Below are 72,089 nucleotides of genomic sequence, written 5' to 3'. Positions count from 1 at the left end.
GGGTCCTTTTTGAATAAGAGCCTAAGAGACACCTACCCTTAGCCCAAACTAGAAATTCTTATTCTAGCATCTTTCAGATACTCATGCATATGCTAAACAACATGTAAAAACATATGAAAACTTAAGTCAAGGAGAGACACAACCTGGTCATTCAAATGCAAGAACCAATGTTTGATTAAATGGATCTCTTATTGATCTCACAAGATGTTAACGACTCTTACCTTCAACACTTCAAAAATCAATACTAGAATCTATGAGTCACACAAACTCATTCTAAAACACTTATTCTCATTCGTTGAAAGTGAGAACACAAGGTGACTATTTATAGAGAAAACAGTTATAACTGCTTGTAATCGATTAAATTTCTAATGTAATCAATTATTTCAAAGAAGTAATCAATTAGATTATCATTTCAATCGATTCAAGTGTTCTTCGTGAAACCTTGATCACTTCTGGGTACACTTCCAAGAACAAAGTAATCGATTACGATCACCTGGTAATTGATTAAAGCAGAGACTCATGAAAACTAGACATCGTATCAACTGAACTAAGTAATCAATTAAAAATAGTTGGTAATTGATTAAACCAAAACAAGGATCTCTCTGTAAGCTTCTCAAAAGACTTGTGCAATCAATTATGAATATCTTGGTAATCAATTAAAACAGAGAGTTTAATGCACTGAACAAGTTTCTAACTTTAGAAACAATCTCCCTACCTCTACATTATGATGCATGATGTACATATGGAAAGATAAAGACTAAGATACAACAATCAATACAAATGTCAGTTAATGAGTTGGGCATGTAAAAAGGAAAAACTTCTTCAAGCTTGAAAGCTTTATCTTCATGTAGCTCTCCCTATCTCTAACAAAAACTTGTGTGTCTAAGTGTGTTAGGATATGCACAAGAGAATACAATTTAAATACCTTAAGAGAGAAGCAAAAACACTCAATTTTATATTGGTTCACTTAATCTGAGCTACATCCAGTTCTATTTCACAATCATATGAAGGATTCTACTAATCAAAATTCACTCCTAGAAAATGATAAATAGAAACCAAAATGAGCAACCAACAAAAGTGGGTGACCAATAGAGACTAAAAATATCATTTGTTATTTGCCCAAATCAGTGATTGTATTGGCAATCAATGTTTTGGTAGCAACCCGCATAGTTGCTAATCCAATTGCAATATTGTTTAAAATGTATTCTAGAAAACCTAAAGATTGATTAGGTAACTATTACGTTAATTGGATTAGCGACTGTTTCTAATTCAGTCATTAATACTTACGAATAATGACTGAATTTATTTTGGTCACTAGTTAACAAAACATTGTAGTTGCATACCGATTGATGATTAAGCAAGTCCCAATATGTCCCAGGTATAACCAAGGCCCAAGTATACTACTAATGACTAGTCAAGGTTCAATAAAGCCCAAGTGTAGCACTTAAGATTGATGAAAGTTCAATAAGGCCCAACTGTAATCTAGATGATTAACCAAGGCTTATTAATGCCCAAGTATACAACTAACGACTAACCAAGACCCAAATATAACACTAATGACTGACCAAGGCCTAAGTATATCACTAAAGACTGCCAAGTGTAACATTTATGATTAATCAAAGCCCAAAAGGGCTCAAGTGTAGCACTTATGATTGATGAAGGTCCAATAAGGCCCAAGTGTAACCCTAATGATTGACAAAGACCCAAGTATACCACTGATGACTGATCAAAGGCCTAATAAGACCCAAATATGATGTTAATGACTAACCAAGGCCCAAGTATATCATTAATGACTAATGAAGGCCCAACTATAGCATTTATGATTAATCAAGGCCCAACAATAACACTTATGATTAATGAAGGTCCAATAAGGGTCAAGTGTAACACTGATGATTGGCCAAGGTCAATTAAGGCCCAAGTATACCACTAATGACTGACTAAGGCCCAATAAGATCCAAATATAACGCTAATGACAAACCAAGGCCTAAGTATATCATTAATGACTAATCAAGACCCAATAAAGCACAAGGGTAGCCCTTATGATTAGTCAAGGCCCAACAATGGCACTTATGATTAATGAATGTCCAATAATGCCTAAGTGTAACCCTGATGATTGACCATGACCAATGTATACAACTAATGACTGACCAAGGCCCAAGTATAACACTAATGATTGACCAAGATCCAACAAAGCCTAAGTATAACCCATGATGATTGACCAAGGTCCATTAAGGCCCAAGTATATCACTAATGACTAATCAAGACCCAATAACAATAACAAGATTTTTTTTTCTAAAACTATACAACGAAACCATATTTTCCTTCTATTTTAATTTTTTCCACCCCAAATATATGCAACGTAAACAGCATTCCGTTGTATTTTTTTTCCACCCTGAATAAATGCAATGGAAACATGATTCATTGGTTTCCGTTGTATACTTTTAAAATGGAATCATGTTTCCATTGCTTCATTTGATAAGGCATAACTTTTGACTTTTATGATCGATTTCAGGGTATAATATTCATTGGTCACCAACGTCATTGACATAAGTTCCCCGTTGCCTTGCATTGCAGATTTATATACTTATATTCCAATCAGACAAAGTTGATGCATTGAATGGAAACGCATCGATCACCCTAAAAAAAAGTTATAGAAGTACATCATTTTTCTTTGACGAACCAACTAGACAATTATAATTCCACAATTTCATGTTATATCCACTCAGATAAAAGTAGAGTTGACTATTATTAAGAACAATTTTTCATCCTTTAACAAAAGTATGTCATCAACAGAACAAGAAGAGTAGCAAGACAAGAAAACATAAGTCAGATTTCCACATCATTGCCATCAGAAAAATAGGCACCCGACATTTTATTTTTTTTACAGAAGTCACCAAACTTTTCATAAAACAGTAGTGCGGATTCTGTCCACTCCTGGCCTCCAAAAACTTGTGAAAAGTTTGCGGTGTCCTCCCCTCTTTGTTTTCATGCACGTAGAAAACTCTGATGCAAGCAACTTGCAACTTTCTGGTACATCATTAAAGAAGACCATCATAAGCCAATATTGTAAACAATTGAATTGTTGACAATCCAAAGCCAACTACTGTAAAGAAAAAATAAAGAAATCATGCACTATTAAGCAAAACATAGACTTTAATAAAACTTAACTGAAGATTTTCCAGAGTTCTTACATAATTCTGATTGGTTAGTTCCAAATGAATTTGTTTCCTGAGACAAACATAATAAAACAAAGGGTTAGTACTAGGATAAGTTTCCTCTAACTTAGAATCTAAAGTTTCTTACTAATTCAAAGTTCCTAGCTCAAACAACAATATGGTTTATCTTTATGCAAGTTTGTGTGGAGACAATTATGAATATATTGCAACCCACTCACAGTGTGTCTGTTAGAAAGTTAAAGAGTATTTTCATCATTTAGTTATTCTTTACCTCGTCCATCAAATTAGGCACTTTGTTCATTTCTAGAGATTCTACAAAGATTTTATCTCTATAAAGTTTGGAATGCTAGAAGCTTGAGATTCAGGTACATCTAACATCCTTGGAGTTTCCACAATTTTAAGGGAATCTGAGGATTGAGAAGGGCTTAGCGGAGTGCCAGCAGCTAAAGGGAATTAGGCATTTTTATTTGATTTTTAGAGAATAGGAGTTGAAGCTCAAAGGATGAACCTGGAGAAAAACAATGTTAGTAAAGATAGAAAAGTTTATAAACAAAAAGAAAAAGTGATAAAATAAAACTTACATGGAAGGCTTGTAGAATCTATTAGGAAGAATGGAAATTGTATAATATTCTCTCTATCTTTTTACACAGTGTGCAGTAAGTGAAGTACGATGGGATTCTCTTGGGAAAGGGAAACGAACTAAGCCTTTTGCACTCTTTATGCTCTTTCTAACTATATACATTGAAGTGACAGAGCATACACTAGTATTAGTGAAGAGCTGAAGATAAATAAAAACAAAAATACTTGCATAGATAAAATGGAAGAAACATTATTCACGTAAGGCTAAAAATTATTATGGAATGCATGCCTTCTCCTGAGAAAACAACCCAAATCCCTTAGTTTTACAGACAAATTCTGTTTCACTTAACAGTGTATTACTCAAACAATAGAATAAGCCTTCATTATTGACGACAAATTTGTTGATTTTGATGAGAACCTCATTGCAATCTTCAAGCACATATTCAACCTTTATGAAAAATATTCTAATAGTGCCAAAAATAAGATAGCCAAGAACTCTATTGCAAAATCTTGTCTGCAGAAGGAAAAAATGAAATGAAAAACATAGCATAACATTAACTTGGATTGCACAAGGCAGATTATAAACAAAACTTACAAGATTTTTCAGGTAAGCACCATCAAACACAATCTATATAAATGTGCTCTTATACTCTTACCAACCTTGAATATAATTAAATATAATTAACATGTTAATGGGAGCAAATATAGGTACATATATTGAACTGAACCGAAATAAACAAATGTACAGGCTATAAAAATTATTTATAAAGATGAATTGATCCGGAGATCTTAGCACCCTTTAATTTGTTACAATTTTCATATATACATTGAATATTCTCTACGCCCCTTTAACATTAACTCAAGAAGCAATTAATGGAGGTCTAAAAACCCGAATTACAAATAAGATAATCTTCATTTTCATAGTCAACAAAATTTGTTTTTGGTTTGCAGCCCGGGTATTGGTTCCTGTGCACGAGCCACCTGTTTGATGCACTGTACGTGAGACTTGTGCACACATAAATCCAGCTTCACAATTCATCTCCATCTTCATAATCCTCCTACAGATGAAAACATATTCTGTAAAAACGAAAAGTTATATATATATATAATATGGTGTGGCATCCTTTGTCATCAGTTCAATTATTATAATTTGGAAATATTGAGCCTATGTACCATTTTAGCATGATCGAAATAAATCTGTTGTAATTGATATCAAGGAGTTCTTCATGCCTTGTTAGTTGTCATCAACTCTATTTATCTTTTCTCTACTTCTCTCTCATCTTGTCCATTTATATTACTTATCATATTTAAATATTTTTATCATTCATCTCTCTTTCTATAAAAACCGTAATTCCATTACTCATTACATCACCTATTTCTTTTTGTTTTTTACTATTTTCTTTTCTATCCCTCTCTTCTACACACACATCTCATTTCCTTTCCTCACACACACCTACCAAATTGTTTTACTCCTGTCACTTTTAAATATTCATAGTGTCTTTCATTTTTATAAACTTTGAAGTATGTTCATGATTCTCCATCACATATGATCGAGTTGGGCAATATTCAAGTAAAAAGAACTTGACTGATGAGACGTTGTCTTCTTGAAGTCGAAGATTGAAAGGTGAGACGGCAAAGAGGGGAGGTGATTCCTTTGATGAAGATTGTTTGAGGAGGAACTACTGCTCAATGCAAATTAGTAGGTGGAGTGTAGGATGAGGAAGTCTTGTCCAGAACTGTTTGGTTCAAGTAAATTTCGAGGATAAAATATCTTTTAAGGATTAAAATACCTTATCGCTACTTAACTCTTTTAAAAAAACTTATTGTAATATTCGATAATTAAATTAACTACTACCAAGACAAAAATAAATCAACAGGACATTTTTCTCTAACAAGTTACCATGTGTTTTTCTAGAATTTTTTCTAATATCATTGAGTGTTTTTTGATATGAATCTTTATAACATTTCAGTTTTGCTTAACCGATGTAGTTTTTACAAACACCGTTCTGTTGTGGTGGAGAAGCATGGGAGGGTTAAGATTCATGCACTCTTTTTCTCTCTTCTTTGTCTTCACCTTCTTTGGCACGCAATACCGTTTCCTGTTTAAGTTTCTTATGCCTTCCTTCAAACAATTATGAATTATCCTTCCAATTTTCAAAGTGTTAGTTTTTAATCTGTGAAATTAGAGAATAATACTCTGAATTTCGGCAATATCCTTTTTCTTCTATCCATTAAGTGGCATGTTCTATAATCAGTGCTTAATTTTTTATTTTTAGTAAGAGAATTGATTTAGAGGAATTTGATTCCAGAGAACTAGCAGCAGCCATAGAACAAATAAAAAACAAAACAAAAAGGGAAAACAAAAAGAGAGTGTGTGATAAATTAATTTGAAATCTTTCTCAAATGAGATTCCGATTGATCGACAAACAAAAAGGCAAAAAGGCAAAGAAAAATTAATTTGAAATTCTTCTCAAGTGGGTCAGAAAGGAAAGAAGGAAGGAGATATATGGAAATTGAAAATCAGGTGACTTGTTAATATTAATTTATAATCTCAATCATTGAAATTTTTTAACTGTATGGTTAAAATTAATTCTTTTTATTTCTCATTTGAAATATCTCTTATATATAAATTAAATTTCTATTTTTATTTTTTTTTTAAAAATATCAATAACTAAAAATAACAAATCCATCATTTAATTTCATAGTGTTGGGGAATCTATGTTGGAAGAAGAATAAGACTTTATTTCATTTGGCACACAAAATACAAGAGTATGATCCCCTATTTATACTAAAATAGAGTGACCACTCACATAATTTGCTTATTCAAGAATACTAAATGCTCACATAATTGCTTATTCAAGACTTTGTAACTTACAACCTTACAACTTTCATCTTCCACAATTTAACGCTCATAAAACTTGTTATTATTATTTTTCTAATTAATATCTAACATCCTCCCTTAATTGGAAAATTCTTCTGCACACCAAGTCTTGCTCGCAATCTTCGAAAATCTTCAAATTTGAGAGGCTTGGTGAAAATATCCGCAACTTGATGTTGAGTTTTCACATGAGTCAATTCTACTTCTTTCTTTGTAATGCACTCTCTAATGAAATGATACCTTGTATCTATATGCTTACTTCGTTCATGGAACACTGGATTCTTGGCAAGCTCTTGTGCAGATCTATTATCAACATAGATCTTTGTGCTTTCCTTTTGCAACAACTGAAGTTCCTCCAACAATCTTCTTAGCCAAATGGCATGACATGTGCAAGAAGTTGCAGCAACATACTCGGCTTCACAAGTAGAAAGTGTCATAATGCCTTGCTTCTTAGAACTCCATGTAAAAACACAATCACCCATAAAAAATATAAATCCGGTAGTACTTTTTCTATCATCAACATCTCCGGCAAAATCACTATCACAAAATCCCACAAGCTTATAGTTATTGGAGGGAGAATAAAACAATCCAAAATCAATTGTACCTTTCAAGTAACGAAGAATTCTTTTTGCGGCTTTTAAATGAGGAGAGGTAGGAGCCTCCGTAAAGCGACACACAACTCCCACCGCATATAGAATATCGGGCCTTGTATTGGTTAGATACCTTAAACTCCCCACGAGACTCTTGAAGATCGTGGAGTCTACCTTCTCTCCTTCATCAAACTTTGATAACTTCAAGCCACCTTCCATAGGTGTGTTCACGGGATTGCAATCAAGCATATTAAATTTCTTCAACACTTCTTTTGTGTACCTTTCTTGTGAGACAAAGATACCATTCTCCGTTTGCTTCACTTCCATTCCCAAGTAATATGACATGAGTCCCATATCTGTCATATCAAACTCACGAGACATGGACTCCTTGAAGTCTTCAAACAAATTTGGGTTATTGCCGGTGAAGATAAGGTCATCCAAATAAAGACAAATAAATAAGACATCACCATTATTAAAAGTTTTAACATAAAGAGCATACTCATTTTGACAACGAACAAACCCATTGTCTTGGAAGTACTTGTCAATGCGAGTATTCCATGCCCTCGGTGCTTGCTTTAGACCATACAATGCCTTGTTTAATTTCAAGACTTTTCCTTCTTGACCTTCGATGACAAAACCCATTGGTTGTTCAACATAGACATCTTCTTCAAGATAGCCATTTAGAAATGCCGATTTTACATCAAGCTGAAAAATTCTCCAATTCATTTGAGCTGCTAAGGAAATAAGAAGACGAATGGTTTCCATGCGGGTAACCGGTGCAAACACTTCATCATAATCAACTCCATATTGTTGCTTATAACCTTTAGTAGTCTTGCTTTGTGTCTCTCAACCTCTCCTTTTGCATTCTTCTTGATTTTGAACACCCATTTGACTCCAATTGCTTCATGACCTTTGGGAAGGCTTGATAACTCCCAAGTGTTGTTCTTCTCAATGGCTTTGATTTCTTCTTCCATGGATTGTCTCCACCTTTTGTCTTTCATTGCTTCATCAAAGTTTAAGGGTTCACTGTCAACAAAAAGACAAAACAAATCATTTATAACTTCAGTTTCATCATATAATTCTTGAATACTTCTCATTCTTCTTGGCCTTTCACTTGAACTCCCTTCGGAAGATGATGAGGCTTCATTGGTTGAAGAAGTTGGTGAAAGTGCTGGAGTTGAATCATTTGGAGTCAAGGCTTCTTCATCTATTTCTTCAAAGTACGAGAAAAAATCATAAGTGTCTTCTTTCTCCTCCCAATTCCATGTGCCTTCTTCATAGAACTCAACATCTTGGCTCACAATTGTCTTTCCATTGTTTGGATTGTACAATTTGTAGCCTTTTGAGCTTGCATCATAGCCAATGAACACATGTTTCTCACTCCGATCATCAAGCTTGAATCTTCCTTGGTCGGGTACATGAGCATATGCAATGCTCCCAAATACTCTCAAGTGATCAACTCTTGGCTTCACTCCACTCCATGCTTCTTGTGGTGTTTGATTTTTGACATTCTTTGTTGGGGAGCGATTGGACAAATAAACGGCACATGCAACAGCTTCGGCCCAAAATTCCTTTGGCATATTTTTAGCCTTCAACATACATCTAGTCATATTAAGAATAGTTCTATTTTTTCTCTCCGCTACCCCATTTTGTTGTGGAGATCTAGGAACCGTTAGAGGGCGACGAATTCCATATTTTTCACAAAATTCATTAAATTCTTTTGATGTGAATTCGCCACCTCTATCAGATCTTAGAGCTTTGATTACATAACCACTCTCCTTTTCCACAAGAGCTTTAAAATTTTTAAAAGCTACAAATGCCTCAGATTTTTGCTTTAGAAAATAAACCCAAGTCTTTCTACTATAATCATCAATAAAAAGCAAGAAATATTTATTGTTACCACATGAAGGAGGATTGATTGGGCCACACACATCGGTGTAAACAAGTTGGAGAGGCTCCTTTGCTCTTGAATTAGCTTCTTTTGGAAAACTCCTTCTTGCATGCTTTCCAAGGAGACATGCTTCACACAATTGATTAGGATGGTTGATGTGAGGCATCCCTTTCACCATCTTCTCCTCTCCTAAGGATTTTAGTGCTTCAAAATTCAAGTGCCCAAATCTCATATGCCAACACCATGATTCATCTTTTATGCTAGCCTTCAAACATTTTGCTTCATTGGTTTTAATGTTCAAAGTGAACATTCTATTTCTTGACATAAACACCTTGGCAATCAAATTAGAATTTTGATCTCGAAGCCATAAACAACAAACTTTCATATGAATTTCATACCCCTTTTCAACAAGTTGTCACAAACTCAAAATATTGCTTTTTAGTTTAGGAACATAGTAAACATCCGTGATTAATTTGTGAGCACCATCTTTTAAAGAAATTAAAATGGTACATTTTCCTTGGATTTGCACCTTGGAAGAATCTCCAAAAGAAACATTTCCTTTCACCTTCTCATCAAGTTCCACAAATTTCTCTTTGCATCCACACATGTGATTGCTTGCTCCATTGTCAAGATACCATAAGCATTTGTCTTCCTTCTTACCATTATTAAGTGATAGTAGTAGTGTTGACTCTTCAACTTCTTTATCTTCTTTATCATCAACAAGATTGACCTTCTCTTCAACATTTCTTCTACACTCCCAAGAGTAATGGCCATATTTATGACAATTAAAACATTCAACAATAGATTTATCATACCTCCTTTCATATGCTTTTTCATAATTGTTTCTACCTCTTCCTCTTCCTCTTCCACGACTTCTAGTGGATTGATGACTCCTCCATTCATTATTGTCAAAATTATCATGATCTCCTCTTCCTCCTCTTCCTTGGCCATGACCACGTCCACGACCACGTCCTCTTCCACGTCCACATGCTTTTTGACTACTTTCTCCTCCATTTTCTTTCAAAGAAGCTTTGGCTTTGAGGACTTGCTCCAATGGCTCATCATGTCTTCTATTGAACCTTTCTTCATAGGCTTGAAGAGAACCCATCAATTGGTCTACGGTCATTGAGTCTAAATCCTTAGACTCTTCAATAGCATAAACCACATAATCAAATTTAGCGATTAAGGAGCGAAGGATCTTTTCCACCACACGAACATCTTCCATATTTTCTCCATAACGCTTCATTTGGTTCACAATAGCCAACACCTTGTTGCCAAAATCTGAGATAGATTCGGATTCCTTCATATGCAATGATTCAAACTCTCTACGTAGAGTTTGTAGGCGCACCTTTTTTACCTTATCAACACCTTCAAGGGAGGTTTTCAAAATCTCCCATGCTTCTTTGGATGTGGTTGCATTTGACACCAACTCGAACATAGCTTCATCCAAACCTTGATGAATGAAAGTAAGTGCTTGTTGATCCTTCTTCTTCGACTTCAACAAAGTCTCCTTCTCATTTGGTGACAAAATAGCCTCATTTTGAGGTTGGGTATAACCTTTCTCTACAATCTCCCATGCATCTTGAGAACCTAACAAGGCTTTCATGCGATGACACCAATTATCATAATTCTCTTTGGTAAGACGAGGGAATTGAAACATACTCAAGCCATTGCTTGTCATCTCTCAACTCACAAAGTGTTTCTCTCTCAACACTCTAGAACTCAAGCTCTGATGCCCCTTTGTTGGAAGAAGAAGAAGATTTTCTTTCATTTGGCACACAAAATACAAGAGTATGATCCCCTATTTATACTAAAATAGAGTGACCACTCACATAATTTGCTTATTCAAGAATACTAAATGCTCACATAATTACTTATTCAAGACTTTGTAACTTACAACCATACAACTTTCATCTTCCACAATTTAAGGCTCATAAAACTTGTTATTATTATTTTTCTAATTAATATCTAACAATCTATTCGTTAAATTAAATACTAACTGTTAAGATTTTGTCTCACTTCATGAGACAATTAATAGTCAGTTAATTTTCAAACTTATCCTTTCTCTTGCTGAACTTTAGGTTTAAATTGTAAACACCGTTGTAAATGCTTTGGCCTTTAAGGGTATGTAGTATGGTGGACTAGGCAGACTTCAATGAAGGGACAATTTATGGGTGACTTAGGGTATTAATTAATATGTTTGTTACCTGAAAATATCTTCTACCTGTTACCTAAATCCAGCCTAACTGAATATGCCTGTGGTAGCAGACGCGTAGGGCAAGTATTAACCAAATCGAACTCCAAACAGAACAAATATTATATGTAAAAAATTATAATCCACAAAGGTTTTATTTATTAGGTCTAATGTATGGCGTGACTGAAATGATAATTAAAGTAATCAATTATCCAATAACTAGACAGTGCGAAATGATCCTCCATACTCCCAAATTAGTTATTGTTGTCGTACCAAGATTGCTTTTGAAGATAATCGATTATAGTCTTGTCCACCTGGAAAGCTTTGGTGAGAACCTCAGAAGAAATAGGCGGATTAGCTTTAAACAAAGCATTTGCAATAGTGATAGCTCCTGATTTTGACTGCTAAGGCCAGCAATGGCAACAGCATTGCCATATCCCACATTCAATTGGAAATGAATCAGACCAATTGGGAACACAAACACATCACCCTTGTTCAGCACTTTGGTGAAGAGGCGATTTCCATCTTGATTGGAAGTCACAAATCCAACATAAAGAGTACCCTCAAGGACTATAAGGATCTCAGTGCCGCGAGGGTGAGTGTGGGGAGCGTTCAAACCCTTTGGTGCAAAATCTATGCGAGCCAAAGCTATGCCAAGCGTGTTTAGTCCCGGTAGTTGATCAACAAACACCTGAGTCACGTTTGAACCTACTGGGTTGTCAGTCTTCCCCGGTTCTACATGTCTGAAGAAATCTTCAGCTTTGACAAGCTTAGGGTCCTTGCAAAATTTCCCGTTCACAAACACTACAAATACAAGGCAAAAGGTCTTAATTAATAAAAATCATCAATCACAATAATTCTAGACAACGTCTATATATATGATGCCAATGGTACAAGGATTAATGTTTTTACATACCACCATCTTTTTCTTTGGCTGCCACACAGAAATCTTGCAGAGGACTAGGATCATAGGCAGAGACAAGAGAGGATGTCAAAGCCAAGATGGCAACAAGGAAGTACACAACTTTCATTGTTTTTCCTTAGTAATACACTCTTAAACAATTGTGCTATATGTAATTGCTTGTGATGATTGAATTGTGATTTATGTAGAGCTTGCTGATTGCTATTTATAAGTATGAAGCATTGAATTGGTTTGCATTTTATCTTGACCGTAATTAATTATTTATTTGATGAGGAATCATTCCTTAACAACTACATGCGTGCCTAATCAATGTGTAGACGTAGTAGTAGACGCTCTACAGGAAAAAGCAAGTGTTTCGGTATTACCGCGTCTATTTTATTATTTTATAATGGGAAGCCTTTTAATTCAATCACAGATCAGTTTAGACTGTGTCTCAGTTTCATAGACTTAGTGATAACTGTTTTATTAAATATTTAAAATATTACTTCATTTATTAACTAATCTTTTATTAGCTTGAGGAACTGTTACAAGTTTAAACATGGTCACCAGAGGTAGTAGGTGGAAAATTGATATTTTATGAAGGGATTAGAGACTATTTCTGATTGGTCCTGTCCACAATTAATCAAAGACTCAGATTATTGCAACCCGAAATTATATTAATTGTTGGTGTCGTGTGACTTGTTTTCATATACAACTAAAGTAATCCAATGACATAGAAATGTTCGAAGATATGAACGTACAGCGGAATATATCAAATGTTAGATATATAACTTTTCACTTTGCACGACCTGCTGGAATTGCTTCTGGGCTTAGTTTTAATAAATAATTTCCCGTGGAGATAGAAAACTTTCAAACTGAAACAGAATAGTATTTTAGTTTTTATTTATTTTGGATAGGTAAACCCAACCTTAAAGGAAATAGTTGTAGTAGGAAATAACTAAGTCATTGAATAAATAGTCACCTTGTTTTTTTTATAGGACCACCTTCGTTCTTACATCGATAATGTAATTTTTGAAAAAAATAAAAATTCTGGTTTAGTCTTAAATGTATATAAAAGGTGATGATTACGTCCTACCATACAACTTATTTTTAAATTTGCCACTTTTTTGTATTTTCATGTATTTTGGCAAGTGGGTGATCTTAGCTATTGGAGGGGTGTGAGTTGCCCCCCTCTAGCTTCTCAAGAAAGCTTTCTTCCTTGCTTCCCAAGGAAGCTACCTTCCTTGCTTCTCAAGGAAGCTTCCCATGTGCTAGGCTATAAATAAAAACATGCGTAACACTTGTCGTAACTTTGATGAATGAAAAACTTGTGAGAAACACTTCAAAGTTCAACTTCTCTCTCTAATCTTCTTCAATTCCCACACCTCGCCCCCCCCCCCCCCCTCTCTCTCTCGTTTTCTCTTCCTCCATTGAAGCTTCCTCTTTAAGCTTCTTATCCAAGGCAATCTCTTGGTGGTGAAGCTTCTCCTTCCATGGCTTATTCTCTTGTGGATGACGTCTCCTCTAACCTCTTCTCCTTTATCTTTCGCTGCAATTCCATGGCTAAAAATCACCATTGAAGGACCTTATTGAACCTCAAAGATCCAGCCTCCATAGAAGCTTCATAAGTAAGCTTCCAACAAGTGGTATCAGAGCACAAGAGCTTCAAGTAGGTGCTCCTTAAAGCTCCATTAGTTTTCAGCTTTACTTTCTCCTCCATTGTTGTTTCTTCGTTTCTCTCCATGTATCTCCTCACGTGTCTTGTGCTGAATGTTGTTAACATAATTTTTTAGAAGTTCCACCGATTAAGCTTGCTATAGAAGCTAAATTTGATTTTCTATGGTTCAAATTCCTTGTTCTTGTTCTTGAACCATGAATTGTGTTCAGTTTAGGTTCCTTTGAGTTTTATATTGTCAATTATTTTGGCTGAAACCTAAACCATAAAATTCTTACAAAAACATTAAAGTAGAAGAAAACCTCAAAAATCTAGAATGACATATTCACCTATTGTAGTTTTGTCATAAAAGTCATGTCTAGTCATGAAACTTGTCACATAAGATTCCTTATGTTGCGTTGAATTTTATTTTTCTTGTTTCTTTGTCTTACTCATTTCTTCATGAGTGTATGAATTTTTTTTAGCCTATAATTTTATTTGAGTCAAATCTTGCATGTTAATTAGTCCTTAACATGTTCATGCATAATTCTTAGAGAGTCTTTAATTGTGAACCTTTTCTTGAACTTTTAGGTTTTCTTATGATTATGTCTATTGTGAATTTGAGTTTTGGTGATTGAATTGCTGGCTGAAATTTTGATCCTAAGTAAATGTTGAACTCCTAAAGCTGTGGTAAATAGGCCTAGTGAATTTAACATACATAGGAAAGTTGAAAGTAAACCAAAGGAAATCAATATACCATGCTTAAAAAATTAAAAGTCTGAAATCGCGGGTGCAGGCAGCTTGAACATACGAACTTATAAAAATTACTGGGAATTGGTCACTGTGAATTTTGAGTTGAACTTTTTACTGAATTTTCTAGGCATCTAGACAAAAATTATATAAAAAGAACCAAGTGATTTGGATAAAATAAAAAAAATAAGAAAAATCATACAAGTTGACACGAAAAATAAAAAGAAGTGAGAATGGAAGTGTGCTTGTTGTTTTGGCTCAAAATTTGTTCCTTATGGAAAATTCATATAATAAGTAGAGGCCTAAATATGTTCTTGGTCCTTTTAAGTTTGTGTTTTTTGATATTTGGTCACTGTGCTCATTTTTCTAATTTTAGTCCTTATAATAAGTTTATGCTTTTCCAATTTTGGTCCCTATAAGTTTTTTACTCATTTTTAATCCTTGTAAGTTTATGTTTTTCAAAAATGAACAAAATATCTTACAGTAGGAACAAAAATGAGCACAATATCTTACAGAAACAAAAATTGAAAAAGAGCGAACAAGGACTAAAATTAGAAAAATGAACTTACAGGAACCAAAAAAACATTAATTTACAGTGACCAAAAGCATATTTAGGCCTAAAGTAGACTTGAGAATCTATTCAAAGAAGTTTAAACTATTTCTAGAAAGATGTTTTAAACTATTTGTCTTTTAAAGAAGTTTTCAAAATTTTAATTTGTTACTAAATAAGCCTCTTACTTTTTTGTTATTAGTCTTCTTTTACTTTTTAACTTTCATTTTAAATATCCCTTGTATCTCTCACCTAAAATAATCGTATTTGAGTCAAATAGGATAAATATGAACAAGAATTCCTTTTTAAAATATTGACAAAATAATTTACTGGAAAATTAAATTATTGAGTGACTAACGAGGGGAAAGAAATTAAAGGACCGATATCATGATATTTTTAAATGTCTAGATACCAAATATAATAACCATAGGTATGTACGTAAGGGTCATAGCTTGTACACCATAGGTTTAACCAATAATCAGGATGTGCCACAAGCGTTAAAACAAGTAGAGCATTCAATGTGGTTTTTTTCCTAGCCTAATCTGGGTAACTCACAGATTTAATGAGTTTGGTCCATGGGTACATCAAGGCTATCGTGGAAGAGTGTAATATGTCTCCCATCATGGGAAAGGATATTGTGTCTGTCAGATAAATTAACTTCATTTAAATATCAATGACTACCTTTTTTTTTTTGTTTTATCATGATGTCCCGGTCTTTTTCCATTATACACTCTTTCTTTTTGTCTTCCTTCATTCCCTGCTTCTTTTCTTATTTTCTTGATGTCTGTAATACCTCAAGTGAATCACACCGGAATGAGAAAAATCCTGAGGCTGTACAGGTATGAGAATATATAGTTAAGGATAACTTAAAAGGAATTAATTGATACAAATTATAGCATCAAGATGAATATACTTTTTGGTAGGCTATCACATAAGAAGTTCATAATTAAGCATGCTTGAATTATTCTGCTGCTACAAAATATGATTGCTAAGAAAGAGCAAAAGGACTAACATAATTTCCACGCTGCATTGGAGATTTATGTACTTATATTCCAATCAGACAAAGTTGATCCATTAACTGAAAGGGCATCGATCACCCTAAAAAAAGTTATAGAAGTACATCACTATTGTTTGACAAACAAACCGACTGGACAACTACAATTCCACATTTTCCTGTTATCATCACTCAGATAAAAGTTGAATTGATAGTTATGAAGAACAATTTTTCATCCTTTAACAAAGTATGTCATCTACAGAAAAAGCAGAGTAGTAAGACAAGAAAACATAACTCAAGTTTCTGCATCACTGCCATAAGAAAATTAGTCACCAAACTTTTTTTTTTACAGAAGTCACCAAACTTTTCATTAAATAGCAGTGCAGATTCTTTCCGTGCCTGGCCTACAAAAACTTGTGAAAAGTTTACAATATTCCCCTCTCTTTGTTTTCTTGCACACAGAAAACTCTGAAGTAGGCAACTTGCAACTTTCCGGTACATCATTAAAGAAGACCATCATAAGCCAATCTTGTAAGCAATAATCAAACTGACAACTTTCCAAAGCCAGCTACTAAAGAGAAAAAATAAAGAAATCATGCACTATTAAGCAAAACATAGAATTTAATAAAACTTAATTGGAGATTTGCAAGGGGTCTTACATAATTCTGATTGGTTATATAGTTCCACATGAATTTGTTTCCTGAGACAGACATAATGAAACAAAGGGTTAGTACTAGGATAAGTTTCCTCTATCTTAGAATCTAAAGTTTCATACCAATTCAAAGTTCCTAGATCAAACAACAATATGGTGTTTCATTATGCGAATTTGCGTGGAGACAATTATGAATGTATTGCAAACCACTCATAGTGTGCCTGTCAGAATGTCAAAGAGTATTTTCATCATTTAGTTATTCTTTACCTCATCCATCAAATTAGGCACTTCATTTGTTTCGGGAGATTCCAAAAGGATTTTATCTCAATAAAAATTGGAATGTCAAAATCCTGAGATTCAGGTACATCTAACATCCTTGGAGTTTCCACAATTTCAAGGCAACCTGAAGATTGAGAAGGGATTAGGGGAGTGCCAACCGCTTAAGGGAATTACGCATTTTCATTTTATTTTGAGAATAGGAGTTGAAGGTCAGAGGAAGAACATGGAGAAAAACAATGTTAGTAAAGATAGAAGAGTTTATAAACAAAAAGAAAAAGAAAAGTGATCAAATCAAACTTACATAGTGCACAGTAAGTAATGGGAGATTCTCTCTGCCTCTGTACAGTGTGCAGTAAGTAAAGTATGGTGGCATTCTGTTGGAAAGGGAAACGAACTATGTCTTTTGCACTCTTTAATTATGCTCTTTCTAACTATATACCTTGAAATTAAACAGCATATACTAGTATTACTAAAGAGCTGAAGATAAACAATAAACATAAAATACTTGCATAGATAAAATGGAAGAAACATTATTCTTGTACCACTTATAATTATTATGGAATGCATACCTTCTCCTTAGAAAACAGCCCAAATCCCTCAGTTTTACACACAAATTTTGTTTCACTTAAAAGTGTATTACTCAAACAATAGAATAAGATTACATTTACTATAAAAGTAAAATAGTGAAACAATTCTAATATCTTTGTCTCTAAGCATAATTTCTTCCAGAGAAGCAGTATGAAGAAAATTACATAATCATTAGGCTTCTAAAGTCTAACCTAATAAAAGCATACCTTCCAGCATCTTCAGGTTCATCTAACTCAAAAGCATCCAACTCAAATCTTTCTGGTATAGTAACAGGCATACACAATGTTTCCACACATACTAAGCCTTCTTTGTTGACGACAAATTTGTTGATTTTGACGAGAACCTCATTACAATCTTCAAGCACATATTCAACCTTTTTATAGAATATTCTGATAGTGCCAAAAAGAAGTTAGCCAAGCACTCTATAGGATACAACATCAATTTCTTGCAAAATCTTGTCTGCAGAAGGTAAAAATGAAATGAAAATAATGGCAAAACAATAGCATATATCACAAATCTTAAAATGATTTCACAGAAGAATAAACTCTTAAAATAACATCATTTTGTTGGCAGCTAATTGGCTATTCGCAATGACTGTAAGACTTCTCAACAATAATTGTTGTTGTTGCATACGATTGCAAATAAGTATATCTGCTTCCGGCCAAGGGGATTTTAATATCCTCCAAGGGACCTGTTGGCACTCATAAGTGGGATCTCCCTCTCAACAAGATTTTCTCCATATATGCATTTGTTAGGATTCAAACCCTTTACTACATGCTTAAGGGATTCGTGTCTAGTACCACTTGGATAAACCATTTCTTGGTACCAACAATAATTATGGTGAGCAGCTTGAAAGAAATCATGGGTACTATAACAATGATGGTTACTTTGTAAAGTATTAGATGATTTGGAAATTTGGTGACACATTTTGTACCTTGGTAAAAAATTGATTCTCATTTACCAACAATATATTGTCTACCTAAATCTAATTCTATCTTGATAAGTTTCTCAAAATATCTAATACGTATGGATTCTTCCCCCAACTATTTAGCAAAGAGATGACTAGATCTACATCAAATCGATTAGTGTGAGTATTCACCATGTCTTTTAGTGACGATACAAATTAATCATGTAATTGTTATTAATAAATGAGTTAATTTACAATAACAAAAGAGGTAGAAATTTTACCTTATATAGTTAATCAAAGAAATCATGGTCGTTGAAGATGTTTATTGGCCATGGTTACAACAAACGATATGGCAAAGCATAAAAGAGAGGGCAAAGAAATATGAGACATGGTCAACGAATTCCATCTGAGTAGATCTGCAATGGAGGACCATGAATGGGGTTTTGATTCTTGGCTCATGGATCTAGCATGCACAAAAAGATACAAACAAGATAAAAAATAATTATAAAGTGTGGACAAAGTCAGTCTTGGACCTCTGGGTCTAATAACCTATTTGGTGAGAACAAGAGGAGATGATGCACTTTATAGTGTAGATTTCATGTGGTAGGAATATTGCACGTGTTAGAGTGATACTAAGATGTAGATGGAAGGTGTGCATTATAAAGCTTTAGAAACCTACACAGCGATTATTTTATATTTTAAAATTAATTATTTATTAGCGACCGAATGCATTTCTTTATAAATGTATTTTAATAATAGTTTAATTACTAATTTAGTCCTTATAGTTTCATCATTTGTACATTTTTGTCCTTATAATTTTAAAGTGTTTTTTTTAGTCCCTATAGTTTACATTTTAATTCCCTTTTAGTCCATCTAGTTTAAAACTGGTTTTTTTAGTATTTATAATTTGTGTTTTAATTCCCTTTTAGTCCCTACAGTTTGAAAGTGGTTTTTTTTATTTCTTATACTTTATAGTTTAATTTCTTTTTAGTCCTTACCATCAAAATATCAGTAATATTATCAATTACAATTAACTACAAAAATATTAGCAAATAATTCGTAACTAATTTTTCCCAAGATAATTTGTAATAAAAAATAGTTGATAATTTATAACTAATTTGTAGTTAAATATATTTATAACTTTTTTTTTGTAATAAGAACTAAACGATAATTAAAATACAAATTATATGGACTAAAAAAATCACTTTCAAACTATAGGGACTAAAAGAGAATTAAAATACAAACTATAATGACTAAAAAGACCACTTTAAAACCATAAGGACCAAAAGAGAATTAAAATGTAAACTATATGGACTAAAAAAATCACTTTTAAACTAAAAGGACTAAAAGGTACAAATCGTGAAACTATAGAAATCAAATGAGAAATTTAACCTTTAAAAATTTATTATTTTATAGTTATCGACTTAGCGACCGAATTGTATTTCATTATTTTTATTTTTGAAATTAATTATTTTTTAGCAACTTAATTAGCAGCCACATAGTTTTATTTAACAAAAAATATTTGATAGTGACCGACTTAGCGACCGAGTTATATTTAAATTTTTAATTTTAATTTTAATTATTTTTTAGCTACAGAATTCTTCGGTCATTGATTTAGTGCTAAGTAAAACAGCAACCAAATATGCAGCGACTGAATTTTATGGACCAGCCACTGAAGATTTCAGTTTCTAAATAGCAACCGAATGATTATTTGGTCGCGAATGTCTTAGTGACTAGGGTTTTTGTGATGCACAATATTCGGTTGTCATTTTGGTCGCTAACAGTTTAAGCGACCAAACTATTTGTTTGCTAAATCATGTTTTTTTTAGTGAGCAAGAAAAATAAGAAGCATGGGAGCAATTTTGGTGAAATAAGTTGTGAAACTATTGTGGCGAAATAGTAGAGTGTTTTTCTTTATCAATTCCAAAAGATGGTTTCATTCTAGCAAAAAGTGCTCTCACTATAGCGATTAAGAAAATGTTTTCTGGTTTTTAGAATAAAGTTATGTAGTGAAGAATGCAAAAATCAATTGAAAAAGGTGGTGTTGGATTCGAATTCCATAAAATTCATTGTATGCTATTCGATTTCCAATAATATTCTGAATTTGAACACAAGTAATCAAATCCTAATTTCGTAGGTAAATGATTCTTAATTCCTAAATTAGATTCCTGATCCCTTAGTAAACCTAACCTAGCAATTAGAGTATGAACAAAGAAACAATGCAATGTAACAACTTAATTTCATTCCAAAAACTAGATTCCTACACATTCTTGATTCAGATATAGAATTGAACTTGTTTTCCAACACTACTCAACTCATTAAGCAAGGTTGATCACGCCTTTGCATGAATTCAAGTAAAGAAGTAGAAAATAATTGCATAAACTGAGAAATGAATTAGAAATTGGAGAATCGCATACTCTGAATCTACTTCATTCAATTCCAACAACTTCAAGTTAGTTACAATGGATCATAGCTTGATCCATGAAAAAGAATCACAAAACTATGGATCAAAAACTAAAAAACGGGGAAAACATGGTTTTTCTACTAAGAATTAAGAACAATGACAATGCCAAGTCAGAAAGACTATGATGACTCAAGCAAGGTTCCTATCGGTGAAAGGAGAGTGAAGGGAAGATGGGGCATCCCTCAACTCGATAATCCAATTCATTCCAACAGACAGGAATGGTTTTGTAGTCATTACTAATGGAAACAATGGATATAACATCACTATGTTAACATCGGCTTTTGAAAAAACTGATGCTAACAAAAACACGGTGGCATATTCGTAAATAACGTGAGTTCATTAAAGTTGGTTTTTGAAAAAATCGATGTTAAAATGAGTTCATTAACATAGGTTTTTTAACATGAGTTCGTTAACATCGATTTATAAAAACCAATGTTAACGAACTCATGTTAACATCGGTTTATCCAAAAACCAACATTAACAAAATTATGTTAACGTTGGTTTTTTGGAAAACCGACGTCGTGTTAATTAAATTAAATCTGTCTCTTCCTCTTCTCGTGCTCATTCTGAACCATCTCTCACTTTCGCGCTCTCATTCTCACTATCACTCATCTTTCACGCTCTCATTCACGCTCTCACTCATCCCTCTCGCTCTCGTTCTCGCTCTCACTTATCTCCACACCATTCTCGCTCCCGCTATCATCTCTGACTTTCATTCTCACTCTCGCACTCTTGTTCTTGCTATCACTCTTGTGCTCTCTTTCTCGCTCTCACTCACAGCTCTACTCACTCTCATTCTCATTCTCGATGATGAAAGGTTAGTCTTCTATAAATGCTTGTTTTTGTGTTTGGTTTTGATGGTGATGGTAAGCGAAATCTAATGTATTCATATTTTATTCAGTGACAGATCGATATTGAAATCGATAGTCACCCCTTCCACCAGTCTGCCGAGAAAGAGTTTGGTTACCAAGTTTAGCTACAGTTGGGAAGAAAATGTGTCATATTAGAAAACCTATCCACTACAACTAAGATAAAATCATGCCCTCGGGCTCTCTTGGGCAACCCAAGGTGTGGAGCATATAAGCCTTTAGATTAGAATGGTTATATATATATATATATATATATATATATATTAGAAAAGGGTTATCTCTCTCTAGCTTTCCTTTGTTGCTTGCGTTCACCAAAGACCTATGGAAGTTAGGGCTCATCCCCGGTCAATATTGGATCAAACAATAAAGGGCCCTCGGAGAAGCAGATGGTTAAGTCAAGGCCATCCAAGGTGGATTGGTTGAGGTAATCTATGAGATCACGTTCAAGAGCCATGCCTCTTCCTCTTCCACAAATTTAGATTAGTGACAAGGGACCTAGCTAGGCTTTTTTTCTTGGTTTTGTTGATTTCTAGTTCTCGTTTTGATGTGCGTATTGCTTCTTGTTAATGTGCGTATTACTAACATGAAAATGCTTGTTTCTATGTATGTTGCAGAAAACATGTGTTATTTTCTAGATATACAAATATTGATAATGAGACTCTGTGCATATTACTAACATGAAAATGCTTGTTAATGGGACTTTGTGCTGGTGTGAGAATTCTGCCACAGCCTTAGGCCCCCATTTTTTTTCAAAATAAGAATATCATTCTTGGTTTTCAAAAATGGGTATATGCACTGTGTTTTTCAACTCTATGGCATCTACTCGACCAAACACATATTTCTTGGTTTACTTCTAGTAAGTAGACATGCATATTTATTTTTAATAGTAATTAACTTTAATATTGTAAATGGAGTTTAGAAACAGTGAATGAAGATCAATAGAACAGAAAGGAAATGGCTAAGACAATGATGAATATTAACTAAAATCCAGAGTAAATGTTTAACATTGTTCATATTCAAGACTATTCTCAGATAAACATGACATGATATAAGCACGTGCTTAATTATTTAGTTTCCTTGTTAAATGTAGCCTTATGGTGAAGTTAGTAGGTCCTTTGTGATGCAATCCTACCCCGCAAGGGCATTGGATAGAAGACTCCAAGAAGATTGGGCCAGAGATGCAAGAGAAGGCCTTAGGGTTCTCATGAGCCTTAGGGTATATTTCGGGCCCATGGGCTAAGTATGAGCCCGCTTATCTTTGTACTTATTAGATTAAGGTTTCATTATTTTTGGACCTTGTATTTAGGGATCCATAATATAGGTAAGGTACCCTAGAAATTTAGGATTTTTCAGCCCTTGTATTTTAGGGCACCTAGACTAGTTTTTGTATTAGAGGTAGTTTTGTAATTTCACATGCATTAAGTGAATATTTTATGTGTGTGGTTGGAAATAAATTTAATTGAATTGGGAGAAGCCCAATCCAATTAAATTTTAGAGGGGGAGGTGAGCATTTGCTTGCTACACCCCATTGTCACATCATATAGTCACACTTTGTGCATGTCCTTCATGCTTTACATGCCTCATGACACATAAGCACACTTAGTGGAGAATCTTGGACTTGATCTTGGATTAGTGGGCTGAACCATAGCTAAAATTCACTAATCATAATTAGTGAAATTTTGGATCCAAAATTTGGCTCCACAAATTCAATTTCAAATTAGAATAGAAATTCAAATTTCTCTCCAATTTTGTGTGACAGTTAGGCTATAAATAGAGGCCATGTGTGTGTATTTTTTGGAACTTTGATCATTTGAATATTAAAACTTTAGATTTCAGAGCTCATTTAGAGCACAATATTTCATGCTTTTCTCTCCCTCTCCCTTCATTCATCTCCTTCTTCCTCCAAGCTCTTATCCATGGCCTCCTATGGTGGTGAGCTTCTTCTAGACTCATCTTCTCCTTGAAGTGGCGTCTCCACTCTCTCTTCCTTTCTCCATTCCGCTGCCATTCATCTTCCAAGAAGCAGAGGAATCCATTGATGAAGAAGATCTTCGGCCAACAAGCTACAATGGAGCTTACATCACTTTGCTATAAGATGGAAGGATGAACTAGAGCATACTTGGCATCTACTAGATGGTAATGCTAACATGCACTATGTCACATGCAACCAAAATCTGGTGAACCCAACTCTAGTTGATGCAATCCTACCCCGCAAGGGCATTGGATAGAAGACTCCAAGTAGATTGGGCTAGAGATCCAAGGGAAGGCTCTAGGGTTCTCATGAGCCTTAGGGTAGATTTCGAGCTCATGGGCTAAGTATGAGCCCGCTTATCTTTGTAAATATTAGAATAGGTTTTTCCTACGTTTGGGCCTTGTATTTTGGCCATTCTAGTAGTATAGGGTTTTAGCCTTGTATTTCGGGGCATTTTGAGCAGTCTTTGTAGTAGGGACTTTTTTTGTATTTTCTTGTTTTTTGGTATATGGGTGAGGTTAGCTATTATATGGGGTGTGTAGCTAAGCTCTAGCTTCTCATCTCAATGAGGAGAACTTAGCTATTAGAGAGGTGTGTGTAGCTAAGCTTTAGCTTCTTTAAGAATCTTCTTAAGGAAGCTTCTCAAGGAGGTGAGCTTAGTTATGAGAGGGGTATGTGTAGCTAAGCTCTAGCTTCTCGAGAAAGTTTTCTCTAAGAAGCTTCTCAAGGAAGTTTTCTCAAGAAAGCTTCTCAAGGAAGGTACCTAGTCTATAAATAGAAGCATGTGTAACACTTATTGTAACTTTGATGAATAAGAGTCTTGTGAGACACAACTCAAAGTTCAACTTCTTTCCCTTTTTCTTCCTTCAATTTTGTGCTCCCCCCTCTCTCTTTCTCTCCCTCTTTTTTTCCTCCATTGAAGCATCCTCTCCAAGCTTCTTATCCAAGGCTTATCTTGGTGGTGAAGCTCCTTCTTCCATGGCTTATTCTCTAGTGGATGGCGCCTCCTTTCACCTCTTTTCCTTTGTCTTCTGCTGCATCTCCATGGTGGAAAATCACCATTAAAGGACCTCATTAAAGCTCAAAGATCCAGCCTCCATAGAAGCCCCACAAGCAAGCTTCCATCACTACTGGCTGGATGGACAGAACTCGGACATTTTTATGGATTCGTTGCAAATCATCAAGTGACCATGACTCATTTTGGACAGAGTATTTTCTTCCTCACCATCTTCAAAAGTAGCTCTGAACCAAAAGCTTATCCTAAATGGCACTCCTTGCACTGCCAAGTTACTAACTCAATCACTTTTAAAGTCCTCCTGAGTGAATAGAAAGTAACTTGCAGTATTTTGGTGAGTAATTAAGCAATCCTCTGTCTGTCAAATTTTAAAATCATATACATATCTAATATGAATTTAATGTTAATTTTAGCATGTGTCGAGTACCATGTACTCATTTATGAAAGTTGCAGAATTCACCCATCTAAATTTGGAAGGGATTACGGAGTGCAGAATTATTTATAATCATTGGAAGAAGACTGCAAAAATTGGAAATGGATGGAGGCCTTTGAGTTCCTAGATGCAACTTCTAACTTTGTTTTATTTTGAATTTGTTTGTAACTAAAGTACATTATACTATACTATTATCAATTAGTAAATTTTTGTTTATAAGTTTTGGTGGTATATTTTGTGGGAATTGGAACATCCTGAACACATTTGTGGTATACTTTGTTTATAAATGTTTATAAATATTCTTGGTGCATGGTATATTTTGTTTATAAATGTTTATAAGTATTCTTGGTGCACGGTATATTTTGGTGCATGGCTTATTTTATGCGTACTTTAAAACTTTGAATGATAAGTTATGATATGAATAATTATAGGTTGGTAATTAAAACATATAGAACATTAAAAAAAATCCAAAAAACAACATCGGTTATTAGAAAAACCGATGTTATTCTTTCCTGACAACATCGGTTTTTCAAAAAATCGATGTTGATGAGAAGAAAACAACATCGACTTTTATAAAAATCAATGTTGTTTTTTGGTAAAACAACATTAGTTTTTTAAAAAAATGATGTTGATTTTGATACTTTAATGTCAGTAGTTTCAACATCGGTTAATAACCAATGTTGAAAGTCTTTAATAACCGACATAAAAAGCCTATTTTCTAGTAGTGTCAAAGCAACTTCGTCACTTTCGTGTACCCATTAGACGACAACCCTTTCGGGTTTAGGGCTTCCTTAGGGACCAATTCACTTTGTGTCACCTCCTTAACTCATAGAATGCTTGAAAACTCTATTAATTGATTTGATTGTGACTTGCTTTGCAAAACCAAAACAAGATAACTCAAAGGCTTGATCACAGGATTTGACTTTCTTTAGACAAGACAATAACTATTGGGTGCCATCCCGGGGCTTACAAAATTTTGTTACAAAGGCTCCTTTAATGAAAGTTGTTATTTTTTCTACCACATCGCCATCTCGTAATAGTGAGGACAATTCTCGCTATAGTTGAGTCTTCATTCCTTGCAAATGATCTATCCTCTTCAATCTTCATGCTCTTCGGACCTAATCTCGTTGTTGCAGTTTCTTGCACGTGTTCTTGGTCTCAGACTAAGGGGTTTGTTGTGGTGAGTCTTCACACTCTTTTGAAATAACATATATCGCACTAGAAGGCAGGGGGTTAAATAGTGTGTTAGATAAAAATAAAAAAAATTCGCAAGGGATGTGATTTTCTCAAGCAAAAATGTCAAGAACTAAGTTTCAAGTGTATTATTCAATGAACAGAAAAACAAATTTGTTAAAAAAAAATCACTATTGTCCAATTCTATAAAAAGGATATCATCACAAAGGTGTACTCCAAATGCAAACTGAAAAAAAATAATGGAACTCACAAACCAAGAGGGGGGTAAGGGGTAAATTGGTTTTGAAATCAAATCAAACTTAAAAACAGAGTTTTAAAAAAACTTTTGATACCAAGGATCGTATCAAAAACAAAGTTTTGACAAAAATCAACATGTAATCAATCACCCTTACACAAAATCCTATTGTTAAAGTTCTTTTGAAAAAGAAGTTTCTTTAAAGTCAACAAATTGATCAAGAATACAATGAGAGAAAGATAAGATCAAGAGAAGAAGTGCACTAATTTTTATACTGGTTCTATATCTCTAGAGAAGCTACTTCAGTTATCTAATTCAATCTGAATTATATTTCCACCATGCACTTTGATTTCTTACAAGCAATCACAATTAATCTTAGTTCCTACCTAGAAAAAGAGACTAAGGTACCCAACCCTAGGGTTGTTTTTGAATAAGAGCCTAAGAGACACCTACCCTTAGCCCTAACTAGAAATTCTTATTCTAGCATCTTTCAGATACTCATGCATATGCTAAACAACATGTAAAAACATATGAAAACTTAAGTCAAGGAGAGACACAACCTGGTCATTCAAATGCAAGAACCAATGCTTGATTAAATGGATCTCTTATTGATCTCACAAGATGTTAACGACTCACTCTTACCTTCAACACTTCAAAAATCAATACTAGAATCTGTGAGTCACACAAACTCATTCTAAAACACTTATTCTCATTCGTTGAAAGTGAGAACACAAGGTGACTATTTATAGAGAAAACAATTATAACTACTTGTAATCGATTAAATTTCTAATGTAATCGATTATTTCAAAGAAGTAATCAATTAGATTATCATTTCAATCGATTAAAATGTTCTTCGTGAAACCTTGATCACTTCTGGGAACACTTCCAAGAACAAAGTAATCGATTATGATCACCTGGTAATTGATTAAAGCAGAGACTCATGAAAACTAGACATTGTATCAACTGAACTAAGTAATCGATTATAAATAGCTGGTAATTGATTAAACCAAAACAAGGATCTCTCTGCAAGCTTCTCAAAAGACTTGTGCAATCTATTATGAATATCTTGGTAATCAATTAAAACAGAGAGTTTAATGCACTGAACAAGTTTCTAACTTTAGAAACAATCTCCCTACCTCTACATTATGATGCATGATGTACATATGGAAAGATAAAGACTAAGATACAACAATCAATACAAATGTCAGTTAATGAGTTGGGCATGTAAAAAGGAAAAACTTCTTCAAGCTTGAAAGCTTTATCTTCATGTAGCTCTCCCTATCTCTAACAAAAACTCGTGTGTCTAAGTGTGTTAGGATATGCATAAGAGGATACAATTTAAATACCTTAAGAGAGAAGCAAAAACACTCAATTTTATATTGGTTCACTTAATCTGAGCTACATCCAGTTCTATTTCACAATCATATGAAGGATTCTACTAATCATAATTCACTCCTAGAAAATGATGAATAGAAACCAAAATGAGCAACCAACAAAAGTGGGTGACCAATAGAGACTAAAAATATCATTTGTTATTTGCCCAAATCAGTGATTGTATTGGCGATCAATGTTTTGGTAGCAACCCGCATAGTTGCTAATCCAATTGCAATATTGTTTAAAATGTATTCTAGAAAACCTGGAGATTGATTAGGCAACTATTACGTTAATTGGATTAGCGACTGTTTCTAATTCAGTCATTAATAATTACGAATAATGACTGAATTTATTTTGGTCACTAGTTAACAAAACATCGTAGTTGCATACCGATTGATGATTAAGCAAGTCCCAATATGTCCCAAGTATAACCAAGGCCCAAGTATACCACTAATGACTAGTGAAGGCTCAATAAAGCCCAAGTGTAGCACTTAAGATTGATGAAAGTTCAATAAGGCCCGACTGTAATCTAGATGATTAACCAAGGCTTATTAAGGCCCAAGTGTAACCCTAATGATTGACCAAGACCCAAGTATACCACTGATGACTAATCAAAGGCCTAATAAGACCCAAATATAATGTTAATGATTAACCAAGGCCCAAGTATATCATTAATGACTAATTAAGGCCCAACTATAGCATTTATGATTAATCAAGGCCCAACAATAACACTTATGATTAATGAAGGTCCAATAAGGGTCAAGTGTAACACTGATGATTGGCCAAGGCAATTAAGGCCCACGTATACCACTAATGACTGACTAAGGCCCAATAAGATCCAAATATAACGCTAATGACAAACCAAGGCCCAAGTATATCATTAATGACTAATCAAGGCCCAATAAAGCACAAGTGTAGCCCTTATGATTAGTCAAGGCCCAACAATGGCACTTATGATTAATGAATGTCCAATAATGCCCAAGTGTAACCCTAATGATTGACCATGGCCAATGTGTATTACTAATGACTGACCAAGGCCCAAGTATAACACTAATGATTGACCAAGATCCAACAAATCCTAAGTATAACCCATGATGATTGACCAAGGTCCATTAAGGCCCAAGAATATCACTAATGACTAATCAAGACCCAATAACAATAACAAGATTTTTTTTCTAAAACTATACAACGAAACCATATTTTCCTTCTATTTTTAATTTTTTTCCACCCCAAATATATGCAACGGAAACAGCATTCCGTTGTATTTTTTTTCCACCCTGAATAAATGCAATGGAAACATGATTCATTGGTTTCCATTGCTTCATTTGATCAGGCATAACTTTTGACTTTTATGATCGATTTCAGGGTATAATATTCATTGGTCACCAACGTCATTGACATAAGTTCCCCATTGCCTTGCATTGCATATTTATATACTTATATTCCAATCAAACAAAGTTGATGCATTGCATGAAAGGGCATCAATCACCCTAAAAAAAAGTTATAGATGTACATCATTTTTCTTTGACGAACCAACTAGACAATTATAATTCCACAATTTCATGTTATATCCACTCAGATAAAAGTAGAGTTGACTATTATTAAGAACAATTTTTCATCCTTTAACAAAAGTATGTCATCAACAGAACAAGAAGAGTAGCAAGACAAGAAAACATAAGTCAGATTTCCACATCATTGCCATCAGAAAAATAGGCACCCGACATTTTATTTTTTTACAGAAGTCACCAAACTTTTCATAAAACAGTAGTGCAGATTCTGTCCACTCCTGGCCTCCAAAAACTTGTGAAAAGTTTGTGGTGTCCTCCCCTCTTTGTTTTCTTGCACGTAGAAAACTCTGATGCAAGCAACTTGCAACTTTCTGGTACATCATCAAAGAAGACCATCATAAGCCAGTATTGTAAACAATAATTGAATTGTCGACAATCCAAAGCCAACTACTGTAAAGAAAAAATAAAGAAATCATGCACTATTAAGCAAAACATAGACTTTAATAAAACTTAACTGAAGATTTGCCAGAGTTCTTACATAATTCTGATTGGTTAGTTCCAAATGAATTTGTTTCCTGAGACAAACATAATAAAACAAAGGGTTAGTACTAGGATAAGTTTCCTCTAACTTAGAATCTAAAGTTTCATACTAATTCAAAGTTCCTAGCTCAAACAACAATATGGTTTATCTTTATGCAAGTTTATGTGGAGACAATTATGAATATATTGCAACCCACTCACAGTGTGTCTGTTAGAAAGTTAAAGAGTATTTTCATCATTTAGTTATTCTTTACCTCGTCCATCAAATTAGGCACTTTGTTCATTTCTAGAGATTCTACAAAGATTTTATCTCTATAAAGTTTGGAATGCTAGAAGCATTCAGGTACATCTAACATCCTTGGAGTTTCCACAATTTTAAGGGAATCTGAGGATTGAGAAGGGCTTAGCGGAGTGCCAGCAGCTAAAGGGAATTAGGCATTTTTATTTGATTTTTAGAGAATATGAATTGAAGCTCAAAGGATGAACCTGGAGAAAAACAATGTTAGTAAAGATAGAAGAGTTTATAAACAAAAAGAAAAAGTGATAAAATAAAACTTACATGGAAGGCTTGTAGAATCTATTAGGAAGAATGGAAATTGTATATTATTCTCTCTATCTTTTTACACAGTGTGCAGTAAGTGAAGTACGATGGGATTCTCTTGGGAAAGGTTAACGAACTAAGCCTTTTGCACTCTTTATGCTCTTTCTAACTATATACATTGAAGTGAAAGAGCATACACTAGTATTAGTGAAGAGCTGAAGATAAATAATAACAAAAATACTTGCATAGATAAAATGGAAGAAACATTATTCACGTAAGGCTAAAAATTATTCCCTTAGTTTTACACACAAATTCTGTTTCACTTAACAGTGTATTACTCAAACAATAGAATAAGCCTTCATTGTTGACGACAAATTTGTTGATTTTGATGAGCACCTCATTGCAATCTTCAAGCACATATTCAACCTTTATGAAAAATATTCTAATAGTGCCTAAAATAAGATAGCCAAGAACTCTATTGCAAAATCTTGTCTGCAAAAGGAAAAAATGAAATGAAAAACATAGCATAACATTAACTTGGATTCCACAAGGCAGATTATAAACAAAACTTACAAGATTTTTCAGGTAAGCACCATCAAACACAATCTATATAAATGTGCTCTTATATTCTTACCAACCTTGAATATAATTAAATATAATTAACATGTTAATGGGAGCAAATATAGGTTCATATATTGAACTGAACCGAAATAAACAAATGTACAGGCTATAAAAATTATTTATAAAGATGAATTGATCCGGAGATCTTAGTACCCTTTAATTTGTTACAATTTTCATATATACATTGAATATTCTCTACGCCCCTTTAACATTAAATCAAGAAGCAATTAATGGAGGTCTAAAAATCAGAATTACAAATAAGATAATCTTCATTTTCATAGTCAACAAAATTTATTTTTGGTTTGCAGCCCGGGTATTGGTTCCTGTGCACGAGCCACCTGTTTGATGCACTATACGTGAGACTTGTGCACACATAAATCCAGCTTCACAATTCATCTCCATCTTCATAATCCTCCTACAGATGAAAACATATTCTGTAAAAAAGAAAAGTTATATATATATATATATATATATATATATATATATATATATAATGGTGTAGCATCCTTTGTCATCAGTTCAATTATTATAATTTGGAAATATTGAACCTATGTACCATTTTAGCATGATCGAAATAAATCTGTTGTAATTGATATCAAGGAGTTCTTCATGTCTTGTTAGTTGTCATCAACTCTATTTATCTTTTCTCTACTTCTCTCTCATGTTGTCCATTTATATTACTTATCATATTTAAATATTTTTATCATTCATCTCTCTTTCTAAAAAAACCGTAATTCCATTACTCATTACATCACCTATTTCTTTTTGTTTTTTACTATTTTCTTTTCTATCCCTCTCTTCTACACACATCTCATTTCTTTTCCTCACACACCTACCAAATTGTTTTACTCCTGTCACTTTTAAATATTCATAGTGTCTTTCATTTTTATAAACTTTGAAGTATGTTCATGATTCTCCATCACATATGATCGAGTTGGGAAATATTCAAGTAAAAAGAACTTGACTGATGAGACGTTGTCTTCTTGAAGTCGAAGATTGAAAGGTGAGACGGCAAAGAAGGGAGGTGATTCCTTTGATGAAGATTGTTTGAGGAGGAACTACTGCTCAATGCAAATTAGTAGGTGGAGTGTATGATGAGGAAGTCGTGTCCAGAACTGTTTGGTTCAAGTAAATTTCGAGGATAAAATATCTTTTAAGGATTAAAATACCTTATCGCTACTTAACTCTTTTAAAAAAACTTATTGTAATATTCGATAATTAAATTAACTACTACCAAGAAAAAAATAAATCAACGTAGGACATTTTTCTCTAACAAGTTACCATGTGTTTTTCTATAATTTTTTCTAATATCATTGAGTGTTTTTTCATATGAATCTTTATAGCATTTCAGTTTTGCTTAACCGATGTAGTTTTTCGCAAACACCGTTCTGTTGTGGTGGAGAAGCATGGGAGGGTTAAGATTCATGCACTCTTTTTCTCTCTTCTTTGTCTTCACCTTCTTTGGCACGCAATACCGTTTCCTCTTTAACTTTCTTTGGCCTTCCTTCAAACAATTATGAATTATCCTTCCAATTTTCAAAGTGTTAGTTTTTAATCTGTGAAATTATAGAATAATACTCTGAATTTCGGCAATATCCTTTTTCTTCTATCCATTAAGTGGCATGTTCTATAATCAGTGCTTAATTTTTTTATTTTTAGTAAGAGAATTGATTCAGAGGAATTTGATTCCAGAGAAAGAGCATACACTAGGAAAGAAAAAGGCAAAACAAAAAGAGAGTGTGTGATAAATTAATTTGAAATCTTTCTCAAATGAGATTCCGAATGATCGACAAACAAAAAGGCAAAAAGGCAAAGAAAAATTAATTTGAAATTCTTCTCAAGTGGGTCAGAAAGGAAAGAAGGAAGGAGATATATGGAAATTGAAAATCAGGTGACTTGTTAAAATTAATTTCTAATCTCAATCATTGAATTTTTTTAACTGTATGGTTAAAATTAATTCTTTTTATTTCTCATTTGAAATATCTCTTATATATAAATTAAATTTCTAGTTTTATTTTTTTAAAAAAATATCAATAACTAAAAATAATCTTATACTAGAGTACATCGCTGCTGAGCCAAATCCATCATTTTCATAGTGTTGGGGAATCTATTCGTTAAATTAAATACTAACTGTTAAGATTTTGTCTCACTTCATGAGACAATTAATAGTCAGTTAATTTTCAAACTTATCCTTTCTCTTGCTGAACTTTAGGTTTAAATTGTAAACACCGTTGTAAATGCTTTGGCCTTTAAGGGTATGTAGTATGGTGGACTAGGCAGACTTCAATGTAGGGACAATTTATGGGTGACTTAGGGTATTAATTAATATGTTTGTTACCTGAAAATATCTTCTACCTGTTACCTAAAACCAGCCAAACTGAATATGCCCGTGGTAGCAGACGCGTAGGGCAAGTATTAACCAAATCGAACTCCAAACAGAACAAATATTATATGTAAAAAATTATAATCCACAAAGGTTTTATTTATTAGGTCTAATGTATGGCGTGACTGAAATAATAATTAAAGTGATCAATTATCCAATAACTAGACAGTGCGAAATGATCCTCCATACTCCCAAATTAGTTATTGTTGTCGTACCAAGATTGCTTTTGAAGATAATCGATTATAGTCTTGTCCACCTGGAAAGCTTTGGTGAGAACCTCAGAAGAAATAGGCGGATTAGCTTTAAACAAAGCATTTGCAATAGTGATAGCTCCTGGATTTTGACTGCTAAGGCCAGCAATGGCAACAGCATTGCCATATCCCACATTCAATTGGAAATGAATCAGACCAATTGGGAACACAAACACATCACCCTTGTTCAGCACTTTGGTGAAGAGGCGATTTCCATCTTGATTGGAAGTCACAAATCCAACATAAAGAGTACCCTCAAGGACTATAAGGATCTCAGTGCCGCGAGGGTGAGTGTGGGGAGCGTTCAAACCCTTTGGTGCAAAATCTATGCGAGCCAAAGCTATGCCAAGCGTGTTTAGTCCCGGTAGTTGATCAACAAACACCTGAGTCACGTTTGAACCTACTGGGTTGTCAGTCTTCCCCGGTTCTACATGTCTGAAGAAATCTTCAGCTTTGACAAGCTTAGGGTCCTTGCAAAATTTCCCGTTCACAAACACTACAAATACAAGGCAAAAGGTCTTAATTAATAAAAATCATCAATCACAATAATTCTAGACAACGTCTATATATATGATGCCAATGGTACAAGGATTAATGTTTTTACATACCACCATCTTTTTCTTTGGCTGCCACACAGAAATCTTGCAGAGGACTAGGATCATAGGCAGAGACAAGAGAGGATGTCAAAGCCAAGATGGCAACAAGGAAGTACACAACTTTCATTGTTTTTCCTTAGTAATACACTCTTAAACAATTGTGCTATATGTAATTGCTTGTGATGATTGAATTGTGATTTATGTAGAGCTTGCTGATTGCTATTTATAAGTATGAAGCATTGAATTGGTTTGCATTTTATCTTGACCGTAATTAATTATTTATTTGATGAGGAATCATTCCTTAACAACTACATGCGTGCCTAATCAATGTGTAGACGTAGTAGTAGACGCTCTACAGGAAAAAGCAAGTGTTTCGGTATTACCGCGTCTATTTTATTATTTTATAATGGGAAGCCTTTTAATTCAATCACAGATCAGTTTAGACTGTGTCTCAGTTTCATAGACTTAGTGATAACTGTTTTATTAAATATTTAAAATATTACTTCATTTATTAACTAATCTTTTTTTAGCTTGAGGAACTGTTACAAGTTTAAACATGGTCACCAGAGGTAGTAGGTGGAAAATTGATATTTTATGAAGGGACTAGAGACTATTTCTGATTGGTCCTGCCCACAATTAATCAAAGACTCAGATTATTGCAACCCGAAATTATATTAATTGTTGGTGTCGTGTGACTTGTTTTCATATACAACTAAAGTAATCCAATGACAGAGAAATGTTCGAAGATATGAACGTACAGCGGAATATATTAAATGTTAGATATATAACTTTTCACTTTGCACGACCTGCTGGAATTGCTTCGGGGCTTAGTTTTAATAAATAATTTCCCGTGGAGATAGAAAACTTTCAAACTGAAACAGAATAGTATTTTAGTTTTTATTTATTTTGGATAGGTAAACCCAACCTTAAAGGAAATAGTTGTAGTAGGAAATAACTAAGTCATTGAATAAATAGTCACCTTGTTTTTTTTTATAGGACCACCTTCGTTCTTACATCGATAATGTAATTTTTGAAAAAAAATAAAAATTCTGGTTTAATCTTAAATGTAGTAGGAACTTTTTAGTAGGAACTTTTTTGAGTAGTCTTTGTAGTAGGAACTTTTTTGTATTTTCATGTATTTTGGCATGGGGGTGAGCTTAGCTATTGGAGGGGTGTGAGTAGCCCCCCTCTAGCTTCTCAAGAAAGCTTTCTTCCTTGCTTCCCTAGGAAGCTACCTTCCTTGCTTCTCAAGGAAGCTTCCCATGTGCTAGGCTATAAATAAAAGCATGCGTAACACTTGTCGTAACTTTGATGAATGAAAAACTTGTGAGAAACACTTCAAAGTTCAACTTCTCACTCTAATCTCCTTAAATTCCCACACCTCGCCCCCCCCCCCCCCCCTCTCTCTCTCGTATTCTCTTCCTCCAGTGAAGCTTCCTCTTTAAGCTTCTTATCCAAGCCACTCTCTTGGTGGTGAAGCTTCTCCTTCCATGGCTTATTCTCTAGTGGATGATGTCTCCTCTAACCTCGTCTCCTTTATCTTTCGCTGCAATTCCATGGCTAAAAATCACCATTGAAGGACCTTATTGAAGCTCAAAGATCCAGCCTCCATAGAAGCTTCATAAGCAAGCTTCCAACAAGTGGTATCAGAGCACAAGAGCTTCAAGTAGGTGCTCCTTAAACCTCCACTAATTTTCAGCTTTACTTTCTCCTCCATTGTTGTTTCTTCGTTTCTCTCCATGTATCTCCTCACGTGTCTTGCGCTGAATGTTGTTAACATAATTTTTTAGAAGTTCCACCGATTAAGCTTGCTATAGAAGCTAGATTTGATTTTCTATGGTTCAAATTCCTTGTTCTTGTTCTTGAACCATGAATTGTGTTGAGTTTAGGTTCCTTTGAGTTTTATATTGTCAATTATTTTGGCTGAAACCTAAACCATAAAATTCTTACAAAAACATTAAAGTAGAAGAAAACCTCAAAAATCTAGAATGACATATTCACCTATTGTAGTTTTGTCATAAAAGTCATGTCTAGTCATGAAACTTGTCACGTAAGATTCCTTATGTTGTGTTGAATTTTATTTTTCTTGTTTCTTTGTCTAACTCATTTGTTCATGAGTGTATGAAATTTTTTTAACCTATAATTTGATTTGAGTCAAATCTTGCATGTTAATTAGTCCTTAACATCTTCATGCATAATTCTTAGAGTGTCTTTGATTGTGAAGCTTTTCTTGAACTTTTAGGTTTCCTTATGATTGTGTCTATTGTGAATTTGAGTTTTAGTGATTGAATTGCTGGCTGAAATTTTGATCCTAAGTGAATGTTGAACTCCTAAAGCTGTGGTAAATAGGCCTAGTGAATTTAACATACATAGGAAAGTTGAAAGTTAACCAAAGGAAATCAATATACCATGCTTAAAAAATTCAAAGTCTGAAATCGCTGGTGCTGGCAGCTTGGACATACGAACTTATAAAAATTACTGGGAATTTGTCACTGTGAATTTTGAGCAGAATTTTTTACTGAATTTTCTAGGCATCTAGACAAAAATTATATAAAAAGAACCAAGTGATTTGGATAAAATAAAAAAAAATCATACAAGTTGACAGGAAAAATAAAAAGAAGTGAGAATGGAAGTGTGCTTGTTGTTTTGGCTCAAAATTTGTTCCTTATGGAAAATTCATATAATAAGTAGAGGCCTAAATATGTTCTTGGTCCTTTTAAGTTTGTGTTTTTTGATATTTGGTCATTGTGTTCATTTTTCTAATTTTAGTCCTTATAATAAGTTTATGCTTTGCTCATTTTTAATCCTTGTAAGTTTATGGTTTTCAAAAATGAACAAAATATCTTACAGTAGGAACAAAAAATGAGCACAATATCTTACAGAAACAAAAATTGAAAAAGAGCGAACAAGGACTAAAATTAGAAAAATGAACTTACAGGAACCAAAAAAACATTAATTTACAGGGACCAAAAGCACATTTAGGCCTAAAGTAGACTTGAGAATCTATTCAAAGAAGTTTAAACTATTTCTAGAAAGATGTTTTAAACTATTTATCTTTTAAAGAAGTTTTCAAAATTTTAATTTGTTACTAAATAAGCCTCTTACTTTTTTGTTATTAGTCTTCTTTTACTTTTTAACTTTCTTTTTCAATATCCCTTGTATCTCTCACCTAAAACAATCGTATTTGAGTCAAATAGGATAAATATGAACAAGAATTCCTTTTTAAAATATTGACAAAATAATTTACTGGAAAATTAAATTATTGAGTGACTAACGAGGGGAAAGAAATTAAAGGACCGATATCATGATATTTTAAATGTCTAGATACCAAATATAATAACCATAGGTATGTACGTAAGGGTCATAGCTTGTACACCATTGGTTTAACCAATAATCAGGATGTGCCACAAGCCTTAAAACAAGTAGAGCATTCAATGTGGTTTTTTTCCTAGCCTAATCTGGCTAACTCACTGATTTAATGAGTTTGGTCCATGGGTACATCAAGGCTATCGTGGAAGAGTGTAATATGTCTCCCATCATGGGAAAGGATATTGTGTCTGTCAGATAAATTAACTTCATTTAAATATCAATGACTACTTTTTTTTTTGTTTTATCATGATGTCCCTGTCTTTTTCCATTATACACTCTTTCTTTTTGTCTTCCTTCATTCCCTGCTTATTTTCTTATTTTCTTGATGTCTGTAATACCTCAAGTGAATCACACCGGAAGGAGAAAAATCCTGAGGCTGTACAGGTATGAGAATATACAGTTAAGAATAACTTAAAATGAATTAATTGATACAAATTATAGCATCAAGATGAATATACTTTTTGGTAGGCTATCACATAAGAAGTTCATAATTAAGCATGCTTGAATTATTCTGCTGCTACAAAATATGATTGCTAAGAAAGAGCAAAAGGACTAACATAAGTTCCACGTTGCATTGGAGATTTATATACTTATATTCCAATCAGACAAAGTTGATCCATTAACTGAAAGGGCATCAACAACAACAACAACAACAAACAACGCCTTATCCCACTAGGTGGGGTCGGCTACATGGATCAACTTCCGCCATAATGTTCTATCAAGTACCATACATCTATCCAAACCATTAATTTCGAGATCCTTTTTGATAACCTCTCTTATAGTCTTTTTGGGTCTTCCTCTGCCTCGAATTGTTTATTTTCTCTCCATCTGGTCTACTCTCCTCACTACAGAGTCTACCGGTCTTCTCTCTACATGCCCAAACCACCTAAGTCTATTTTCCACCATCTTCTCTACAATAGGCGCTACTCCAACCCTCTCTCTAATAGTTTCGTTTCTAATTTTATCCTGTCGAGTCTTACCACACATCCACCGCAACATCCTCATCTCCGCTACACCTACTTTATTCTCATGTTGGCTCTTGACCGCCCAACATTCTGTTCCATACAAAATCGCCGGTCTTACCGCAGTCCGATAAAACTTTCCCTTTAGCTTGATCGGTACCTTTGCATCACATAACACCCCCGATGCTTTTCTCCATTTCATCCATCCTGCTTGAATGCGATGATTCACATCCCCTTCAATTTCCCCATCATCCTGTATTACAGACCCAAGATATTTAAACCGTGTGACTTGAGGGATAATATGGTCTCCTATTTTCACCTCTGAGTTAGAAACCCTCCTTCTTTTGTTGAACTTACATTCCATATACTCCGATTTGCTTCTGCTTAGGCGAAAGCCATGTGTTTCTAGAGCTTGTCTCCAAGTTTCCAACCTCTCATTCAACTCCTCCCTCGACTCTCCAAGGAGGACTATGTCATCTGCAAAAAGCATGCATCTCAGCGCTATCTCTTGGAAAGGGCATCGATCACCCTAAAAAAAGGGCATCGATCACCCTAAAAAAAGTTATAGAAGTACATCACTATTGTTTGACAAACAAATCGACTGGACAACTACAATTCCACATCTTCCTGTTATCATCACTCAGATAAAAGTAGAATTGATAGTTATGAAGAACAATTTTTCATCCTTTAACAAAGTATGTCATCTACAGAAAAAGCAGAGTAGTAAGACAAGAAAACATAACTCAAGTTTCTGCATCACTGCCATAAGAAAATTAGTCACCAAACTTTTTTTTTTACAGAAGTCACCAAACTTTTCATTAAATAGCAGTGCAGATTCTTTCCGTGCCTGGCCTACAAAAACTTGTGAAAAGTTTACAATGTCCTCCTCTCTTTGTTTTCTTGCACACAGAAAACTCTGAAGTAGGCAACTTGCAACTTTCCGGTACATCATTAAAGAAGACCATCATAAGCCAATCTTGTAAGCAATAATCAAACTGACAACTTTCCAAAGCCAACTACTAAAGAGAAAAAAATAAAGAAATCATGCACTATTAAAATAGTGAAACTTAACTGGTTATATAGTTGCAAGGGTTCTTACATAATTCTGATTGGTTATATAGTTCCACATGAATTTGTTTCCTGAGACAGACATAATGAAACAAAGGGTTAGCACTAGGATAAGTTTCCTCTATCTTAGAATCTAAAGTTTCATACCAATTCAAAGTTCCTAGATCAAACAACAATATGGTTTTTCTTTATGCGAGTTTGCGTGGAGACAATTATGAATGTATTGCAAACCACTCACAGTGTGCCTGTTAGAATGTCAAAGAGTATTTTCATCATTTAGTTATTCTTTACCTCATCCATCAAATTAGGCACTTCATTTGTTTCGGGAGATTCCAAAAGGATTTTATCTCAATAAAAATTGGAATGCCAAAATCCTGAGATTCAGGTACATCTAACATCCTTGGAGTTTCCACAATTTCAAGGCAACCTGAGGATTGAGAAGGGATTAGGGGAGTGCCAACAGATTAAGGGAATTACACATTTTCATTTTATTTTGAGAATAGGAGTTAAAGGTCAGAGGAAGAACATGGAGAAAAACAATGTTAGTAAAGATAGAAGAGTTTATAAACAAAAAGAAAAAGAAAGGTGATCAAATCAAACTTACATAGTGCACAGTAAGTAATGGGAGATTCTCTCTGCCTCTGTACACAGTGTGCAATAAGTAAAGTATGGTGGCATTCTGTTGGAAAGGAAAACGAACTATGTCTTTTGCACTCTTTATGCTCTTTCTAACTATATACCTTGAAATTAAACAGAATATACTAGTATTAGTAAAGAGCTGAAGATAAACAATAAACAAAAAATACTTGCATAGATAAAATGGAAGAAACATTATTCTTGTACCACTTATAATTATTATGGAATGCATACCTTCTCCTTAGAAAACAGCCCAAATCCCTCAGTTTTACACACAAATTTTGTTTCACTTAAAAGTGTATTACTCAAACAATAGAATAAGATTACATTTACTATAAAAGTAAAATAGTGAAACAATTCTAATATCTTTGTCTCTAAGCATAATTTCTTCCAGAGAAGCAGTATGAAGAAAATTACATAATCATTAAGCTTCTAAAGTCTAACCTAATAAAAGCATACCTGCCAGCATCTTCAGGTTCATCTAACTCAAAAGCATCCAACTCAAATCTTTCTGGTTTAGTAACAGGCATACACAACGTTTCCACACATACTAAGCCTTCTTTGTTGACGACAAATTTGTTGATTTTGACGAGAACCTCATTACAATCTTCAAGCACATATTCAACCTTTTTATAGAATATTCTGATAGTGCCAAAAAGAAGTTAGCCAAGCACTCTATAGGATACAGCATCAATTTCTTGCAAAATCTTGTCTGCGGAAGGTAAAAATGAAATGAAAATAATGGCAAAACAATAGCATATATCACAAATCTTAAAATGATTTCACAGAAGAATAAACTCTTAAAATAACATCATTTTGTTGGCGGCTAATTGGCTATTCGCAATGACTGCAAGACTTCTCAACAATAATTGTTGTTGTTGCATACGATTGCAAATAAGTATATCTGCTTCCGGCCAAGGGGATTTTAATATCCTCCAAGGGACCTGTTGGCACTCATAAGTGGGATCTCCCTCTCAACAAGATTTTCTCCATATATGCATTCGTCAGGATTCAAACCCTTTACTACATGCTTAAGGGATTCGTGTCTAGTACCACTTGGATAAACCATTCTTGGTACCAACAATAATTATGGTGAGCAGCTTGAAAGAAATCATGGGTACTATAAAAATGATGGTTACTTTGTAAAGTATTAAATGATTTGGAAATTTGGTGACACATTTTGTACCTTGGTAAAAAATTGATTCTCATTTACCAACAATATATTGTCTACCTAAATCTAATTCTATCTTGATAAGTTTCTCAAAATATCTAATACGTATGGATTCTTCCCCCAACTATTTAGCAAAGAGATGACTAGATCTACATCAAATCGATTAGTGTGGGTATTCACCATGTCTTTTAGTGATGATACAAATTAATCATGTAATTGTTATTAATAAATGAGTTAATTTACAATAACAAAAGAGGTAGAAATTTTACCTTATATAGTTAATCAAAGAAATCATGGTCGTTGAAGATGTTTATTGGCCATGGTTAGAACAAACGATACGGCAAAGCATAAAAGAGAGGGCAAAGAAATATGAGACATGGTCAACGAATTCCATCTGAGTAGATCTGCAATGGAGGTCCATGAATGGGGTTTTGTTCCTTGGCTCATGGATCTAGCATACACAAAAAAGATACAAACACGATAAAAAATAATTATAAAGTGTGGGCAAAGTCAGTCTTAGACCTCTGGGTCTATTAACCTATTTGGTGAGAACAAGAGGAGATGATGCACTTTATAGTGTAGATTTCATGTGTTAGGAATATTGCAGGTGTTAGAGTGATACTAAGATGTAGATGGAAGGTGTGCATTATAAAGCTTTAGAAACCTACACGGCGATCCAACGGGACTAGCACAAAGAAATATAAATCGTTTGATTTGATGTTATCAACAACTCAGAATAATTTTTTTTGGCAATCCTCGTCTTTTCGAACTAGCCAATGGAATGTCATTATAGGTACATGACCCACTTTTTATTCGATGTATGTTCTTTCAATTTGAAATTGGGTTGAGATCTAGAGAAAACCAACAACTAAACTCACCCATGTAATGCACTCCATTTATTTAATGTGTTTAAATTATCAGTTCTTAATTTGAGATATAGTATTCTATTTAATGAGTTTCTAAAAGTATATTGTATTTTTCAATTAAATAAAAAGGTATAAATTTATTTTTGATTCCTAATAAATATCTAATTTTTGTATTTGCTCTTTAATAAACTTTTCTTTTTGGTTGAGTCCTTAATTAAACAAAAATTTTAATTTTGTCCTTAGAACTTTTTATAGTCCCTGATAAATTAGTAAATTTTGTTTTTATTTCCTTGTAATTTTTTTTCAGTTTTCTTAGTTCAGACTAAAAAATTCAGTAATTTAGCAGGGAGCATACAAAAAATTTGCTAATTTAAAAGTGGTAAAACAAATTATCAAGGACCAAAAATAAAATTATTATTTTATTAGGAAATCAATGCAAAGAAAAAATTTATTAGGGATAAAAAATGTATTTAAGACATTAAATAATATCCAAAATTGATATGAATTAATTCTTGAGTGTATTTATCATTCACTGTTATGTATAACAAAAAAAAAAGAAATATTTTATTATAATTTGAATTAAAAATATTTTCTGTGTTTGAATACCATATAAATGTACATATATCACAAATTTCAAATTAAATTGATTAATTAATGTATTAAAAACATACTAAATCCATTTATTTTGACCTGTTGACAACATGATTCCTAGGATTGATAATCTTGATATTGGTACATTTTGCATAATATTCAAATGGGCTATTATGTGTTTTTGGGCATGGACTGAAGTTGGTAGGGCCCTCAAGTCTTGCAAACTTACTATGTGTTTCATTGGGCCTTATAAAATTCTAAAATGATTCAGCAAAATTCCCTACCAAATTACTTTATTCTTGACACTTTCGAAACATCATAGTGTCTTATATGTCTATCAACTCGAAAATATGTTCATAATTCTCAAAATAATGCCAATAAATTCACCACTTAATTTGGATGTTAATAAAATCTGCTACTAGCATATATTTTAAACAAATATGATAGTTTCGCCTTTTAGATTACATACGAGATATTATTAGTATAGCCACACCAATTATGAGAAGAGCAGTTGGAATAAAGATAAAGTATATTGCATGTTTATTCCTGTACCAGAAACACTACCTACTTTTACTACTACTAACAGGGGATGGGAAATAAGGCTTCTAGACAATTATTTTTTGTTGTATATGATAACAAAGAAGGATATCATCCAACCAAGAGGATTTTAATCTCGTCCAAGGGACCTGTTGGAAAACATACGTGGGATGCCCCTCTCAACAAGATTTTCTCCACACGCATCGGTGCAGATTTCGTGCGATGGAAATAATTAGAGGTGTGAGAGGGATGGTAAGATGTATATTCAGGGTGCATTGGCACAATTACTCATTATAAAGCTTTGAAAGCTATTACGGTGGAAATAAGTTTTTCTATTTGATGTTATCAGCGAGACTAGCAGGATTGTGTGTTTTGTAATCCGTGTCTTTCCAAAGCAGCCAATGGGGACATCATTATACATTTAGTACATTACCCACTTTTTATTTTGTGTACATTCTTTTAATTTTAAATTGGGTCCAGATGTGGATAAGAACAACTAAACTAAGTCATTTAATGTATTGCTTTTATTTAATGTATTTAAATTATTAGTTATTGATTTGAGAAAAAATATTATATCTTACTAACAAATTTAATATGTGGATAGCATAGACTGCCAGTTTAAAAGTTTTTACATTGCCAATGATCAATTAAAAATATTCTTTCGCATGACTTTCAAGGTAGTTATCATCAAAACAAACAAACTTATCATATATATATATTTGTGATTTGATGACTCTATAAAACATATTTACACTACTGTTAATACATATTTAATTTTCTCTTAGTTCTTACACATGATAAAAAACAAGAAATACTTTATTATAATTTGAATAAAAAAGATTGTCTTTGTATTTAATAACTATAGATTCTAAAAAATAACCGGGCTTTTGAAAAAATTCCCATAGTTACTGATAACCAGGTATATAATATCTGGTTATTTAAAAGTAGTTATATAAATATAACTAGTTTTGTAGTTATAGGTATTTTCAATAACTTGATTTTTACATAAAAATAGTTGTAAAGTTAACTTATTTTAAAGACTGGCATTTTAAAATAACCTACTTCACTCATTTGTCATTTCGTTTACCTCTATTCGATCTTGGCTTTTGCTGTTCTGCACTTCTGCTACACTAACGCAAAAACCACTGAGGAGAGCCCCATCACGGCAACGAAGAACAGCACCACCACCACGGAAAACCCCATCACAGAGGCAAAGAACAACGCTACCACCGCAGAGAACCCCATCACGACGACGAAGAACAATACCACCACCATGGAGAATCCCATCAGGCGGCGAAGGACAACGCCGCCACTGCGTAGAACCTCACCATGGTGGCAAAGAACGGTGCATCAACCCCTGTTCTCACCAAGCTCTTTCTGCACGCGCGTGGAAATCGCAAGTCCAATAGTAGAAGAGAAAATCTAACTTCTCGACACTCAACAGTGACAGCTAACTTCTCTTCTCGACACCTCAACAATATGTGCTTTTCACCTTTTTAAGCAATTTCAGGAACTTTGGGTAAAACAACAAATGGGTTTTTTTGTTTTTCAGTTTCTTGTTTCTAGGACCATGAATTTGGAGTCTTTTTTATGTTTATTCAAATGGGTGTTTCTTGATTGCTTGGGTTTTATTCTGGTTTTGTAGTTAAAATGATGTTTTGAATTGATTCAAATGCTGGAATTTGTCAGTCTGGGATGTCCCTTAACACAGTAAAGAATATTCTAATCTATAGTTGAAAGGGATTTCTAGCCATTGAAATTACTCCAGAAAAGGTAAAGTTTTTTTTTTTTTTTTTCCGGCTAAAGCCTTTTCTTTTTCAACCTGGCCATACACATACTTGAAAATTTGACTGAGTGTGTAATTGCTTTCCCCTTGGTGCTTGTTTTTTGACAATTTTATCTATTATCTGAACATTAAACCAATACAGAAGAAAAAGAGTACTGGACAGACGACCCACATTGTCGTCCACCCTATCTCTATCGCCCATTGTTCAACAATCTAAAATCTTCACCATGGTTCAATAACATTTATGAATTACAAGTAATTTAGTTCATTTTCAACAATCTATATTTAGATCCAGATAATGCATGAACTTGCTTGTTGGAGCAGACATTGTGAACATATCAATTGGATGCTTCCTTCTATCAACATTTGGGACTTTGAACCTCTTCTTAGAACAGATGAAGTAGTATATGATGTCAATATGTTTAGTCCTCTCATGATAGACTTAATCCTTGGCTAAATCAATTGCACTCACACTGTTGAAGAAATTATAACCTTTTCTTGTGGACCCCCAAGATTGCTAATCAGACCCTTGAATCAAATGCCTTCCTTTACTACTTCTGCCTTAGCCATGTACTCTTCCTCTGTAGTGGATAAATCCATTGTGTCCTGAAGTATGGTCTTCCATCTAACAAAATATGTGTGGAGGTGTATCGAACTATTGGAGAGAATATCTTGTTGTAGTATACTCCTTCCTGCTAACTGGAACCTTTAGCTACCAAACGTACGTTATAACAGATGACTTCTTCAGTGGATGATCCAGATTTTTTCTTGAAGATCCACTTGCACCCCACTACTCATCTGCCTTCAGGTAGCTCAACTAAATCTCCAAGTCTGGTGCTTATGGAAGGATTTCATCTCTTTATTCATAGCCACTATCAACTCCTTGGTTTCAGAACAGGAATTTTTTTTAAAAAAATAAAATTCTAAAATAAAATTCTAAAAAATAATTTTTAAAAAATATTTTATCTGGTGCAAGAGTGTTTTTAACTATTTTTATTTTACGTGTTTTTAGAGATTTTCTCAACTTCTTATCTTCTTTAATATGTTATTAGCATTTTATTTCTAAATTACATTTAAATATATTTTTAAATAAGTTATTAATAATTAAAATAATTTATATCCCAATATGAAATATTTTTCATAAATAAAAGATAATTTACATTTAAACATATAATTTTTATTTAAATAAATTGACATTACTTAAAGAGAATTAGAATTTGTTTATATTTAAATAAATTGGCATCTTTTATTTGTTGTTTTTGAAAACTATTTTCTGTTTTTGAAAACCAAGAAGATGTTTGATAAGAGTAGTATTTGAAAACTATTTTCAAAAGTAATACATCTTTTCAGTTTATAAAATAAAAAAATAAACATTTCTAAACTGTTTTGATTTTTTTTTACTTTCAGTTTTTTATTACTCTGATATGTTCTTGATTGTGCTGCCCCATCTTTTCCCACTTACTCTTTTGTTCACTCCCTACAAAAAATTAGTTTTGAAAATTATTCTACAAAATAGTTTTTAAAAATTAAACACAGCTCTCTTGAGTTCCTCATTTTTTAAGCTATAATTTTTAGCTTTTGCAAAAAATAGTAAAAGTTTTTTTTTCATCTTGTTTAATTTTTTCCTAAAAAAACACTTGCATCATTATTATAATTACATAATATATCAGGAAGGGGCAACGAGGAAGAGGTTGACCAGTTGCCAAAATATAAGTTTAGAATAATAAAGGAATTTAAGAAAGAAGGCGATATTGAAGAATCTTCAAGAGGAATAATGACAGAATCAGAGAGTGAGACTGCCACCGAACATGTTATTGCCTTAGAAGATGCAGCTATATTACCTCCAGAGTTAAGACAATATCTTCCAACTATGTTGACATTAAGACAATATTTTGACATGTTATTAAGACAATATCTTCCAACTTTTACTAGCTTAATAAAATATGGTGTTCTTTGGATATGTATAGAGTTGCTGCACCGACTATAGTAAGACAATTTACAAATATTTAATATTTAGTTCAATCTAAAATTATTGCTTCCAGAAACATTAGATTATTCTGGTATATGTAATCTAGAGTTATCATGTTACATACTTATTACACTAAAACATTATAGAAAGTTCTAAAAATTTGTACCTATAATAAACATTCGTGCATCACCCGAATGAATATAAATAAAATAATTTCATAAAAAGAACTTAGAGAGTGATTCTTGGTGGTGCTTTTGTAGTAAATGGCAATGTGAATCCAACTGTTGAAGTCAACGTGAGTATTTCCATCATGTATTTAAATTCCTAATCTTCCATATAAATATTATATCATTCACAACTCAATCTGTCTAACTCTTTGGTTGGATTTGTTCTAGATATTTGGTTATTCAGAGGCTGCAGACGTTGTATTTACAAGTGGGGTAGATGTACTTGCAGTGGGGATAAATGTTACCCACCAAGTTGTACTAACTGGTACCCCCTTTGACAAATTCTTTTGTGCTCCTTTGCTATACTTGAGTCATTTTGTCTTACTAAAATGGGTAACTTTCCTCTAATAAATCTTGTATGGTTTACTATTTCTTCAACGGTTATAGTAATTTTATTTTATTCTTATTTCAGAATTTATGCATAAGGCTCCAGTGCCGCCTCAGAGTTTGATAGTCACCGTTTTCGGTGTGTCGAGCACCAGCAGCGCTTCGAGGTCATCAAGGGATGATCTTTCCACAGGGAGAGGCGTGTCCAGCTAAGGGAAGACGAGTATCCTGACTTCCAGGGAGAGATCTCTCACAGGCATTGGACACGACTAGTGACCCCTATGGCTAAATTTGACCCGGAGATAGTCATAGAATTTTATGCCAATGCCTGGCCTACTGAGGAGGGGGTTCGGGACATGCGCTCATGGGTGAGGGGTCACTGGGTCCCCTTTGATGCAGATGTCATCAGCCAGTTCTTGGGCGACCAACTGATTTTGAAGGAAGACCAGCAATGTGAATTCAGCCAAAGGAGGAGCCAGGCAGACGGTTTCGATGAGGAAGCCATCGCCAAACTATTGTGCATACCGGGGTAGGATTTCGCCCGGACCGCTGCAGGGCAACGCACATCAGGACGTGGGCGCACCGCCGCCACCTCGGCAGGCCGATTCAGTTGGGCCACTATGTGAATGTATGTATACATGATTTTGATGATGTCAAAAGAAGAATCAAACAAGGCTCATTTTGCTTCAAGATTAATACAAGATTGTTTCAACAAACAAAGCCTTGATTCAATATTTCTTCAAGATCAAGCCTTGCCTCAAAATGTAGAGATTTCAAGTCATCCAAGGCACATGTAATCGATTACCAAGGCACATGAAAGTGTGTAATCGATTACACATCATATGTAATCGATTACCAGAGACTCTGAACGTTGGGAATTCAAATTATAACTGTGTAATCGATTACACAAACATTGTAATCGATTACCAGTGGAAAGTTTTCAAAAAATCTGCCAACAGTCACATCTTTTCATTAGATTTGTGAATGGCCATCAAAGGCCTATAAATAGGTGACTTGGGCACGAATTTTATGCAGAGTTTTGCTTGGCAAAAATGTCTTATCCTCTCAAAAGACAATGAGAGAGATTCCAAAAGAACTTCATTGTCAAATGCTCTCTCAAGAAATCCTTGATCAAACACTTGCAAAATCTATAAGGATTCTTACATGATCTTCAATGTAATATTCTTCTCTTGAAGAGAGAATTCTTCTTCCATTCTTCTTATTCAATGAGATTGGTTAAGAGACTGTGAGTCTCTTGTTGTAAAGGATTCCTGAACACAAGGGATGGGTTGTCCCTGTGTGGTTCAGACTTTGTAATGGATTTTACAAAGAGAGTGGAAATCTCAAGTGGGTTGCTTGAGTACTGGATGTAGGCACGGGTTGTGGCCGAACCAGTATAAAACTGTGTTTGCATTCTCTCTTCCCTTATCTCATTTATGTTATTGCAATCAATTTTGCCTTGCATGTTTATAGAACATTATTAAATTGATTGTTGTTGCTTCTTCTGCATTCTAAGCCTATCCCTCTTAAGATTATTGAGGCCACAAGGTCTAACACACTAGGCGTGGAGCGGTATCTATATCATTTGTTCGCCAGCAGGCGGCCAACCACCATGGACAGGTGCAGATACATGAGTGTCTCTACCGGTTCAGCCTCAGTCAGCAGGGCCAGGGTTCCGCCCCTTTTGTATGCCGTACCCCAGAGCAGTTTGGGGTTGAGTTCGCATGGCCTGGTGACTAGCCCGATGCCCAGGCAGGGGAGGACCCTGCAGGATCCCCGGGTAAGGCGGATGAATCCCGTATGGATGAGGATATGACTGACCTGCTCGGTTTCTTGCGAGGGAGCGGAGTCACATGACCAAGGTCACTGCACTTTTTTGTGATTAACATTACTGCTTTCAGTTATTGTTTTTGTTGTCATCGAACATTACTGCTTTCAATTATTGTTTTTGTTTCCGCTATGATCTGGCATTACGACTCTCAGTTATTTTGTCATTGTTTTTTGTTGCGACTTACCATTGCATTCTTCTCCGTTTGCTTTGTGATTTGACGTAGGTAGGCCGTGTGTGCCCTCATCTGCATGACCTTTTCAGAAAGAGAAAATAAATAAGTAATAATAACTTAATAGATGAAAAATAAATAAAAATAAATTTGGTTAGCTAAAAAGCCAACATGCTTTTGATGAGAAAATAACTTCCAGCTTTTCTTTGAACAAAAATTCACCGATCAAAACGAAGGGTTTTTTGTTGGAAAATGTGTATACACCAGAAAGGTGAATGTTGTGAAAATTTTCCCGAACGCCCCTAATGGACTCAGATGAATGCGTGAATTGATAAAAGAACATGTTTTGGGAGCACTGGGTTGACTAAAATAGGAAATAAATCCTGAGCCCAAATGTCACATGACCATAAAAAACTTAATGCTTGAGTGTCCACATGGGTGCATGTATGACCAGTTTTGCATAAAATTTCCTAATCATCAGTGTTGCATGTGTATCATGGAAATAATGTGGGACTTCTCCTTTTTCCCTGAGCCGCTGGCCAAACCAACATCCTAACATATATCATGTCCAGCCGTTCTACAAGCCTTGAGCCAAAATTCCAACTTACCATAAACCCTGCCCTCGGAAGAAAACAAAAAAAAATAGAAGAGAGTTCTCGATCAAAGATCGGAGGAATTAGGATAAAACACTTACCTATGTGAGATTGATACACTTCGAGTGATATTCTTCTATTCTGTCGGGCCCAGTGTTTCCTTTAAATGGTCGTTTAGGAACGAACGCTAACATCCAAAATCTCATTTATGGTTATGAGAAAATTTCATCAGCATACTCTCCTTCCCCAATAGGCACATTGTTTTTCATCAAAAAAATCATATATGTTGCTCTGATCAATTGGAGGTTTTGTTTTTTTACTAAAGCATGTTCGCATTTTAGTGAAAGAACACTGAGACTATTTAGTCTCACAAAAGAAAGAATTACGTAGGTCTGAGTTCCTCATCACAAATGGAGGATACGTAGGAGCAAAAGCCTCGCTTTTGTCGACCACCCCACCTTTTGCTATCATGACCCAAGAGTCTGGTAGCATGCGGAGACACCTTTCGGTTATCTGCACCTCGTCATTCGGAGACCCCAAGTTCGATTGACAAGCAGAGGCCAATGTGGTCACAAAAGCAAGTTCGATTGACTCAGCATCTCCCGATAGAGACTATTTTAGTCTCGCACATCACAAAAGCAAGAACTACGTAGGTCTGAGTTCCTCATCACAAATTGAGGATACGTAGGAGCAAAAGCCTTGCTTTTGTCGGCCACCCCACTTTTTGCTATCGTGACCCGTGAAGTTAATCCTAACCCATGAAGTTAGGTAGTAGGCAGAGATACCCAAGTGGTTATCCATATAAACACTCTTTCGCTATCTGTCCGATTCAGAGTCCGGTAGCATGTAGAGACTAATGTCGTCTTCTACACCCTTTGTCAATCAGGGGCAAGCAAACCCATTGACACGCGGAGACTTATGTTGTCTTCCGTGTTTTCTGTCATCCTGACCCGTGAAGTCAGGTGACGTACGGAGATACCCAAGCAGTTATCCATACAAACGGTTTCTGTCATCCTGACCTGTGAAGTCAGGTGACGTCGGAGATACCCAAGTGATTATCCGCACAAACCATTTCTGTTGATCCTAACCCGTGAAGTTAGGTGGCAGGCGGAGATGCCTAAGTGGTTATCCATATAAACACTCTTTCGCTATCCATCAGACTCAGAGTACGGTAGCATGCAGAGACTAACGTTGTCTTCTGCACCCATTGTCAATCAGGGGCCAATGAACTTGTTGACACGCGGAGACTTACATCGTCTTCCACACTTTCTGTCATCCTGACCCATGAAGTCAGGTGACGTACAGAGATACCCAAGCGGTTTTCCATACAAACGGTTTCTATCATCCTGACCCGTAAAGTCAAGTGACATACGGAGATACCCAAGCGATTATCTGTACAAACGGTTTCTGTCATCCTGACCCGTGAAGTCAGGTGACATGCGGAGATACCCAAGCGGTTATCCGTACAAATGGTTTCTCTTATCCTGACCCATGAAGTCAGTTGACAAGCGCGGGTACCATATGGTCATCTGCACCTTTCAGCAACCAGGGGCAAACGAGCCCGTTGACGTGCAGAGACTAACGTCGTCTTCTGCACCTTCTGTCATCCTGACCCATGAAGTCAGGTGACATGCGGGGTTACCGTATGGTTATCCGTACCTTTCGTCAACCGAGGCGAATGAATTCGACGGTATCAGGGTGATGTTGGTCGTTCGATTCTGATTATTTTCAAAATTTTTGCAGGTTTACTCTAGTTGTCCGAAGATATTCAAGCCCAACGACGCACGAGATTCTTCTCTGCTGGGCGGGGATGATCAAGTTCGATAGCGCGTGGAAACGTCGTGGTTATCCCATTTTATCGCTTTCAAGACACTGAAGTTTTGTTGATGCTTCTGATGCCTTTTCTTTCTTTCTAAATGACAGGTTCCGCTGGTTGGGATATTGACCGGCCGAATGATGTTCCGCTCGAACGAAATTAGTGTCTTATCTTTACTTCGCTTTTATCTCCAATAAAAGATAAGTAAAGAGGGGCAACTATCATACCCTAATTTCATCCGGGGACCATTGTTTGGTGGCATGCAACCTTCGCTTGACCACCTCGAGGTACTTAACACCCGTCGTTAGGTAATCCGTCAAGTTTCTCAACATTCCGAAAAGAAAATGAGTATCATTACGAAATTCGTAAAGTTTCGGAAAGGAATTAGCAAAAAAAAACACAAAAGGGATGCATTTAGTAAAAAGAGGGGTGCAAATAGAAACCAGGCCCACTAGGGCCTTCCAGGATGATCCAACAGAAGGCGGTGCTTTCTGGTGGAAGCAACCTAGCTCGCCTAGGCGGCAACCACCTCCCTCTCTTCTCCTATAAATAGGGGAAAGAGGGTAGACTAAATTGTTCAACCCTTTTGGTATTTTAGGATTCTCTCGAAATTAGTGAGAAAAAAATTTTCCGTGGAAAAAATGCAAGCCGAGGTGCTTCCGTAACGCTTCTGAGACATTTCCATGAGCGATTTTGTGAAGATTCTTCACCGTTCTTCGGTCTTCAACCAGTAAGTTCCCAAAATCAAATCTTTCAATTCATTCTATGCACCTTTAGTGGTCCCCACTTGTTTCGCGTACTTTTATTTTTATTTTGTTTGTTTTCCGTACCCCCTTTTAACGTGCTTTAACCATTTATTTAAGTCATTTTCTCACCTAATAAATAATAAAATGAATTTCAACCGATCATTTGGGTTTTATCTTGTTTAATCACTGTTAAAATAAAATCCAACCGATCGTTCATGCACTAATCTCGGTTAAAACCAAAAAAAGGGCAAAATAATAATAAAATAATCAAAATATCTTTGAATAAAGTAATCAAAAAAATCAATCGGACGTTTTTCTTTGGAAGTTTCCTTGAATGAATTGACTAATAACCAAAGTGAAACTATGGTTAAAATCAACTTACAAATTAAGCGTTTTCCGCAAAAATCACTAAAGACCGTTTTAAGGTCCAACGCCTTAAACGGTGCTCTTTGCTTTTATCGGTTAACATGGACCATTCAAAAGCATAAAATCAACATGTAACTTTACCACTTTTACAAGAACTACGTAGGTCTGATTTTCTCATCGCAATTGAGGATACGTAGGAGCAAAAGCCCCGCTTTTGTCGACAATCCCAAGGGATCGTTAATGGTCCAACGCCTTAACGTTTCTCTACTTTTAAAAACCAAGAGATTGTTAATGGTCCAACGTCTTAACGTTTCTATCCTTTCAAAATCAAAAGATCGTTTAATGGTCCAACGCCTTGAATAACCTTTTTTGTTCGATTAAAATATATCTTGCAAAAAAAAAAGATAAAAACAACTTAACCAATGTTTAGTTCTCACAGAACTACTTAGGTCTGATTTCCTTATCGCAATTGAGGATACATAGGAGCGAGGGAAACACCCTTATCGACCACAAAAAGATAAAAAATACAAAAAACATAAAAAGCATAAAAACACAAAATAGACATAAAAAAGGGAAAATAAAACATTTTGAAATCATATTTGCATACTTGATTAAAGGCTGATGCCCCTTTTGATGGACGCATGGGGTGCTAATATCTTTCCCGTGCGTAAAAATAACTCCTAAACCTTTCACGCTTAAAGTTCGTAGACCACACCTTTTTCGGGTTTTCCAACGTTTTCCTCGAATTAACGTTGTGTAGATGCAATTGGCTTTGATGTTTTGATGATGATCATGATGATGTGTTGCAATTGATGCAAATGGGCTTTTCAAGATTAAAATTCAAGACAATACTTCAAGATGACAAGTCACAACATCAAGATGATCACTAGAATATTAGGAAGGGAATTCCTAATTGAATTAGCAAAGGTTTGGCCAAGTGATTTAAAATAAAAAGTGTTTCTCAAAGGTTTTACTCTCTGGTAATCGATTACCAGAGGATGTAATCGATTACCAGTGGCCAAATACGTTTTATAACAGCTATAAAAATTTCGATTACACAATTACTGTAATCGATTACCAGACAGGATTTTCAGAAAAATAATTTCAAGAGTCACAACTTTTCAAAGGCTTTACTCATGACCACCAATGGTCTATATATATGTGACTTAAACACGAAATTGCTCAGAGATTTTTTCAAAAAAAACAAGTGTTTATCCTCTCAAAGAGCAAATTCATTTTATCCTCTTAAGAATTCCTTGGCCAATTTAATTGCAATTCATCAAGGAATTATTTGAGTGCTCAATCTGTAAAATCCATCTCTTTCTAGAGAGATTTGTTCCTCTTCTTCTTCTCATTCTCTAAGGGATTAAGAGACTGTGAGTCTCTTGTTGTAAAGGATCTCTAAACACAAAGGAAGGATTGTCCTTGTGTGTTTAGAACTTGTAAAAGGAATTTACAAGATAGTGGAACTCTCAAGCGGGTTGCTTGGGGACTGGACGTAGGCACAAGGGTGTGGCCGAACCAGTATAAAACTGAGTTTGCATTTTCTCTTCCCTTAATCTCCTTTATTTATTATTGCTTTATATTCATATTCAAGTTGCTTCATTTGAATTAATATTTAAGAAGTTTGTCATTAAGGGAATTCATAACTTGAGTAAAAAGTGAAATAGATTTTTAATTAGGGGAAACAGTTTGGAATATCTTAATTCAACCCCCCCTTCTTAAGATATCTGAGGCCACTTGTCTAACAAGTGGTATCAGAGCTTCATTCTTGTACAAAGTTTAGAAGCTTCAAGAAAAAGATGGCCTCAGCAAATTCCTTATTTCCAGAAGGGAATTCTATCAATAGACCTCCAATCTTTAATGGAGAGGGTTACCACTACTGGAAAACCCGAATGCAAATTTTTATCGAGGCAATAGATCTAAATATCTGGGAAGCCATAGAAATAGGGCCTTATATACCCACCACAGTAGAAAGAGTTTCAATAGATGGTAGTTCATCAAGTGAAAGCATAACCATAGAAAAACCTAGAGATAGATGGTCTGAAGAGGATAGAAAATGAGTACAATACAACCTAAAAGCCAAAAACATAATAACATCTGCCCTAGGAATGGATGAATATTTCAGAGTTTCAAATTGTAAGAGTGCTAAGGAAATGTGGGACACTCTTCGATTAACACATGAAGGAACTACAGATGTTAAAAGATCTAGGATAAATGCACTAACTCATGAGTATGAATTATTTAGAATGAATGCAAATGAAAATATTCAGAGTATGCAAAAGAGATTTACACATATAGTAAATCATCTAGCAGCCTTAGGCAAAGAATTTCAAAATGAAGATCTTATAAACAAGGTGCTAAGATGTTTAAGTAGAGAATGGCAACCCAAAGTAACGGCTATTTCTAAATCAAGAGATTTGTCTAACATGTCTCTTGCCACTTTATTTGGTAAGTTGCAGGAACACGAGATGGAACTATTGAGATTGCACCAAAATGAAGAAAATGACAAGAAAAAGAAAGGAATTGCTCTTAAAGCATCATCCTTAATTCAAGAAGAAAGTGATCAGGATAATGATGCAGATGATGATGATGATCTAAGTCTCTTTGTAAAAAGATTCAACAAATTTCTTAAAGTAAGAGGAAATCAGAGGCGACCAAACTTTAAATCAAAGAGAAGGACAGAAAATTCATCCTCTACTCTAAAATGCTTTGAATGCAATCAACCTGGACATCTGAGGGTTGATTGTCCCATCTTCAAGAAAAAGATGGAAAAATCTGAAAAGAAAAATCATAGTGAGAAGAAACTAAAGAAAGCATACATCACATGGGATGAAAATGATTTGGAATCCTCTGAAGATTCTGAAAATGAAGAGATAAATCTTTGCCTTATGGCAAAAAGTTACGAAAGTGATGAAGAGGTAACATCTTCAAACAACTTATCTATTTCTTTTGATGAGTTGCAAGATGCATTTGCTGATTTGCATAAAGAATCAATTAAACTTGCAAAATTAGTTTCATCATCAAAGAAAACAATTTCAAATTTAGAAAATGAAATTTCAAAATTAAACAAAGAATTAGATCTTCTTAGAAATGAAGTCTCAATCTCTAAAACAAATGAAAAAGTTAATATCTCCACTATTAATGACAAGAAAATAACAGATTCTTGTAGTTGTTGTGATAAATATGTAAAAGAAATTAAAGAGTTAAAAAATTCTCTTGCAAAATTTTCATATAGTAGAAATAATTTAGATGTTATATTAAGTAAACAAAGATATGTGTCTAATAAAAATGGACTAGGGTATAAATCTGAAAAACTACAAAAGGTTCATAAAAACTTTTCCACTTCCACACAAAAATGTAATTCTAATTCTATCACTTGTTTTTACTGTGGAAGAAGAGGACATGGCATATCAACTTGCTACTTCAAGAAAAATTACAGTAACATTAAAATGATATGGGTCCCAAAAGGATCCTCAGTTTATACTAACATGCAAGGACCCAATAAAATTTGGGTACCTAAGTCAAAAACTTGATTATGCAGGTATCTTTGAGAAAGAAGTGGTACATAGATAGCGGATGCTCAAAACATATGACTGGAGATGCATCAAATTTTACACACATATCTCCAAAGAAAAGCGGGCATGTAACATATGGTGACAACAACAAAGGTAGAATTCTTGGAGTGGGTAAAATAGGTACAAATTCTTCAAACTCCATTTAAAATGTTCTACTTGTTGAAGGCCTTAAGCACAGCCTGCTTAGCGTTAGTCAACTATGTGACAAAGGCTATCTAGTATCATTTGATTCTCAGAAATGTCTTATAGAACATAAGCATGACATTAATATAAAGCATGTAGGACATAGAGTCAATAATGTTTACATGATAGACTTAAGCATAAAACAAGAAAACAATCATTGTTTTCTTAGTAAAGATGATGATCCATGGTTATGGCATAAAAGAATTGCTCACATAAACATGGATCACTTAAATAAATTAATTTCAAAAGATTTAGTAGTTGGTTTGCCTAAATTGAAATTTGAAAAAGATAAACTATGCGATGCATGTCAAAAGGGCAAACAAACAAGAGTCTCATTCAAATCTAAAAATGTTGTTTCAACCACTCGACCATTACAGTTATTGCATATGGATCTATTTGGTCCATCTAGAACCATGAGTTTTGGAGGAAATTACTATGCTTTAGTTATAGTTGATGATTTCTCTAGATATACTTGGACATTATTTATTACACATAAAAGTGATTCATTCCAAGCATTTAGGAAACTTGCTAAAGTCATACAAAACAAGAAAAATCTCAAGATTGCATCCATTAGAAGTGATCATGGGGGTGAATTTGAAAATAAAGATTTTGAATTATTTTGTGATGAACATGGTATTGAACATAATTTTTCTGCGCCAAGAACCCCTCAACAAAATGGAGTTGTTGAGAGGAAAAATAGGTCATTGGAAGAAATTGCAAGAACTTTATTAAATGATACTTCTCTTCCAAAGTATTTTTGGGCTGAAGCTGTCAATACTGTATGTTACATCATGAATAGAGCCTTAATAAGACCTATTTTAAAGAAAACCCCATATGAGTTATTTAACGGTAGAAAACCTAATATTTCTCATCTACATGTTTTTGGTTGCAAGTGCTTTGTACTTAATAATGGTAAAGATAATCTAGGAAAATTCGATGCAAAATCTGATGAAGGCATTTTTCTTGGATATTCTTTACAAAGCAAAGCATATAGAATATATAATAAGAGAACTATGAATATAGAGGAATCCATTCATGTTACCTTTGATGAATCTAATGCTATATTGTCAACAAAGAATATGCTAGATGACATTGCAGATTCTTTAGAACATATGAACATTCATGAACAAGATTCCAAAGGAAATGACAAAGGAAACAATGAAGATCCTCCAGAAGAAGGCAAATCCAATGATGCACTCCCAAGAGAATGGAAAACTTCAAGAGATCATCCCCTCGACAACATTATTGGTGATATCTCAAAAGGGGTAACAACTAGACACTCTCTTAAAGATTTATGCAATAATATGGCTTTTGTATCTATGATTGAACCTAAAAATATAAAAGAAGCCATAGTAGATGATAATTGGATCATTGCCATGCAAGAAGAACTAAACCAATTTGAAAGAAACAATGTGTGGAAATTAGTAGAAAAACCTGAAAATTATCCTGTCATAGGAACAAAATGGGTTTTTAGAAATAAATTAGATGAACATGGTATAATTATTAGAAATAAAGCCAGGTTAGTAGCAAAAGGGTATAATCAAGAAGAGGGAATAGACTATGAAGAAACATATGCTCCTGTTGCAAGATTAGAAGCCATTAGAATGCTTTTGGCATATGCATCCATAATGAACTTTAAACTTTATCAAATGGATGTTAAGAGTGCCTTTCTAAATGGCTTAATTCAAGAAGAGGTATATGTTGAACAACCCCCTGGTTTTGAAATTTCTGATAAACCAAACCATGTTTATAAATTACAAAAGGCTCTTTATGGTTTGAAACAAGCCCCTAGGGCATGGTATGAACGATTAAGTAATTTTCTTCTAGAAAAAGAATTCTCCAGAGGTAAAGTGGATACCACATTATTCATAAAGAGAAAGTATAATGATATTTTGTTGGTTCAAATATATGTTGATGATATAATTTTTGGATCCACTAATGATTCATTGTGCAAGGAGTTTTCCCTTGATATGCAAAGTGAATTTGAAATGTCAATGATGGGAGAACTAAAGTACTTTCTGGGATTACAAATCAAGCAAACTCAAGAAGGTATATTCATCAATCAATCCAAATACTGCAAGGAATTGATCAAAAGATTTGGGATGGATAGTGCAAAACACATGTCTACACCGATGAGCACTAATTGTTACTTAGATAAAGATGAATCTAGTCAGTCTATAGACATAAAACAATATCGAGGTATGATTGGATCTCTTCTTTATTTATCTGCTAGTAGACCTGATATTATGTTTAGTGTATGCATGTGTGCTAGGTTTCAATCCAACCCCAAACAATCACATCTAATGCAGTAAAGAGAATCATGAGATATCTATTAGGAACAATCAATTTAGGATTATGGTATCCTAAGAATTCAACATGTAACTTAATAGGATATTCTGATTCTGATTTTGCCGGATCTAAAACTGATAGAAAAAGTACAAGTGGAACTTGTCAATTTATTGGATCGGCTCTTGTCTCATGGCATAGTAAGAAACAAAACAGTGTTGTTTTATCTACTGCTGAAGCGGAGTATATCTCTGCCGGTAGTTGTTGTGCACAGATTTTATGGATGAAGCAACAATTATCTGACTATGGCATCATTCTTGATCGCATACCTATTAAGTGTGATAATACTAGTGCCATAAATCTATCCAAAAACCCAGTTCAACATTCAAGAACTAAACATATAGAGATTAGACACCACTTTCTTAGAGATCATGTCTTAAAGGGAGATTGTGTATTAGAATTTGTTGATACTAAGAATCAACTTGCTGATATTTTCACTAAACCTCTCCCCAAGGAAGTGTTCTTCTCTATTAGAAGAGAATTAGGTCTCTTAGATGTAAGAGATTTAGAAAAATAGGGATTGATTGGTTGATTGATTGGTTGATTTACTTTTACCTTTTGATTGTAGATTATTTTGTTTGATCTTGTTTGAATTCTTGTTTTTATGATAGAATTTATGATTTCTTGTGTATATAGTAATTGAATGATTGAATTTAGTGTATTAGTAGTGAAAATTAGTCATATAGGATGTATTTGAGCATAAATATAGATATTCTCTTAGAAACTAGCCTAGGATAGGCTCTGGTAATCGATTACCATCCAGTGTAATCGATTACACATGAACGGGCAGCCTGTAATCGATTACAACATCCTGTAATCGATTACCAGAAGGCTTATTGGGCCTGTAATCGATTACCAATACCTGTAATCGATTACAATGCGTCATCTTCTATAAATACTCACAAAATCAGAGCTGCTGCGCAGCCAAAGCTTCCTCCACGTTTTCCTCCATACCTAGAACTTCAAACCTTCGATTCTCACTCAATTCTTCACCAAATCACGTCCCGTAAAGCCCAATCTTCCTCTCTTTCACTCCTCTTTCACTTCCACCGATCAAAATCCAGAAAAACTTCATCAAATGGCAGAGCCATCAAAGAAGAGAAAGGGATCATCCTCCACCGCTACCGCTGCTGCCCATCGCCGTCACGGCCCATCCGGAGCACCCACAGCACCTATTCCTCCTTCTTTGTCATCTCCAAGATCATCAACACTGTTTTCATCCGATGATCAACGTCTACGGTACCTTTCTCAGTTTTCTTCTAGAATAATCTTAGACCCTAAGTACCTAGACGTAGAATTCTTTAATGATGAAACGTTTGATTGCTATCAAGTGTTTCAAAATTCTGGTCTTGTTGATTTCATGTCATTTAAATTGCCATATTATCCTAAACTTGTAAAGGTCTTCTACTGCAATTTAAAAATTCAGGATGGTATTATTATGTCTGAGGTGCATGGTACTTCTATGGTCATTGATCAGTCACTTTTCTTTTCTTTGACTCATTTACCCAGTCAAGGTGCACCTTTTGAGGGCACCATTGTTGATGACTGGAAATTCGATTATTCGAGTCATGATGCTCGTCGCATGGTCTGCAATGATCAAGCTGAAATGACCGGTAGATTGTTGGCCAGGTCATTAACTTTTGATAATCGCATCATGCATTATATCATTGTTAGAATTTTGCTTCCTCGGTCTTCAAATTTAGCACAAGCCTCTGAGGAGGATTTGATTCTTATGTGGGCTTTTCTAACCGGTCGTCAGATCGACTGGGCCCATTTGGTTCGGTACCGAATGCATAAGGCATTACGGGCCAATGCACCTCTTCCTTATCCACATTTGATTACTCTATTTTTGCGTCATTTTCAAATTCCGCTTGATGATGAACCCTTTGTTCAAGTCAAGCGTTCCTTTGCAATTGGTGCTGGTGCAGTGACCTCCTTTGGGTATCGTAAAGATCGGAATGGACAATGGCTGAAGAAGGATGCACTCCCTCCTCAAGATGAACGTACTCCTTCACCTCCCCCTCAACGTGAAGATTCCGCACTCATGAATGAAGTCCTCTCCGAATTACGGGGTCTTCGTTCTTATGTTGGTGACCGCTTCGACTCGTTAGATTCACGCTTTGCCGGTATGGACATTCGTCTTACACAGCTTGAAGAGGATGTCGGATACATTCGTCAGAGTTTCGATCTTCCACCACCACCTCCGTCTTCTTAGATTTTAGTTTCTGATTATTTATCTTTTATAAGCCGTGTATTTTGGCTTTTAGTTTCTTAGAATTTACATTATTATGCTAAGTACTTTGCTTATTTATCTTGTGGTTTTTAAATTTCAGTCTTGGATGTTTTGTGATTGTTGACTTTTTCAGTTATTTGGATTCTGGTTTGATTATTTCTTCTTTGTGAGTTTGGCTTCTTGTGTTTTATACTCTGATATTTATATATTTTTCTACTCCTTTGTCATATCTGTGTTGATTTCCGAGGTCTTTGGCTTTTTGATGTTGCCAAAGGGGGAGAAAAGGTTGTAGAAAAAGCTTAAGAAAAAGCTTAACAAACTTAGAAATCAAGTGATCATGAATTCCGAAATATAGGGGGAGTAAACGAATGCACATTTTATCTATATACAATTGTTTGTTGCTTGCTTGCATCTTGATTTCAGGTATTGTATTGTCATCATCAAAAAGGGGGAGATTGTAGATGCAATTGGCTTTGATGTTTTGATGATGATCATGATGATGTGTTGCAATTGATGCAAATGGGCTTTTCAAGATTAAAATTCAAGACAATACTTCAAGATTACAAGTCACAACATCAAGATGATCACTAGAATATTAGGAAGGGAATTCCTAATTGAATTAGCAAAGGTTTGGCCAAGTGATTTAAAATAAAAAGTGTTTCTCAAAGGTTTTACTCTCTGGTAATCGATTACCAGAGGATGTAATCGATTACCAGTGGCCAAATACGTTTTATAACAGCTATAAAAATTTGAATTTAAAATTTTAAAAGCTGTAATCGATTACACAATTTTGGTAATCGATTACCAGCAGTTAGTAAACGTTTTAATTCAAATTTTAAAAGCTGTAATCGATTACACAATTACTGTAATCGATTACCAGACAGGATTTTCAGAAAAATAATTTCAAGAGTCACAACTTTTCAAAGGCTTTACTCATGACCACCAATGGTCTATATATATGTGACTTAAACACGAAATTGCTCAGAGATTTTCAGAACAACAAAGTGTTTATCCTCTCAAAGAGCAAATTCATTTTATCCTCTTAAGAATTCCTTGGCCAATTCAATTGCAATTCATTAAGGAATTATTTGAGTGCTCAATCTGTAAAATCCATCTCTTTCTAGAGAGATTTGTTCCTCTTCTTCTTCTCATTCTCTAAGGGATTAAGAGACTGTGAGTCTCTTGTTGTAAAGGATCTCTAAACACAAAGGAAGGATTGTCCTTGTGTGTTTAGAACTTGTAAAAGGAATTTACAAGATAGTGGAACTCTCAAGCGGGTTGCTTGGGGACTGGATGTAGGCACAAGGGTGTGGCCGAACCAGTATAAAACTGAGTTTGCATTTTCTCTTCCCTTAATCTCCTTTATTTATTATTGCTTTATATTCATATTCAAGTTGCTTCATTTGAATTAATATTTAAGAAGATTGTCATTAAGGGAATTCATAACTTGAGTAAAAAGTGAAATAGATTTTTAATTAGGGGAAACAGTTTGGAATATCTTAATTCAACCCCCCCTTCTTAAGATATCTGAGGCCACTTGTCTAACACGTTGGTGGCGACTCCGTGCATTTTCCTTTCTTGGAAGACATACCCGTGAGCCCTGCGTCGCCTTCCCGCCGAAGGGTAGGTTGCGACAATTGGTAAGTTGTGATATGTATATTTGGGTACTAATGGGTACAACTGATTTTACACTTGTCTACCATGGAGACACGTCTTGTGCTCTTGCTGGTTATTTAGATTTTGACTATGCTGTAGATTTGGATGCAAGGAGAACTGTGACAAGGTGCGCATTCATGACTGGCAACTCTCTTGATAGTTGGAAGGAAACTCTTTAGCCCATTGTGGTTTTATCCACTACAAGGGTAGAGTGCATGCTCTAATAGAAGCAATAAAGGATGGGATCTAACTTAAAGGTCTGGTTAGCAATCTTGGGTTTCCAATTGAAAAAGCTATCATTTTTTAGGATAGTCTAAGTATAATATTGATGGAAGCTTTCTTGTGAAGCTTCTATGGAGGATGGGTCTTTGAGCTTCAAAAAGGTCCTTCAATGGTGATTTTCGGCCATGGAGTTGCAGCGAAAGATAAAGGATAAGAGGTGAGAGGAGGCGCCATCTACTAGAGGATAAGCCATGGAAGGAGAAGCTTCACCACCAAAAGAGTGCCTTGGATAAGAAGCTTAAAGAGGAAGCTTCAATGAAGGAAGAGAATGAGAGAGATAGAGTGATGCCATCCTACCCCCTAAGGGCATTGGATAGAAGACTCCAAGAAGATTGGGCCAGAGATGCAAGAGAAGGTCCTACGGTTCTCAAGAGCCTTATGGTAGATTTCAGGCCCATGACATGGGCTAAGTATGAACTCACTTATCTTTGTATATTAGATTAAGGTTTCATTATTTTTGGCCTTTGTATTTAGGGCTCCATAATATAGGTAGGGTACCCTGGAAATGTAGGATTTTTCAGTCCTTGTATTTTAGGGCACCTAGACTAGTTTTTGTATTAGGGGTAATTTTGTAAATTTCAGAGGGGGGGTGAGCGTTTGCTTGCTACTCAAATTTCACTTGAATTTGAAATTGAATTTGTGGAGCCAAATATTGGAGCCAAAATTTCACTAATTATGATTAGTGAATTTCAGCTATGGTTCAGTTCACTAATCCAAGATCAAGTTTAGGATTCTCCACTAAGTGTGCTTAGGTGTTATGAGGCATGTAAAGCATGAAAGACATGCACAAAGTGAGATTATATGATGTGGCAATGGGGAGTAGTAAGAAAATGCTCACCTCCCCCTCTAAAATTTAATAGGATTGAGCTTCTCCCAATTCAATTAAATTTATTTCCCAACACACACATCAAATATTCACTTAATGCATGTGAAAATTATCAAACTACCCCTAATACAAAAACTAGTCTAGATGCCCTAAAATACAAGGGTTGAAAAATCCTATATTTCTAGGGTACCGTACCTATAATATGGAGCCCTAAATACAAGGCTAAAAATAATGAAACCTTAATCTAATATGTACAAAGCAAATGAGAACCCTAGGACCTTCTCTTGCATCTCTGGCCCAATCATCTTTGAGTCTTTTATTCAATGCCCTTAGGGGGTAGGATTGCATCATAGAGGGTGGGGGGGGGGGGCATGGGAATTGAAGGAGATTAGGGAGAGAAGTTGAACTTTGAGGTGTGTCTCACAAGTTTCTCAATCATCAAAGTTATGACACGTGTTACACATGTTTCTATTTATAGCCTAGCACATGGGAAGCTTCCTTGAGAAGCGAGGAAGGTTGCTTCCTTGGGGGGCTACTCACACCTCTCCAATAGCTAAGCTCACCCCCATGCCAAAATACATGAAAATACAAAAATTAAAGTCCCTACTACAAAGACTACTCAAAATGCCCTGAAATACAAGGCTAAAACCCGATACTACTAGGGTACCCTTAACTTGTACCCTTAATTTGTAGGGTTCCCTACAAACCTAAAATGGCCAAAATACAAGGCCTAAAAGTAGGAAAACCTATTCTAATATTTACAAAGAAAAGTGAACCCAACCTTGGCCCATGGGCTCAGAAATCTATCCTAAGGTTCATGAGAACCCTAGGACCTTCTTTAGCAGCTCTAGCCCAATCCTCTTGGAGTCTCTTGCTCATGGCTCTGGTGGCTGATCCCTTCCTAGGGAGGATTGTATCATCCCCTCCCCCTTGAAGGGGATTTGACCTCAAATCTGTTGGTTCCTCCTACTCAGTATCGGCTCCACCTACAAAAGGAATTAAATCAGAATTGTTAAAAGTGGTGCTGACTCCATACTCTTCTGGGAGGTCCAACCTATAGGCATTTTATTGATCCTCTCCAAGACCTGAAAAGGTCCATCTTCTAGGACTAAGCTTGGATTTCCTCTTAGTAGGGAATTTATCATTTCTAAGATGGAGCCAAACCCAGTCCCCTTCATTAAGAACTAGCTCATTTCTTCCTTTATTTCCTTTAGTAGCATACACCTTTGGTTGGTTCCTAACCCTCTCATGCAACTTCTTTACACACTCTAACCTTGATTCCCCTTCTTTATGTATAAAAGATGTGTCAAGTGGGAGGGGAATTAGGTCTTAGGGTGTTAGAGGATTGAACCCATGGATAACCTCAAAAGGAGATTGCTTGGTGGTTCTATGAATCCCCCTGTTGTAGGAAAATTCTACATGAGGAAGATACTAATCCCAAGACTTATGGGTTCCTTTCAGAAGAGCCCTTAAAAGGGTGGATAGAGGCCCATTCACTACCTTTGTTTGCCCATCAGTTTATGGATGACAAGTGGTAGAGAAAAAAAGCTTAGTTCCTAGCTTAGCCCATAAGGTTTTCCAGAAAAGGCTAAGGAACTTAGCATCTCTATCTGACACAATGATCTTAGGCAAACCATGGAGTCTCATAATTTCCCCAAAGAAGAGTTTTGAGATGTGAGAAACATCATCTACCTTATGCCTTGGTATAAAGTGTGCCATCTTGCTAAACCTATCCACCACCATAAAGATAGAGTCTACACGTCTTTGGGTTCAAGGAAGCCCAAGAACAAAGTCCATACTAATGTCTACCGAGGGTGCAAATGGGATGAGTAAGGGTGTGTATAGCCTATGAGGTATCACCCTATACTAGGCTTGTAAATAAGCCACACACCTAGTGCACTACAAGAAAAATGACCTATACCTACAGACAAAAACTGTCACTATAAGTAAAAAAATCCGTAGGTAAATGATCCTTCCAGCTCCAACTCCAACTAGCTTTGCCAAGTTCATAATTACCTAGGCCTTCGCTAGAGCTGACCCTCCACTATTAGAGTGACAAGACATCAAGACCCTAATCTAGTACAAGGACCATAAAGATGTCTACAATATCTTTTGCATATATACACAAAGTTAGAGTGACAAGACATCAGAATAACTTCCACATATATTTCTGTTAGACATAATTTTATAGTTGTGCTCTTAATTTTATTGATTTATATTTATAAGAAATAAATTTAAATCTAGAAGTATTAGCTAATCACCATTTCCCTAATCAAATTAATCAAGAACAATTTTAGACCCATATAATTAGCATTCAAAATCCTAAATTAGACTACATAAACATAAAAGGAGATTCTACTGTGTGCGCATGTTCATACATTAACATAATTACAGTTCAAATCTGTCTTTCTTTTTGAGTTTTGAAAATAATAATAAACATAAAAGGAGATTCTACTGTCTTTCTTTAATGTCTTCCTCAAGAAGCCCCCAGAAGAAATCTTTTGTGTCAAACCTGTGTATCAAATAGGGGTTGAGAGTCAATGCATTTTTTTCCCAATTGGGAAGGGGAAGGAAGAAAAATGAAAAAGAAAAGTAAGAAAAATGCTACTCCAATGATCAAGAAATAATTTGCAGAGTAGCTTTGTCCTATTGAAATAATAATTTTACCATCAACATTATATGATTATGGAAAGATCATCAAACTGTCAACAATCATGAGAATTTTCAAGAGTTTACCTGAGTACACTCTATCAAGCACACGGGGAACAACACAGAAAATAGTTGGTTTTAGTTCCCCAACATCATCAATTAACAATTTGACATCCTACAGCCATTGAGTAAATGATGGTCATATTCCAAATCCGAAGTTCAACTTTTGTGTGGGGGGGGATCAAACAAATCCAAAGTTTAATTATTACATCAAATGCTCATTTCGTAATGACAGATATACATATACTACATATACTTACCCCACGCCAGAAACCAATTGAAGCACCATGCCATATGAATATCTCCTCAATGGTCCTAAAAAAAGTATGTGCGAGTGGAAGGTATGATATGTATACATCCTTTTCTTAATAGGAAGTTCAAAGCTCTGAGTTTGATCCTGTGGCAGTATTAAAAATTGAATTAGGAATGGGAAACACAAAATATTCAAAGCAAAAGATAATTAATTCCTTGAGGTCATGACTGAAATTAACCTCAGAAAAATAAATTCCAATGTATATGATTCTGTATAAATTGGTCAAACCAAACAATCCCCAAGTTTCCATTTACAAGATATCCTTATATTTTCATTTCCATTGAACAAAAAAGTTATATTCATTAATTGCTGTAACAAAGACATAAAAATGAATGCTTCTTTCTAAAGCACAAGCATTTTAGGAAAGAAAGGAGAGAATCAACAAAACTTACTCTTGAGATACTTTGTTGCATTTGGAAATGTCTTGAATAGCTGAAAAGTTTCAAAACAAATATTTGGGTGAGACTAACTGTTTACAAAAGATTGTACACAACTCTCAAATCCTTCCTAACAATTAAACTGCTATAAAAAAAAGAGGGTTTAGATAGGAGAACCTCAGGTATCTTCTTCTCTTCTGCAAGTGCAATTGAGACCTCTGAATGGCATATAATAAACTCTATAGCCCCAACACCTGTGTCATATGAATGAGAGTGTCAAAGCAACTGAAAATTATAAGTTTAATTTGAAAAATGAATATTTGTACAATGAGATATTCTCCCAGTACCATGCACCATTTGAATTTACTGCATGCAGTAAACTTCAAAAAACATATCATTGTTAGAAAAGTTATATATCACAATTTTAGGTACCGGACAAGTTTCAGTGTAAGTTCTTTACTTGCATTATTTTAAAAGGACTTTGTTCGTAAATAAGTGGAACTCTATGCAAAGAGTAGATATTCAATATAAGAAACAAAGCTTCAATCTAGAAATACCTTATTCTCCATTAAGCTCAATAAGGACTACAAAAATCCAACTACCAAAGAAACAATACAGTAGAAATAGAAATAACAATAGATACTCAGCACAAAAAAGAAACAAAAATCAACATATCAACATCTAAATAACAAGGGAAGCAAATTCAAAAATAAAATGTACCTGCATGCTCATAATCCATTCTGCAGAATTGGCACCATAAATACCACATTTTACACCCTGCAAATCAGCAATATATGAATTAAGCTGAAATGAACAAATTGCTAGAAACTATAAATATAATCATATGCAAATATGAAATATCAAAATCATATAAAATAAGGATATCCATGTCAAAGAACCAAGCACTTGAACTCACATGACCATGGTTCTGATTCACTCTTGAGCTATTCATGCACGTGCAGATAGCCACATTACCAAGAACATATGGTCATATGTCTCACATTACCATGGTTCTATTTTGAACGAAATAGCTATCTGCCTCCTATCCTATTGAAACAGAATTGTTTAAAATATGTCATATGTCTCATTTAACTAGTCCTCCTCCGGTTAAACTACTTCCACTGCATTCCAACCCCATCCCTTTATCATGTACCGGGTAATAAGTCTCAACTCTTAAGTCAAACTAATGAAACTATGGCATTTAAATGGCAATATTTAAATTTGAGGAAACGATTTACATTTATAGTTGTAAATGAGTTTTCATTCAATATAACCTTTTTAATTAAATATTAAATGAATGGGTAAAATTATTTTATATTATCAATACAAATATATTATACTAACATGAACTGAATATTATTCAACATAAGTAAAACAACTGAGTATGTTGTAAGTATACTAAAAGTTTTAACTTCTAATTAAGTGTTTCATTTTAATTTTTCATAAATGAAAAATAAAAAATCATATACAAGTTTTAAAATAATTATTAAAAATCAATAATCATTAGATAATACTCCAATAATTAAGTATTCGTACCTGTTATAAAACCTGAAGTGCATGTATATATATAAATCTGAAGGGTGACGCAGCAGAGGGAAAATAAGCCTGGAAATGATGGAAGATGATGACGCAGCGATTGAGGTGAGGAACCATGTTTCCCCAGAGCCAGAGGTGGAGGACGCCGGAGTGAGATTAAAGTGAGATTAAAGTTTCATAGATCGATAATTTTTTTAAAATAAATTTGTAATTTTGTGTGAAATATGATATTTTAATTGATAGTTTTATGTATAAAACGTGAATTACACCTTTTCGTTTTGAAAATTTTCTTTTTATCAGATTTCTCTTCTTCTTTCTTATATGTCTTTCTTGATTTCCTCATCTCTTTTCTAATTTAAATTAATTTCCTACTCTATTTTTCAATCTCACGTGATTTTCTCTTATTTCTTTTTAAACATTTTTTAATTATTATTAGTATGAAGTCTACCTCCAGCTTTTCTACTTTTGCTTTATGGTCTTCAGGAAGCAGCCGGACCTCATCGATCATTTGGATACACTAGGAGACATTCTCAGGGGACACAAATTCCAATTCCTAATAATAACCTTGCATATTTATGTTTGAATAAATCTCCTGTAATATATTACTAATAATCTTATTATTAAATGAAAAAATATTAAATATATATTTTTTAATTTTATTACTTTGTAAGAAGTATTACAAGCATCTCATATATACATTTTTTTAAAACATCCCCAAATAATATAGCCAAATCTGTTCAATAAATACGAGGATGATACAAATACTCTAATACTCTACTTATACATTGCCTATTATTATCATCCCCAAAAGTAACAAATGTTAGGACACTTATTAGTACCAAAATCTGCTTGAAGTATACTGCATGCAAAGTTTTGTTCTAAATTATATATACTGTACCTGACTAATCATATAAGAAGCTTGGTTCCAATTAAATGCGAAATAACTGAGGATGCATCGATCAAACTCATCAATAAATTTCTGGCATAAAGTAGTAGGGTCCTTCTGATCAGCAAGATATTCAAGGATGCTTTCCAAACACTCCTAATAATAATAGCAGCAATTGCTCCCTCTGCCTCATTTGGAGAAGAGGTAAACCTGTAATCATATGTAAGCTCTTCCCACTGTTTAATGTCCCTCTTCGCAAATATTATAATATGTTCATCGCCATTAACACTTATAACTCTGGAATAGCAATTTGGCTGCACTCAAACAAAAATTATAAGCAACTATTTTTTTCTTTAGCAACTAAAATAAGGCTGAATGAATTCTTCCGTAAATAAACAAGTTGAATTGCAATATTTACAAACTAATGTCAAAAGCATAGGAGTCAATTCCATATAGTGGCACAGAGCAGCCATATAGAAGGTAGCAAGATGACATGTATTTTGAAGTCAAGGTACGCATTACATAAATTCTGACGAGAGAGAAGCTCTGATCCAGAATTGAATCCCTCATAGCTTGTGTCAAATTCTTTCTTAAACATGAGTCGCCTAATATTTGAACAGAGATTTAGCTCACATATAGCATCTAATAAACAACTAAGTACCAGTATATTGTTAATCCCACATAGCTTTTTCCCTTTTTTCTTTTTATCTAATGTTTTCCTCTGAAAGCCAGTGGAAATAATAATAATAATTTACCTGGATCTATTCCATCAGTGTTTGGAGAGTCAACTGGAGCAAGAATGGTAAGCCCTTGAATTATAATGTCACTGCAGAGATAGGGGATAATAAGAATAAAAGAAAATACTGTGAATTAAGATTAATCCACCAACTGTCTAATCAACCTTGCCTGAGAGAAGAAGGCAAACAAACGGGGAAAGGAAGAAAAGAGAGAAGGGATCTAGCTTGTAATGTTGGGGCAGACGGATGTGTTTTCAATGTTTGCGTCTGCGGGTTATTTTGGTGAAAATAAACTAGTACCTTCTCTGCATCAATTCAAAGGCCCGGTCCATAATCCAAAGGCTTGTGGCCATTTTGGAGTTTGATTTCAAGATAAAATGAATATCATTGTTGAAACTAACAAGAAATTGCCATAAAAAATAATGTAAATCTAAATTAATCCATAAAAATAATAATCTAAATTAAAATTTAATATTACTAATTAATATATTTTATCTTTAAAATTTTGAACAATTATTAACTAAAAATTAATTTAAATTGAATGGTTATTTTTTGAGATTGAGTATTTACTAAAAAAAACAAGAGATTAATATTCAAATTTAAACAGTCTTAAAGAGTTTTACCTACGCCAACAATTGTAGGTATAAGACTTTTGAGGGTATACCTACATCAACCAATTATAGTAATCCTTTTGAGTTTTACCTACACTAATCAACCATAGGCACAAGTTTTTTGAAGTTTTACCTACACAATGTAATTGTAGGTAGAAGTTTTTTTTCAGTTTTAATGAATTTACTTACACCAAATAATGGTTGGTA

The 72,089-nt window shown here is 34.4% G+C and overlaps 1 protein-coding gene, 1 long non-coding RNA gene and 1 pseudogene across 2 annotated transcripts; all 3 read right to left on the bottom strand.

Moving 5' to 3' along the window:
* Window positions 1-11,435: 11,435 nt before the first annotated feature.
* LOC100775803 (germin-like protein subfamily 1 member 7) lies at window positions 11,436-12,417 on the bottom strand (annotated as a pseudogene).
* Window positions 12,418-33,775: 21,358 nt separating this feature from the next.
* On the bottom strand, window positions 33,776-34,774 carry GER20 (germin-like protein). The gene is made up of 2 exons (NM_001358067.1): window positions 34,592-34,774; window positions 33,776-34,479 (listed from the first exon to the last, which is right to left on the bottom strand). The coding sequence occupies exons 1-2, from the start codon at window positions 34,704-34,706 to the stop codon at window positions 33,929-33,931; spliced, it is 666 nt and encodes a 221-aa protein (NP_001344996.1). The 5' UTR covers window positions 34,707-34,774; the 3' UTR covers window positions 33,776-33,928.
* A 32,624-nt stretch (window positions 34,775-67,398) lies between these two features.
* On the bottom strand, window positions 67,399-70,684 carry LOC102659770 (uncharacterized). The gene is made up of 6 exons (XR_419808.4): window positions 70,547-70,684; window positions 68,833-68,889; window positions 68,290-68,366; window positions 68,128-68,167; window positions 67,683-67,819; window positions 67,399-67,537 (listed from the first exon to the last, which is right to left on the bottom strand). It is a non-coding gene; the product is annotated as an uncharacterized lncRNA (long non-coding RNA).
* Between the last annotated feature and the right edge of the window lie 1,405 nt (window positions 70,685-72,089).

The sequence above is a fragment of the Glycine max genome, chromosome 19 (assembly GCF_000004515.6).
Source record: "Glycine max cultivar Williams 82 chromosome 19, Glycine_max_v4.0, whole genome shotgun sequence".
Classification (NCBI taxonomy): Eukaryota; Viridiplantae; Streptophyta; class Magnoliopsida; order Fabales; family Fabaceae; genus Glycine; species Glycine max.
Note: the sequence above shows the minus strand (reverse complement) of the source record. Positions and strands in the feature narration are given on the sequence as shown.

What these genes read in the sequence shown, in the direction of transcription:
- GER20 (NM_001358067.1), bottom strand. Translation starts at nt 34,706, where the DNA reads ATGAAAGTTGTGTACTTCCTTGTTGCCATCTTGGCTTTGACATCCTCT. An exon ending in AGCCAAAGAAAAAGATGGTG is followed by an intron (nt 34,480 to 34,591) that starts GTATGTAAAAAC and finishes TTGTATTTGTAG; the next exon opens with TGTTTGTGAACGGGAAATTT.